This window comes from Ischnura elegans, chromosome 9 (assembly GCF_921293095.1).
Source record: "Ischnura elegans chromosome 9, ioIscEleg1.1, whole genome shotgun sequence".
NCBI lineage: Eukaryota > Metazoa > Arthropoda > Insecta > Odonata > Coenagrionidae > Ischnura > Ischnura elegans.
Genome location: NC_060254.1, coordinates 39,040,428 through 39,110,982, shown reverse-complemented (window position 1 = coordinate 39,110,982; position 70,555 = coordinate 39,040,428). Strand labels below are relative to the sequence as shown.

Below are 70,555 nucleotides of genomic sequence, written 5' to 3'. Positions count from 1 at the left end.
CCTTAAAGATGATAGTAAGTAAGATGATATTTAGAAAGATAGAAAGTATTAATATTAGATCGGAATAAATTTTATAATCATGGAAAATTATTGTTTGTTACAATGTTACCTAGTGCTCCAACAAGCCTTCGATTTTCAGCCGCATCTTCAATATCTTAAAGGAGATTCGTGAATAGTCAAGATATTTCATAGCTTTATCCTTGAACAAATTACTACACCATATTGATTTCTGCTGACAGGGGAATGTGTCGGCATACATCAAGATCTTCAACTTATCACAGGAACTTTGCTATTGATGCGAACCACGCGAAAAATGTCCTCCTTGCAGACAGTTATTTTTAACAATAATAATAATAAAATTCGTCTTTTAAGGGCGAGATTGAGACTGTAAGGTCCCATCTTACACCCAATCCCTCGTCATACATAAAATATTTGCAGAGGAATACATCGTCAAGTTATTCTTGAAATTTAATGCAGTCAAATTACGGCAAAAAAGACATAGAATTGTGCTTTTAGCCTTTCTTCAGGCGCAATATTGGAATTGTTGAGTTCAGGCACAATGCGCCTAACAGGCACAGATGTAAAAAAATAACATACTTAACACTTAACATACAGACCCCTTAACACCGTCATCCTGACCCGGACCGGTCCAGCAAGGTACGATTGAACGTGCTCTTTAGGATATTAGGTATTATTATATGCAATGCATTTTAGCATAAGACTTCTATATGATTAGTGTTTTTTCCATTTTATTTATCTAATAATACTTTTATTTCGCTATATTTTACAATTCTTTTGCTCGATTATGCTGAATAATCCGCCACTGATCCGTCGGCATAGTTGCGAAAATCAAAAGGCTGCCTAATGAATGCCAAAAAACAGCTACTATGAGTATAAAGGGTCTATTCCACCTTTTAACACAGAGAAATGAAAAAAAACAGTTGCGCTGAGCCTGTCAGATCCATTGCGCCCGACGGAGGGTTAAAAAAGGAAAGTGTACAACTTGGTGAATGTAACAAAAGTTTCATTCACCAAATGTAAAAATTTGCGAACTAACGTGGTAAATACCCAAGGATATTGACTTTCGCCCTTACTGGAAATTTCTGACCTTCAGAAAAATATATTATTTTAAATTCAAGAATAAACCGGTGCGGATGTATTTTCGTGACATTGTAAAAAAAAAACAAGAGCATGCGCGAGGCACACGACACGAGGCATAAGCTTGGGTTAATTTTATGCCAACGTTGCATTTACGGTCGTTAAATTTATCTCTCGAATATCCGCAGCGGCCTCACGCTATCTATTTCGGCTGCGAGATCGGGGATGTATTATTTTTTTTATATCGCTGCGAATAAATGACACGAGCGCTCCGTAGGGAAGTTTTTTTAAGGGCTCAACACACTCTTGCCACTACGTGTTAGTGAATTAAATAAATGCCCACGGACCCCCTCAACAGCGATAACGTACGCCATGGTAAATTAAATTTTGCTTCATTTTCACGCGACGACGAAGAGGAACATGATATACAAAAACTGTTGATAGAAAGGATACCCACCTTGGCCAGCCTTCTAACCCTATTAACTCAATGTATATAAGGTCAAACTCTCCCTGTAAAAAAAGATATTATAAATAAAGTCAACACTTTCCAGAGAATATGTGACACAATTAGAAGAACTCTAAAAAACAAAACAAGAAAAGAAACACAATAATAAAGTTTTACAAAGTGAAGGCAGTCCCTACTGTACTCTACGGATCAGAATGTTGGGTACCAAAAACGAATGAATTAAGGCTGATAGAATCATCGGAAATGAAATTTTTAAGATCAATAAAAGGCTACACAAGATTGGATAAAATAAGAAACACCCAAGTAAGAGATGAACTGGGTGTCCAAGCAGTCACTGACAAACTACAAGGCTACAAACATAGATGGAAAGAACATTTACTTCGAATTCCAAATAAAATTCCACCTTCTTCCTTTCCTGTGTCTCTCCGGTCCTAGAATACTGCAGCAAATTCTGGTCTACGGCCCCACCTTCTTCATTAAAGCTCCTGGAACGCCCATTGAATTTTTTCCTTTCTGTTGTCCGCTACCGCCACTTGCCTTTTCGTAACTTCTCCCTCAATAAGATTAGATCCTCTCTTGGCATTGCTACTTTAGCTGATCGCCGTATCCTCAATGACCGGAGACTCTTCTTAAATATCATTAATGGCAAATACAGATCCACTGACCTTCTTTCTTTTTTTCCGCTTCGTGTTCCTTCGCGCACGACGAGGTCGAGTGATCTATTTCATTGTTTCGCCCCCCGCCTTTCTGTTTCTAAACGTTCTTTTCTATTCAGACTTCCTTCTTCCATTAACTCCTATGCCAATTGTGTTCCAAATTTTGATCCTTTTTTTCATCCCTCACCCAACTTGCACCCTCACTAACGTAATTTCCCCCCTATTCCTCGCACCGCTCGATGACTATTCTTTGTTATTTATTTGTAAATACTGTTGAATATTTATTTTATTGTTCGTTACGTTGATTAATATTATGAAATTGTTTCTCCAGTCCTCTGTAATTGGCCTCGTGCTGTTATTGGATTAACTAAATAAATAAAATAAATAAAAGAATTCCAAAACAAGCAATGGAATATCAACCATTTGGCAAGAGAAGTATAGGAAGACCAAGTAAAAGATGGTAATGTGGAGCCGGAACAGGCTTAGTAGCCTAATCCTGGAAGGAAGAAGACTCTCCCTGTATCCTGTATTCGAACCTGACGATGTCGCATTGCGACGAAACTGAATTCGCCCTGAAGACGATGGCAGAGAAGGCCATCGAAACGTTGGCAGCAATGACCATCATTACCCGGCTGACTTCCCGTGAATATTTCATCAACTAGTTATTTCTAAAATCATAAATGAAATTTACAATTTTTTATTTAACATGAAGCAATTTCACCAAGTGACGTCTCAAACAATCAATTTTACAGAAATTTTTTACGCCAACTGTTTTTCATGGGTAACTTTTTTAAACAAATTACTTGTCCTCAAAGTTGAACAAATTTCGCAAAAATTCCAGCATTGAATGTTTTTCGAAATTCAGCATGTTGAAACTAATTCCAAACCTTCTGTAACAAGAAAAATGTACAATACTACTAAACGGTTTATAATTATTAATTATTGTCAAATTTCACGACTCATTTGTAGTATTAGCGTCCGATACGATACAAAATGGCGGACCCTGTTTTTCGTCGAAATTTTGAGTTAATATAGAATTATAAAAAAGGATCACCGAGTTACCTCGAGATATTTACACCAACTATACAAAAAAGCCTATCAAGTGTGATACAAAAAGGAGAATTGCGACCGCCACCGACGCCGAAATTAAGATGTGTTTTTCGAACGCGCGGCACAGATCGGAGCTTGCGGCTGGCCACGGGGAATACCGTGCTCGATGGACGTCGGAAAGTGAATATTTTAGCTAGAGAATTGTATGAAAGATATAATGTATTATATCTCTGTGTCGCGTCGCAACACGCGGAAGTGTAGTTTTGGGCGACGGACGGAAGACGGGGAAGTCCACAAAAGAGAAGGAGAAAATAGAAGCATCGTGAAAACCTTAAGAATGAGACGGAACAACATAATCGGCAGTATCATGAGGCAGCAGTGATAACAATGGATTTGGGAAGAGATGGATATAACCACAAAAATGATCCTATTTTTTTACGAAAAAAAAGAAAATACACAGTTCTGACTTTCTGTCACAAATATTAAGCGTGAACTTTTTTCCATTTCATTCCCATTAAAAATCAAAATTGCGCGTATTAATACCTGGTGTGGTGTGCCATTCAATCTGATCCCCCTCCCCTAATAGTCAAGACCTAGTTCCGCCACTGCCTTGATGAATGATGACCGAATGAAGAACAGTCGTCGGGGAACAATTGCATGGCAAGAATGGATTTTTTTTAAATAAACCTTTGATAACCATTCATTGAGATTTAAATAAAAACTGCTTTAAAATGAGTTGAAATGACCGATTAACTGTCCACTACTCAGAGCATCCCTAGCTTCAATGATACTTAAATGTCATAAAAAGAGGAATGATGAAAAATAGGACTTTTAAACCCACACTAATAGTCTATTACAGTGAATTTGGAACTAAAACCATCCATTACGGCACAATAAACGATTTATTTCGCAGTAATTTGTAGACCAAACAGTCCAGTGGCGTAGCGAGGGGGGGATTTTGGAGGATAAACCCCCCCAGAACTTGGAGAAATTATAAAATTTAATCCATTTTACTTAATTGGATTACTATTATTTATAGAATAGTGTAAGAATTAATAAATATCCCTATGAAAGCCGTAAAACTCACAATTTTGAACCATTTATCTTAAAAGGTTTGCAGGGAAGGGCACCCGTAACTCCCATATTCCATACTCCCAGGATTAGTTGCTCCTAAAACCCCCCCTAGCCTTAATTCTTATCAGCACGCCTGAAACAGTCATTCCACAAAACAACATCACATATTAACGGCGGAAATTACTTCGTACCTATCAAGTTAGTTATCAATTCTTCCATTATAGAGCTCTATTGTTTGCGGCAACTACAGGGATTTAATAGTTCCCTTTAACTACCGCTATGTTAACCGAGAATACGAAATGAGAAATAGATTCACGAGAAATGATTTTAATTTGTACAAACAGAAAATCCGCTTTCCGCCAAAGGCATTTCATGGAGCTTTACATCCATTCTAGAATAATATTTCGCTCCAGTAAACATCTCTTTCGCGGTGGATAAATTCGGTTGATTACAAAGCTAAAGCAGAACGAGCTTTTCGTGACACAGGGTGGCTAATTGGCTTCTGCACATTCGCTGCAGCTAGGCCAAAAGCATTTCCGCTTCGACGACAACGAGCGGTCTTATATCCCTGGGCTGAATAGGTACTGAAAAGCCGAGAGACATGTTCGCCGTGATTTTAGCATTTATATTCCTCTACGCTCAATAAATGAACACACCAATTTGGTGCCATACTGGCTCACTTTTAAGGATAACAATTAAACTCACCATTGTATGATTGGGTGGCTGGTTAATTGACTTTAAATATTCAGAGCAGCTATTTCATTCACTGAACGGCTTCCTAGCAGTAAAAAACTTTAATTTTTACGTGAATATTTTCTAAACTGAAAAAAACGGCACAATGCCGCCACCAAAGTGAATATCGTCTCTGTATTCAACATAAATATTGACTGTAACCAATACAGAACTTATGGTGTTGGGGCTTTGTTATGAAATAGTATTCTCGCTGATATCGAGAACTCGACTTCACCGGGTAATAATCCGATTACGTACAAAATCGAAAACAAGACAAAGAGACAATTGGTATAACTGTACCTACTATTCCATTTACAGAACTCATTTGTCAACAATGCTCACTTAATATACAGGGCGTTTCAGGAGGAATCAGCAATATTTCAGGAGGCGATAAGGGAGACAATGAAAGGCATTTTCTGTCCTATAAACATGTGATCGCAACTCCATAGTTACCGAGCTATGGCAACGCAAACATTTTCTTGGATGCAATTTGCGGTTACCATGACAACAGTATATCTTAGGTATCCAGCCTTTTCCAGTTATAGTAAGATCAAACCTCTTAAAGTGCGTGGGATCAACGCTAAGCTTTAACACGAAATCAATTTCAGTGTCCTTCAGGATGTAGGAGCGGCAGGACGTCAATTATTGTAAACCTCTGCGCGCCGATCGTGTCACGAAAAAATGGAATCGACAGTCGAGCAAAGTTTAAGTTTTGTGTCAAACTGAAAAATTCTCATGAGGAGACAAACAAAATGATACGTGGGGCTTCAGGGACTCTGCTATGTCCTACTCACAAGTTTTGAGGAAGGTAAATGCCTTTAATAAGGGCCTGGAAGGGGTAAATACCGATTATGGTAAGAATGAGCAAATCAAAATTGAAATCAGCGCTCATTGCCTTTTCACACATCAAAGGGTGTGGTGGTTGGTGGTCTATATGGAATTTCTTCCTCAAGAACACACACAGGTTAATGATGCTTATTACATGTACGTAATGAAAATACTCCGAAAAAGGTTCATCAAGATGAGAAAAGACATACCCGCTACCAGGCAAATCCATCTCGACAACGCGCAACGAGTCCGCGAGTTCCTGGCAAAGCACAAGGTTCAAACCCTGGCCCAACCCCCTATAGCCCTGGAGTCGCTCGAGCAGACTTCTTTCTGTTACCTCATATTAAGGCAGCCCTAAAATGAACCGACGTTTCGGCCATAGAAGTGAGACAAGATGAGGACCTTCCGAGAGGTCACTGAAGAAGCCAAGCCTTCCCGGGCGCGTACCGGTCCTAGCATAGTCGCTGGAACGAAATATGTACGAGTCCAAGGGTAGTACTTTGAACAATTCCATGTGTTTGGGCAAACGTGTTCAATAAATTTGTTTTTTTTTATAATTGCATTACCACAGAATAGTGATCTACGGAAGTAGCTGTGCAACCGATTTTCCATCTCCTTGAGGAACAAAACATCTTCGAAATTGTTGCGAAAATTTCTACAATTTTGCATAAATATGAGGCAGATTGCTTTTACGTCTTTCCTCCTAGATCTAACGACCCACTTCCTTACCCTAATAGAATGAATTCAGTGTCAAAAGCACTTTTATTTTGAGGATAACATGACCGTAATTATAATAAGCTATTATCTCCTAGTCTCCTCCCTCGGAAAACGAAAGAAAATGAATCCCTCAGTTTTCTTAGAGGGCACAGTTCATAGCGGAGCACCAATTCCCTGCGCCTTTGAACATATAAAACTCACTGCTTTAACAGATGTGTTCGTCACAGAATATTATATGTTAAATTGAAATATCAAAGAACTCTTCATCAATTCCCATCGCCAGCGTAGAGAAATAAATTAACGGAAAAACAACGTCAAAAAAATCGAGTTGCATGCACTCTTCCACCACAGGCATTATTACATTCCAACAACAAGGCGGTCTTGACGCGTACGCAGGGAAAAAATACCACACGAAATCGGCGAAGTGACCATTCTGATTCCGTAAGTTCCTATTCTCTGGCATTACTTTCGCAACGCACCCTCTACATATCTTTTTTGTGGCTTAAGAGCCATGGACAATAGGGTAGTTTCCTTCATCAAAGAAAACGAAAGGCATTGATTGCGATTCGTTGCCCACCATTAGTGTACTCATAATATACAAATTATTTGGTTTTACAAATCCCGGTTTACGCAAATATTAATGGCCAATTTTAACCTCATTTGAAAAAGGCCAGATTGGCGCCCATGAGATGCCACTCCATGTGACGTCACAGGGACCTAGATTCTATACGAGTAGATAGGATTTTTACATCGTCTGAGAATACCAATGCATGCATGAGGCACAGAGTTCAGGGAAACATCTCTTAATAATCGCCTATTGAAATTTCCCAAGGTTGGAAAGTTTCCTTCGTTTGATAGAGTATTAATAATCCTTAATTATGCCAAGCGCTACCTGCTAGCAGGGTACTCTGCTACCTGCTAGCAGCCTTCATAGTAGCGGCGCACATAGCCTCGCACCCAGGTGGCCTCACACAGCAGCAGCCAGACGTCACACGGCTTTTCCCAGCATTCATACTTACCCGTCGCGTTTTCGCGCGCTTGAAAATTTTCACTTTTCATTTAATCGCAAAAATATACATCGTCATTTAAAAATCAAAAAGCGTGAAATATGTACTCCAGGAGTAATAATCACTCGACGTAGGCGATAAAAAAATAATAGGAAACCACCCTATTTGGCAGTTTCCTCGAATTGAGTCGACTCCGCGTTTACTAAAACGCACATCGTGAACGCGTCCCCGCCTGCCCTTTTGCGAAACGAAGATCAATGTCCACAGCATGCTCCTCCTTCCTTCTTATCCTTCTTTCCTTCTCTACAATTCGGGAAAGAGAATGAAACCGAAAAAAAATCCCGGCAGTCGAGCTGGAAAGGCTTTTCATATTCTCTCCGCTGAACGTCAAACTGTCGGCAGCAGGAGTGACTGACGCAAAACCCGTGCGACTGTGCGCTTATGTGTGAAATTAATCAACATCCTCTCTCTACCTCATCTTCCTTCTTTTCAGCATTATTATTTCGTCGTCGAATCGTCGTCATATGCCTCGTTCTTTTTTTCTTTTTAATCCTCTCCCTTTTTGTTTTTTTATTCATGTTATTTTTTTGTTCTTTTTGGTGGGATGTGCGGATAATGCGATTTCCTGGAATGGTTGAGGTGCGAAATTTCATTATGTACCGAAACGTTTCAAACGTGCGTCGTCTGTCTCTGCTACTTACGCGTTAATATTGTTCCCATCCATTCGGCGTTGTAGGGACCTCATTTCTACCATTTGCATACGTATGTATTATACCCTGCGAGCCACCTCTAGGGTATATGGTAGGGGGTGATCGAACTCACGCAGCATAATCCCAAAATGCTCACTGCTCGGTCATAAAAACACAATCATAAGAACAAAAGAAACACGAGCTCATTCATGCAAGTGGTGTGAGCTCCCACCAAGCGTATATCGCTCCATGCCGCCCGAGACTACAACGGATTTACTCACATAGAAACCAAAACTTGCTAACAATTAAAAATTAATATAGTTTACTCATGCAATGTTAGAGCAACGCGAAGTAATCATTGCGAAGGAACGCCGCGCCGGTCAAACAATGCTCAAAATTATTATATGAAGGGAAAGAAACAAATAAAATGTAGTAAGCACTAAATAAATCAATGAAAAAAATACATTAGTCATCCTATTGACGTCAAAAATTTTATTAGTCAAGACACCGTTGCTATCTCCGATTGTAAGTGGCAAGAATACTATTGAAAATATCTTTTTTTTGCAGTATATTTCCTTCATCTTCTCCTAGAATGCATTCTATCGCACACAAATGTTTTATATCTATTTTCGATCCCCTTGTTGGTATCGATGCTGAAATATGTGCGGTCGCTCGATGATTCCTTTAGTTAATTAATAGCAGTGAGGTTTACATAGTTTAAGAACTTGTAGCCAGTTATTTTAGGCAGGTAAGTTTTTGTATCTGGAGAAGGCGACCATCAGCTAAGGCCCATTGCGCAATAGGGTAGGATTGGGGAGGATAACATAGGAAGGGTGGAGAGATACCCGGTTTCCGTTTCCATCTCCTATACAAACCAGAAAAGTATTACGTATTTTATATTTTACTGATGACTTCAGGCTTGATCATTTAAAACCACGGAAAATACAAAGTATGACACAGCTGTCACACGAATTAGTCAGGGAGCCGCAAGAGACTCAGAGGCTACGCGCTAGGCTTACAAGGGGAGTGTCAAAAACTGGGTCTCAAACTTCAAACTTTGTTGTGTTGCTTCGTTGTCTTCGAATCACCCCCACATGGGGTTATATGTATAACCAATACTTTAAACAGAAAACGCAGTTAAACATTTACAGGTCCATTTTATTCCCCTGGAAATTAATTTTAATCAACTAGGAGCGATAGGCCGGTGGTTACGTCATTACGTTTCGTATTTTTTACGAAAATGTTTCTATGAAAATAACGTAAATGACACTAGGTTTCCGTGTGAAAAAAGGCAAATCATCTGACGCTGCCGCATTGCAGAAAAATATTTCCACACAGAATAATAAAATTTTCATTGAAAATCTTGGTAATCATTTCATCAAAATCATTTCTAAGGGAATATCATAGACTTATAAATGTTTAACTTCGTTTTTTGTTTGAACTATTAGTTATATAACCACATATGAAGGGTTATTCGTGGTCAGCTCCCGATGGACTAAAACACTACAAAGTTTAATTGAAATCCGAGACCCAGTTTTGGGACACTTACCTTGTAAGATATCTAGGCGGATATTAACCTTTATCCGCCCAGAAAAATGCCTTCTTGCGATATTGAAGATATTTGATAGTTTCGTTCCTACACTAGATTTAAGATATTCTTTGACAGTATTTTAGTGCTGCATTCATCAAAAAGTTCCCTCATAATACCACAAGACTACGCTAGGCGTTATCGCGTCAAACTCTTATGAGATCCATATTCTAATAGCATAAAAAAGAATAAAATCTTCAGAGAAGGCATACTTAGTTTTGTATTGAGGATATTTGAAGTTTCACTGTTCCTCTACTTTTACTTCTATTATACTTTGGAACTTATTTACAGACGGTTGGCGTCCAAAATGAAATGCCGATTTGAACTCATTTCTTTCAGCTAGAGGGGTTATTTATACCAGCTTCAAGTGCAAACTAACAGACGAATTATATTAGAAAAGCATTAATAAGCATATTTTAGCAATTTAAAAACAAAATATAGTTGATGCGCAGTTTGTCATCAAGAGCCTTGTTTTCGCAGAACGGCAGGGTGTAGCCATATGGCCACGGTTGGCGGAAATGGGTTAGATATATTTCAAGATGACACGAAGAACACCATCTTGGAACCTCGCTGTTTCGAGGTGCAACAGAAATGAATAGGATAGTTTCAATCATCAAAGAAAACGAAAGGCATTGATTGAGATTCGTTACCCACCATTGGTGTATTCAGAATATACAAATTATTTGGTTTTAGAAACTTGGAACCCAGTTCCCAGTTTAGACGAATGTTAATGGCCACTTTTAACCTCATTTGAAAAAGGCCAGATTGGCGCCCACGCGATGCCACTCCACGTGACAACACAGGGACCTAGATACTATACGAGTAGATAGAAGTTTTACATCGTCTAAGATTACCAATGCATGCATGTAGCGCAGAGCTCAGGGAAACATTCCTTAATAATCACCAATTAAAATTGCCTATGATCGGAAAGTTTCCTTCGTTTGATAGGGTATTAATAATCCTTATTTAAGCTAAGCGCTACCTGCTATCAGCATGCATCGTATCGGCGCTCATAGCCTCGCACCAAGGTGGCCTCACACGGTGGCAGCCGGAACCAGAATGACGTCACACGGGCTTTTCCCAGAATTCTTACTTAGCGGTCGCGTTTTCGCGCGCTTAACAATTTTATCTTTTCATTTAATTGCGAAAAATAGATATCGTCATCTCAAAATCTAAAAGCGTGAAAAAGGTTCACCAAAAGTGATAACCTTTCGATTTAGGCAATAAAAAAATAATTGGTAACCACCCCTTTGCTTTTTCCCTATCGATTGCTGAATCCATAGGGATGCCAATTCATTTTTCCTCAAATCAATAAATTACTCTAACTAAATATAGGTGGAACTAAGTTGACAAACATCTCGAACTGTAATTTTTGGAGTTACAACCTTCAATTGTATTTTTATTCACTGTTGGTTACCAAAGATCCCTTCCACTCGCCTATTGTGGCGGTTAGCTGGGTATTATGCAAATGTAAATGAAATAAAAGAATTACACTTCGCATGGACATTACATTGGAATTACACTGGCGACGTTTAATATGAAAATCCGTGTTTCGTGAATCACATGATAATTTTTTTCATCCCTTCCGAGGGGAAGCTCCAGCGATCCATACAATGACGGCGGATGAAATGACCGTCTCAAGGGATCATTTTCCGCGATGCTTTGAGGTATGGAAATCCCATCCCTTTTTTCCATCACTCGGCACATCCCTTTTTCCATAGCTGAAAACATCGCTGAATCCGTCATGTCATTTAAATGATCAATTGAGAAAAGGAATTGTAATCAAATATTACATTAACAATACGATGGGCAACTTAGAGCATCTCACGCATCATTTCCTTCCCTTGTTCCGAGAAATCTGAGACGTCAAAAAAAACAGCATACCAATCCACTTTCATTGGGTGCAAATTGGTGCAACCCGAAATCTCTCCGATACGAGAGAATAGAATTTTTTCGTACTCGAGATGGCATTCAAAAGGGATCCGAAAGTGAATCGTCTTTTTTTTCACCGCAGAAGACAGCATCCACGACTCGCTTCATTGCTAACGGATAAAAAGGGAGATGGCACCTAGAGGCGTTATTGTTCCTCGCCGATGAAATCGAAAGGTTGGAGAGCAGGGTCCAAATGATATAAGAAGAGGCGAAGCTTTCCCTTCTCCCTTCCGGAGCTTAGACAGTATAAATACTTATTCTGTATCGTGGAGTCCCATACTTTAGTCGACATCTCACCACCAGCTCCACTGCTCTCTATAGGGTAGGCGTCTACCGGAATAAAGCGAACTGTATTGAGGTGTTTCCTCAGGGAACTAATCGACGTGAAATAAGTTTACTTTGTATATTTCAAAAAATTCTATCATACACAAGCCCGCGTCTCAACAACCCCCAGTGCATGACCTTGAAAATGCCCACATATTCGTCGCAGCCCGCATATCACCGGTGGATTATATTGTTTGTGTGCCATGCAAAGTAAATTTACTTCTCGTCGATCGTGATATAGAAAAAAGATCAAAAAGGAATCACACGCAGCGTAGTTATTAAATGTTTGTACAGTATTCGGAATGATGCATTAATGGCAAATATTTTTTTTAAACTTATTATAGATGAAGACGTTCCCTGGGCTGATTCTGCTGGCTACATCAACATTTTTGGCGGCAGAAGCAGTGACAGTACACGGTAAGTTGACAAAAATACAATAACAGTAATGACGAATTGCTTAATTTTTTGTACGATTTGAGTGACAACTTAAATACCCCAGTTTGGGTCATTCGTTTTAATATATTGGTATTGGAAAATCTCTACAACTGGCTTACTAATTAGTATTATTCCTAAAACGGTTATTCATTGGCGGTTATACTACATTTTCATAAAGAGGGTTATACTTTTGACATCGTATTCCTTCTGTTTTCGTGCAATCAAATTTATATGCGCTGAGAGATATTAAAATGAGGTCTCTTTATTATCACCGGAAGGATTTGGCGTAAAAGTGATGACGGTGATACATAATTGATATCTTTTGTGTCTAAAAATCACGCATCATATGAGACACGACGCGGCAAAGGTATGGATTATTTTTTTAAATTTAAAATACATGAAAATTGTTTAAACAGAATAAATTATTACCAGGATGGAAGGATGAATCGCACTATCGCCGGGACGCAGAAGATGGCCCACCGACCAGCGCCCAGCATCCTGCACAGAGCGTGGACGAGCAGTTTCCCTACGTAAAAGAGGAGACAGTGGCACGTGACCGCGTGGCATCGGAGACGTCGCACAACTGCGGAGGATGGGGTCCGCTGGGATCTGGAGAACATCACGGAGGCAAGAGACAGATCGGGGGCGAAGAGTACTACAGGGGCGATGATCATCAGGGTGGCGGAAACCATCACGGGGACCGCGGACTAATTACGAGTGCTGCTCACCAACAGGCCAGTGGACAAGTCACTGTCGGAGCGCACTATGAGGTAGAAGAGGACGATGGGGGAGGGATTCACCGCGGGGCCAGGTGGCAAAACGGTGAAGAAGTGCATCACGGGGGAGGAAAACAGAGCTCAGGAAGTGGGCAGAACTGGGGTGGAGGACACCACGGGGTCAGCAGACAGATAGAGGGTGCTGTGCACCACGTGGGCAAGGCAGAGACTGGGGGCAGGATTCACCACGGGGCCAGTTGGCAAAACGGTGAAAAGGTTCACCACGGGGGAGGAATACAAAACTCAGGAAGTGGGCAGAACTGGGGCGGTGGACACCACGGGGATAGTAGACAAATCGGGGGTCCCACGCACCACGTGACCAAGCCACTGAGTGGGGGAGCAGGGGACCACGGGGATGGAGTGATCTACGGTACCAGAGTACCGGACGGAAGCCGAGGACCGACTGCGAGCGAAGGACGCTACGGAATCGAGAAACACCAAGGAAATGGAAAGCCACACGGGGGAATCAGGAATATCGGGAGTGATGTTTATCAAGGGGATAGATCACCTACTGGTAGCGCAGCGGACCACGAAGGTGAAGTGTACTATGGGACCAGAGAACGAGACGGGGGACTGACTGCGAATGTGGGGCAGCACAGAGGTGAGGGTGGAAAGCACCACATAGGAGGAAGTGGTCATATTGGGATGGGAGTACAGAATGGGGGAAAGTCGGAGACTGGAGGCAGAGAGGGGTACCACGGGGATGGGGTTAATTACAGATCCCGTGGACGTGAAGGAGGAGTATTAGCAGTGAGCGAAGGGAACAAAGTGGTTGGAAAGCAGCATGAGGGTAGCGCATTCATCAGAGGCGGAGTATACCACGGAGACAGTGTCCAACACGAGCCTAGCGGACAGCACGGGTTCGTGGGAAACCACGGAGGCGGAAAACACCAAGAAATCGGAGGAGGGAACAGAGATGACAGAGGGTACCAGCGGGGTGGAGGAAACCATGGATACCACGGCGCTGGAAAGCACCACGGGGGCAGTGGACGGACCGGAGGCGAAGTGCATCACAGCAGCGTAGGACACTACGGTGGATCAGGTCAGCAGGGGGGAAAGGGAGACACGAGAGCATACCATAAGAACGGAGGACAGTACGGAGGTGCGAAGTACCACGTTGGTGGGAAGCACCCCGGAGGAAGTGGACCGGTCTTCGAGAACCATGAGAGCAGAGTTCACCACGGAGGAGATGTTCGCCACGGTGGAGGAAAGCACCTCGGTGACAGAGGGCACCAAGACAGCAGAGGGAACCACGGGGGTAAGTCGCAAACAGGGACTGGAGTGCCCTATGGGGGCAGTGGACAGAACGGGAGAGGAAGGCATCATGGAGATAGAGGATTGATTTTGAGCGGAGGGCACAGTGCAGACGTAAAGCACCACGGCCACGGCGCGCACCACAGTCACGGCGCGCACCACGGGAGCGGAGTGCACCACCGTGCCATTGGACAGAATGGAGCTGGCGAGCATCATGTATCCCACGGATCAAGAGGAGGCGGACACCACCACGACACCAGAGGATACCACGGAGGCAAAGTACAAGACGGTGCTACAGTGAAACAAGTGGGCGGAGTGTACCAAGGGGAAAAAGGCTATAAACCCCTCGGCGCGCACCAGGAGAATGGAGGACGTTACGTAAAGCCCCAAGAGAGCGGAGCTCCGTACGTGGGCAAAGGACAGAACGGACCAGGCAAACACCAAGTGAGCGCCAAGCACCATGAGATTGGAGGGCAATACGGGATCAGGGGGGTGAAGGAGGGTGGGGGTCCCGATAGGCACCATGAAGGGAGAGGGCACCAAGGTGATGGAGTGCACTATGGGACCAGAGGACCCGATGGGGAGTTTAGACAGATTGTCAGCGAAGCCCACCACGATCTTCGAGCATTTTTGGGGGACGGTGAACTACACAAGGGTACAAGACACCACCACGGCAAAAGAGTTATCGGGAATGGAAACCACCAAGGATACCACGGAGGCCGGGGACAAAACGTGTTGAGAGGAGAACATGGTAAAAGAGGACATGAGAAGAGTGGAGTTAGTACCGGGACCAGGGGATACAACAAGGGTGCAGGGTACCATTTGGACAATGCATATCGCGGAGCCAGAGAAGGGTATGCCGGTAAACATGAAGGTTTGGAGGGTGCGTCATCCCTGCAGTTAGGACACCGTGGTGATGGCGCAGGGCATTTGGATAGGGGGCGTGGCCCATATGGAGGGGGCGGGGCTACAGTGGGTGTCGGTGGAAGTGATGGCGTGCGCAAGTGGGGCCAGGGAAAATTATCAGCATACAAAATTAACCTCACTTACGGCTATCCACCACCCAGCGAAAACAATTCGCACCTGAGTTAAAGGTATGTTATTTTAAATCCAGGCGGGTTAATATGTATTTACGAATTGTGGCACATATTCGGTCAAAGTCAAAGATTTAGCGAAAAACGTGCATTGTTTGTTAGTTCAATAAGTGACCGCCTCAAGCGTGCAAGTAACGTTTCACTCAAGGCCTCGGATATTTAATTACTATGGCCTTGAACAAAAAAGCCTTATCTATAATATCCTTATCTTTGGTAAGATAAGTAAGTTTCTATGGCATTGGGATCACTTCCCCTGGAAGTCTTACATAGTTGTTGTCGAGGGAAATGAATAAGTTGTTGAATGGTTAATATGAAAATCCCAAATTTCACCGAATGTGGTCGTTTTCATTCGGAAATATGGAATTACCCCCCCACGGCGAGGGACTACGTTAGCATTCATCATGATATTGCTACAAAGGGCAGCTGGTAACGCAAGTCATCGTCACGTCATGCGGTCCACCTAAGACGTAGAGCAGAGAGTAATAAAATTCCAACCGCTTGGTATTGCGGTATCTTTCTAAGTCGTTGGATAATAAAATATTAGGTGATATTCGATTTTTTTAAATAATTTTAATTCGACCGATAATTTTGATGTGTCACTAACAAGAGAAGCAGGATTTAGGCCAAAGGATACCAAGGATTTAAGCAAAAGGTTGAGGTGATATTGTGACATGCAATAAGGAAATCATTATAGGTATTTCGAATGCAACTCTACTATTCTCACAAGTTAACTAAGAGGAAGAATTCGTGAAACCATCTTTCTGGGACACAAGAGACACATAGCTTCTAAAGTAGTATCAAGGTATTCATAACGGTGACGCTTATATATCAATTAATTTACGCTTTAGAAGCGGTGCTAAATTGCTTTTATCGATTGAATCCCAGGAATTAGGAATCAATAATGATACACTTCTTGCAACGACGCGCAATTTACACCTCGGTCCTGTGATAGTCGTCAGTGATGAGTCGGGATCTTTTTTTCAACCAGATTTTTTTCACTCAAAGTAATCCCATGATTTTGAACTATTAATTGGATATTACCTCCATTAACCTGAGAAATTGAGTTCATCTGAATGCCAAGCATCCGTCAAAAAATCCATGCATAGTATACCCTGATGTAGTTATGTGTAATGCATGTTTATATATGATAGATGTAAGATCCCGATGCATTTTCTTACTCTATTATTTGCTTGCATCAGTCGCAAATTCGTTCCATCGCAAGTATTTTGCGTCAGAAAAACGGCGTAATGAGGATAAATTACCAAATTAAGTTTCAATACGCCTATTTGATTAAATCCGTTCCATACTCTTACCACTATTGACGCATATCCCTCACAAAATGCCGTGCTTCCATACGAAAATGCAAAAAATGTACTATATGGAGAGTAATAAATTCGCTGCTAACTAAACCCTACCATAGGATTATAAGAATCGAAATAAATAGCTGTCAAAAAAGTGAGATAAATACCGGGTATTTCTAAATGAATATCGGGGCTTTAGCGTTTTTTAACATGTATTACACTTGACTTGCAGCTATAAATCATACACCAAATGAAAGAGCTACTCAAACAGTTTTCTATGATGTTTACATGTTTCACATGTTTAATGTGTGCTATATTCGTCACGTGGCACACATCAAGACGAAATGCGAGTTCCTCCTTAACGTCTCTGGAGTAATTGTTGCAACAGCTGCTCCAATCATGCCGCATTAATTCGAAATGGTCAGCTTGCAGTGGAGGCACGGATTTTATTATCATCTGGAGAATCACAGCCGAGCTTAGTATGGAACGCACATTATCCAAAGACTACAGATTCCATCTTTGCATACTATAAAACACAAAAACCTTTCTGTTCATTAGTTGCCATCTTCGCTTCTAGCGCTTTCTAACAGATGGCGGCAGAAAAAGTGAGTGCACATGCACATTGTTGCCAACAAACAAAACTGTTTGAGTTGCTCTTTTATTTGATGTTTCATTAATAGCTTTAAATTTGGTATAATAAATATTATAAGCGTGGAAACTCCGATATTCGTTTAGAAACACCCGGTATTAGGGGTTTATGGAGGTGATTTCCACATGCCAAGTAAACACGACTCTCACAAGTTTCGATCAAGCGTGAACGAGATTTCTTTTATATCGGCTAATAATAATAAAAACAATCAAACTTAAAAACGCCCACAGGAAATTCATGGTTTTCCCAGTTAAAAGAAATATTTTGAAAGGCCACTTTCAAAAAGAATTACATTAATATAGATATGAAGTCAAAATGTATTATGCATTTATCCTAGAATTGCAAAGGTATGATAAACGAGAGCCTTAACACCTGAAGTAGGGTAATAGATGAAGGTTTTAGGGCGACATTGTTCCAACGAAAAATGCTCAATGATAGTTATAACTCATAAAATCTCTGCAGTTCCAGGAGCAAATAAATATTGAAAGAGAATTTTTTCAAGTAATAAAAGAAAGTTATATTGCATGCCCATTGAATTTTGTATAATTTAAGGTGTGTTCATATTGTACATAATTCGAATTGTAAATAAAATAATTTTTTGTTAACATAGTGTTTCTTCCTTCATGGGCATATATGTTTACTTTTTAATGTGAAAGGTGCAGTTTCTCGTACATTGCACATGGCAATTAATTACATTTGGAACTTCTAACCAGCAAGTTAAAGGTAGTATAAAGGTAAATGGTATCCATTCACCAGTGAAATAAGCATAATATTTTCGAAAGAGCATGGGGACTAATTCTGTAAAGGCTAGGTAAAAAATTGACGTTTTTGAGGTATTTTTTGTCAAATTATTAGTCCCCATGGGATATGTCCATTACTATGTCTTAGAGGAAAACTGCGATAACTTAGGTAAACATTTTTAGCTCAGGAGCCAGGTAATGTGAAATACAATTAAGAAGTTCTCGAGGAACAGCATTCACTAAATCAGATACCCAAGGCCGGTGGCTCTGAAGTAAGAAAAAATGGAGAAGAAGAAGGTCACGGATTTTTATCAAGTTTTGAAATAACACATCGAGGAAATGCCAATTTTCATAGACGACAGAAAAATTTACCGCCACTTACGAATGCGAAAAATTCTCTTCCTTCTATATGATACAATGTGGCTCTGGTTTGTATTTCATGAAAATCGAAGTTGTATGAGGCGACGACGCTTATATTAGAAGCATAATTGGCTTCACAATGTTATCTTGACAATTTACGGAAAGCTAAATGTCTATTTCCACTTCCTTGACACCCCTATAGACAGATAACGAAAGTTAAAAAGGGATTCTATGAAAATATTTATAACGTACCTCTTCAACCACTTCAAAACTTCAAATAGTAACTGTATTCACACCTTGGGTATATCGCGGGTTGCAGTACAGAAACACCCTAATCCTGGAAGAGAAAAAGGGACTATTAAGGGTTGCGTCAAAAAATTCACCCTCGCTTGGATATAAAACTCTTGGACACATAAAGGGAATCAAATGTGATCATCATATTTCATTTTTAAATTTTCGGAATTAGCAGCCAAGTCGTAACGCAAGACCTGGGGCTCTCAAAAAACTAATAAAAAAGCTGATGATGAAATGAAATGATAATGAAATATATTCACAGGAGTCAACAAACAAACAAGCATAAAGAGAGGTAGAACATCATTTTACGCAATTGCTACAAATTATTCCAGCGGAACAATATTTACCTAGCTATACGAATCATTAAAAGTCGTGCACTGAAATATAAACATTGGATTAAATTCAATTATTGTCAATGTTCATAGCGCATACAGCCAACACATATTTATTCATGCTATCAGGATCAAATTTCATGCCAAAAACTTAAACACGTTCATGGACATTTTATCCCACTAATTTTCTGGGAGACAGGCCAGCTGTTCCAACTCGACGCTCTGCATGTACAAATTAAAAAAAAATATTCCCCATTTAATCATCGACTCTCCGCATCAAAAATGAAGAACTGTGTGCTCTATATGGCGCTTTTATACGCTGTCGATAAAACATTCATTCAAAGCCATTTTGAATACGTTATTGAAGCGCAAATGGTACCTCAAAATACCGTTAGCATGCAACTCCCAAAACTAGAATTGTAACATAGGCTTGTCGCAGTTCGTGGATTAACCATCTGATGATTTAAAACCACACGGACGCAAGGAACCGTTCGTTTTTGCTAGAGGTGGGTTAATCTGTTCATATTAATGAACCATTCACTTTGAACCTGTTCAGAATAAAGAACTGTTCAAAGTATCTGTTCATGGCGAACATTCGCGGTCATTCAGGTAGAAAATACTGTTTATCGGACGTTTAGAGTGAATGAAAGCTTACAGTGGTATCATATGGTTTGTGCAGCTTGTCATAGTAATTTCAAGCAAATTCTGTCCCGGGCCTTTACTTGGTTATCCGTGAGGAGGACAATATCTTCTGTCAATTGCAGAATAAGCCATAATTAATATTTATCATATTATATAAACAGTTTTATGACGACCCCCTCTAAAATTGTCTGAAACCAAAGGAAATGTTGTGAAAGCACTAAATTTCTCATAATTAACCTGTCTATTCATCTAAAATTGAGTTTAGGGATTAGTTAAAAAAATGGCCACCAAAATCCAACGGTGGCGCGGCTATCATTGTTAAGGAAGATACAAGCAAATGATCATAGCAACATATTAGTTTATGTAAACAAAAGGAGCAAAATTGGTAAATAAGGTGATGGAATTAAAGGGAAAAGACGATAAAGATAAGGAAGGCATTTTACAATGTAATTTTTGAAAAGTCAATTACTTAATCTTTCCGTATAAACAAAAATTTGTTTACATCAAGGCGCATTCAAAGGAAAAGAGGAGATATATATGGTTGGAAATTATTCATTATTTATGAACGAGCCCACTCCCATTTTTTGCTTTGAAAACACAGTAAGGGGAAGCTCAATACAAGTGCATATGCACTTTAAAATGTATGTTCCGCAAACGAATCCCTAACCGCACGGTTTTTGTCCTTGCCATCCGATATTGCACAAGGCAGGCGCTAGAGAGGAATGGTTCCGCAAAACAAGAGGTCTGCTTTCAAGAACATTCCGAAAATATAGTCTTCCCGTGGGTCAATCCATCCTTCAAGAGGTCTTGAATGGCCTTGGCATACCGGCTCCGGCTGCTCCCCACGTTGGCGCTGGTCGCAATTTGCGATTTTATGCGAGAGCGGCGGAATGATTTTAGAAGTGCCAGTATTCAACCGTTTTCAAGGAGAAGAGAGGGCGAGCCAAAAATACTATATTAATTCCGGGGTCTACGTTGTCAATGCTGCCTTATCATTAGCGTAACTATGGGAGGGATGAGGGGATGTATCCCCCCCTCCCCCAAAGACTCAGAGAAATCAAAAAAAATATTGAAATATCTTGTCTGGATTTGATATATAATAACTGCATCTGCTTAAAGTTGAATTTTGCGTCCCAAAAATATGTAGAATGCATTTTCAGGCTTGTTATTGTTCAAAAATTTTCTGAATTCGCCGTTTCCTGGGGGGATTGCCCCCACTAACCCTCCTCTTCCCCCCAAAGTCCCCACATCCCCCCCAAAGTCACCTAACCCCCCTCCCCCCCCAAAGCCTATTCCTAGTTGCGCCACAGCTGCTTTTTACGCTAGAAGATTTAGTTTTATGACGACCCCCTCTAAAATTGTCTGAAACCCTAAGAAATGTCGTGAAAACACTAAACTTCCCAATATTTATCTGTCTAATCATTTAAAATATAGTATGGGGATTAGTTCGAAAAATGGCCACCAAAATCCAATGGCGGCGCGGCACCGATTTTCTTTCGTTTTTTATTATGATTAGGAATGAAAAATACAGGGGTCCGTATTTTTTCCATTTTTCGCTGATAAGCCGATGCACGAATATTACAAAAAGGATCCAAAACACGGCCTCTAAATGCGCTGTCATCCACCGCGCATTTATATGTGTTTACATAAGTCACCACTCGCGTCCCTGATGGAAAATGTGATCCGAGTTTCACGCGGAAATAAGTTATAATTAGGGGTTTTAACCGAATTTTTTTCACATGATGATTTGAACCAACAAAGTCAATACTTTTCATCACTCTTCCTCGCAATTACAAACATGATACTGCAAAATATTGGAAAAAGTGGATCGCGTTGCAGTCATCACCGCGCCGCAGACCCTTCCGAAAACCGATCAAAATGCAACCGAAGTGGCAACAGAAATCAGCCTTCTATGGGGTGGAATTGGGCCTCCTCTATACAGCCCCATTAAGCCGATGACTTCACTATGAACTCATATTCCTTGAGAGTCACCGGGTATCTGCTACTCATCTTTCTTGTGCATGAGCTGCGAATGGTTCCTTGTTACTTAAACTATTTAGAGCTATCCCTTCCCTCGAGGAAAAGTTTACCCTGAACAGGCAAATTAAACAGACTTCTTTTAAGGTCACCAACCTGTTGAAAAGTGGGCGGCCATTTTCGCGTTTTATTTTTACCCCATACTGATGAGAGCAGGACTAGACTAAGATTATTTTATCGGCTAGGCAGAAATTAATTCATAAAACCTTTTTTTCTTTGTGTCAGAAAAGTTTCTTTTATGTGTGTTTGTTAATATCTTCAATTATTCTCAATTTAGTTGGTACTTAGTTTATATTCGATGACTGTATTTTGGTGAAAATCATCATTAAAAGCTTTTTTCAGCTTAAGATAACATGAAATATTGATAGAGAAATCCACCAATGATAAAGACCTGTATGGCGGTAGGAATGCGTCATCTAGATGCTCACTAGGCGTCTGACCCGCATTGCAATTGGAATTTTTTTCCCGATAATGACAACGGGATAGTCGCTGCTTCCTCAAGGACACCCGCGCCTGTCGTCTGGTCACAGCAGGAAGCAGAACATCCCAGCCCTTATTACAGTGAGTGCCACGCCCTCTTCTGCAACGGATGACAGGGATGATAGCAACTACTCCGCCGCCATTCATCCTCGATGATACGGGAAACAAGAGGCGGGTGTCCAGTAGCGGATACAGAAAACCCTCAAGTGGGGCGCATAAGATATTTCGAGCTATCTATACTTTTATCGAAATGAAAATATTAAGAAAGTTTTATTTACACTGATTATACGCATATACAAGAAAATGCCATCTCATGGCATTAAAAAGTTACAATTGTGGTTATGCAATGTTCGACAATGAATGCGGCCCCGCAAGGGGGGGCGCGCGTCCCCTGCGCCCCCATACGAATCCGCCACTGCGGGTAACAAGTACCGTCTGACAGACCCCGCACTCTTCGTATTGAGAAGATAGTTTGGGGACTGCGGGATGGAAACAGCATTTTATTGCAACGATTAGAGCAGTAATTATTTGAAGAACTTAGTCCTTCGGACTCTAGGATAAACATCATGAGTTACAGTCGGTGGCGTAACTTGGAATATGCTATGGGGGTTATCGAGGGGCCATCGGGGAGCGACCCCCTCTCCCCGAGCGATGGAAGGTGCGGGAAAATTTTTGAATAAAATGACATCTACATAATACCCTGCGAGCCACCTCTGGGGTGTTTGGCAGGGGGTTGTTAATAACCAATACGCAGCAAGCAATTGGACTCCCACATGCACACCACACAGTCAAAAAAACGTCACGTATACTAACAAATTATACTACCGTATGCTGTTAGAAATTATAATAAAAATTAAGAAACATGCATTAAGTTATACATAAGTTAGTAGGCCATACTACAAGCTATCTAATCTATTTGTGAGCTCTAACGCTGCCATTATAATCTCTTATTGATAGTAGAAAAAAGACATTCTGAATACGTTCGTTCTACAGTCTATCTCTCTTATTTTATTTATATTATCTGATCTTCCGTAGTATGTATGTTGGCGTCCGTAAGATATGGTTAACTTCGCTAGAAAAGACACTGCTCTTGAATTTATCTAAAAGGTTTAGTCTATTTTTCAATCTACGGTCCGACAGAGATTCCCATCCGAGTTTTTCTAAGAGATCAGTCACACTAAAAAAAACTATCGTAACACCTTTCCACGTACCTGGCAGCTCTTCTTTGCACGCCATCAAACACTGTTACAAAACCTTTTTCATGAGAGTTCCAAACACTGGCAACGTATTCCAAATGTGGTCTAACGAGGGAAAAGTAGCTAATTTCTCTTACTTTGTCGTCGCACTTTCCTAATATTCTTTTAACAAAACCCATTTTACGATTAGCTTGACCTATTATTTCCCGAATATGTTTATTCCACGATAAAATGCGTGGAATTACATTTAGCATCATTTTGGCACCTAAAATTTGGGTTTCACTCGTAATTCCGGGGGAAATCATCACCACACGGAAAACGTATACAATTGTTTTAAATATTTTTTAATCTCTGAGGCTTTGGGGGAGATCTATCCCTCTCACCCCCCCCTCCCCACCCATAGTTACGCCACTGGTAACAGTTATGAATATATCGATGGCTAAGTTCTAGCAACAAGTATCTCAAAAATAGCAGATTTTCATGGGAGGAAAAAAACTATTAATATTTATTGCTTGCATACCGAAATTAAAGACCAAAAGTTCATTAAAAATGAAAAAGAAGCATTCATTTGCAAACAAAGAGTTGTTTTTTGCTTGTATTTTATTTTTTTAACGTTATTACGCTTTTTTTAAGATACCTGTCTCAAACCGTCCGAATTTGCGATACGTGTTGTTAGAACTTAACCATCGATATGCACTCCCCCAGTTAAAATTAATACACAGTTACATTACCAAACAGAAAAAAAAGATCATAGCAGAAATAAAGAATGACACATATGAGATAATGAGTGAATGGCTGGCCGGAGTACCATAAAAAAAAAACAATCCTCGTTACCAACCTCCATCGCGCAGACCTGCAAACTAATAAGTAGGGATGAGCGAGTAGTACTTTTTGATCTCGAGTCGAGTATCGAGTCAGTTGAAAACTACTCGCGAGTTTCGAGCTGAGTCGTTTCGAGTATGGTAATTTCAGGCAACACAACAATGGGCCAGGACCAACATATGGACCAGGCAATACAACAATGCATACTCTAACATATTCTCATTTTTTCAATCCCCATGTGGATTTTTTTCCGAATGATTAACTTGATGTAGAAAGGGAAATATAATGAGAAACATTGATCGTAATTATCACAAAATTGGGAGAGGAATGACAATTAATTCCTCTTAAGTAAATATATTAGCACTATTGAAATAAATTCAAGCAATTTGTTGAGTGTTTCTTTAATGTATGTATGGATTAACCGAGGGTAGAAATGATTGTGTTATAAAGATAATGAAGGCTGGGGATATCTTCATCTTAGTTTTATTATATTTAAGACCAGAGAACAAATCACAGCTGGCCCATTAGCTCAGTTGGTTAGAGCGTCGTGCTAATAACGCGAAGGTCGTGGGTTCGATCCCCCCATGGGCCATTTATTTTTTCCGTGTCTAGCCTACCGTGCGGGGAGTGCCTTTATCGTTCATATAGATTTTATGTTCAGGGAAGGGCCGATGATTTTTGTAATCTTGTAATAATTTTGCAATGATGTAAAAGGAAATCAAATTTCCTTTATCTTTCTTTGGCTCGAACAAATCTTTCTCCCACTGCGGTCATATGAGCTGCCTAAAGGTCGGGACACACATAACCGCAACGAGCACGCGCCGACACACGGCCGCGGCACGGACGACTGTTGGTGACGGTGGTAGGAGAACACACTGGCCCGTCACTGCTCCCAGCGACGGTCGTCAGAATTGTCTCATTTCTGTTCCTAGCGTGGTGTGTTTTTCTGATCTCGATCATGTTTTCAAACTTTCGGAACAGTGATCAAGCGGTGATTGCCTTGGCTCTAGATGAAGAGGAAAAAGAGGAAACTTTGAGGAGGCGAAGAAAGAGAACTTGGGTGGACAGTGCATGGAAATCAAGACCCATTGAGGGAGAATTTAATACCCTGTTTCATCGTCTCATGGACGATGAAATCAAGTTCTACGGATATTTTCGAATGACACAAAATACCTTCCATCTTCTCCTCTACCAGCTCCAAGAACACCTGAAGAAGAACGATACTTTTTGGAGGAGATGTATTCCACCAAGAGAACGTCTGGCTGTGTGCTTAAGGTATGTGCCCATATTTGTGCGTTTTTAGGAGGTGTACATATATGTGTGTGTGTGTGTGTATATATATATATAACACACACACATGACCAAATATTCTTCTTTTCTAATTTCTGTTTTTTTTTTGCATAATTGTATAAGAGAGTCACCAGTGGTAATAGAAACACAATATCAAAAAATCAATACTTTAATTGCCAAATTTTTAATAGTAAACATGTTAACATTATTATTTTTACAATTTAAAAAATGAGGCGTGGTTCATCGTATGCACGCAAAGTGGATTTGTTTTTTGTTGGTTGCTTTCGTTAGGTGATTCATTGGTGAATGATGAACGTGTGGAGGAATCATTGCTGCATGCGACGCTAGTAAATGAGGCGTGGTTCACCATGTTCAAAATAAGCTGTTTGTTAATTGTTGGTGGCTTTCGTTTTTTGATATCTGCTTCAACTCAAAGTCTTGCACAATGGTGAAAATTGCAGTTTTTGCCTGGTTTAACAGTACGGGGTCCAAAGATTTTAGAACTGGAGCCAAGCCAGCAAGAAAAATATCAACAGGGTGCTGTTCAGGATTGGTTGTATTAACTCTGTTTTTTTCTGTCAATTTTTCGGCTAATATGTACGCCATAAGTTGGCTCGAAGGAGACTCTTGCGCCGGTTTTTCATTATTTGATCCTCTTCGTTTAGCATTCAATGGCCTAATAAAGTGGTTTATTTTCCCATAAATGGCTTGCGTGGACTCAGTTAGAGGAACTGGAGAGGTAGGCTGAACTGTAGTCTGCGAACTTGTACCAGGATATTGAAAAACATCGTTTTGGCTTTCAAGCTCACTTTCGAGATAATGTTCAGGCTCTTCCACTCTTGGGTCAAATTCGGAATCATCCCTTTGGTATTCTATTGATGGCACATTTGAGAGGGTTTCTCTTTCCACAATATGAGGGAGCAAAAATTCCAAAATGTCTTCGTACTTGTACTTTTGTTTTTTGGCTGCAGCTTGTCCTGATTTTGTCTTCCTCTTCTGTAGAGTTCGACGGAACTGATCTCGAAACGAAGCCCACCTTTTCCGGCACTCTTCCGGCCCTCCTAAAAACAAAAAATATTCTTTTAGGATACTAATTGTATGTTAAAAACTATCAAAATATCTTTTTATCAGGTTTCTTGCAACTGGGGATACTTTCAAGACAATTTCATTCAGCTATAGGCTGGGGAGATCGACCTTAGCTGCTATCATTCATAGTACATGTAAAGCAATTGTGGACTTTATTCAAAACGAGGTCATGCCTGTGCCAGATGAAGCAAAATGGAACACTGTGACATCTGAGTTTTGGGAAAAGTGGCAGTTCCCCAACTGCATTGGAGCCTTGGATGGGAAGCATGTTACAATTCAAGCTCCGAAGTTATCAGGCAGTTTGCACTGGAATTACAAACACTCATACTCCATTGTACTTCTAGCCTTAGTTGACCCATGCTACAACTTCATTGTAGTAGACGTCGGAGCTTACGGGAAAAACTCGGATGGAGGTATTTTTTTTTAACTCGAATTTTAGAAGAGCTCCGAAGCATGGCCAGCTCAATGTTTCCAGGGGTGGAGCACTACCTGGAACAAATTTCGAGCTGCCAATGGTCATTGTAGGTGATGAAGCCTTTCCCCTTAAAAGGTATATGATGAGACCTTATTCTGGAAAAGGTTTGACGGATGACAAAAGGATATTTAACTACCGTCTAAGCCGAGCTAGGAGGTTTTCTGAAAATGCGTTTGGAATTTTGGTACAGAAGTTTCGCATTTTCTCCCGACGGTTGCAAGGAAACCCTGAAAACATTACGACTTTAGTACTAGCTGCTTGCGTCCTCCACAATTTCATAAGACAAAATGAAGGAAGTAACACATGTCAGCATTAAATGAAAGCAAAGATGGGACTGAGAGCACCAGACTCCCTAGCAGGGCCTGCAATCTTCAAGACCTACCCCGTCTACGAGGAGGGTCAACAGGAGATGCGTTTGCTGTTCGAGAAAAACTCAAGGATTTCTTCAGCTCTCCAGTTGGAATTGTAGAGTGGCAAGCGAGGGTTGCACTGGGAATATAATACACCCAAGATTTAACGCCAACTAACATTGGACTTTTACGTACAAGTAGCGATAATATTTTGAACTTCAACTTTCAACTGTGGAAAATTCAACTGTGTTCGCGCGTTAATTATTATTATATTTTTTTTTCTTTCTTGACCTCTTCTTAAAGTTATATCTGTATGTTTTTTGTGAGTTCTTGGAGTTTAGGTCTAAATAAATAAAAACCAAATTTATCCAACGTTTCGATATAATTGTATATCTTCTAAAGGGCTTAGTTATGAAAATGAAAATGAGATAAACATATGGATGAATTAAATATGATATAATTAATCGTAGCGGGCGTAACTTAGTGGAAACCCATAATCGCAGGAATAGAAGGATTAACAACTTTGCTATTTCCACATTGTATTTTAATGGCACCGACCATGGTTTCGTTACAGAGTAACATTATCAAGACGGCCCACCTTGATAATATTACTCTGTAACGAAACCATCAATAAAATACGATGTGGAAATAGCAAAGTTGTTGATCCTTCTATTCCTGTAAATATGATATGATAGTACAATTCGGAAGCATAAATATATAAAGTTACAATACTGCCTTTAGTTTATAATAAAATAAAATAACAAATTCAGTATTAAATAATTGATAAAAGGGAAACACAGGAGTTCAACGTAACTTAATTTGTGGTGTTTGCTTGTTTATGGTACTTAACAAAGATTATTTTGAAGTCCATGGTTACATTCACAAAAAAAACAATTAAGTAAAAATAAATTATACTTAAATTATCAATATCCGATCTTTTATTACAAAATTTTTCATTTTTTTTAATCGTATATAATTTCTTTTATCAACCGTTTCGTTAAAATTGATTCATTTTCTAAAATTTTGGTATTAGTAAAGTCGAAATAATGGCTATTGAATAATTAAATATTGTATAAATAAAACAGTTATGTGCCCTTGCACAACACACCTATAGCACCAGATTAAAGAATATACAATTTATTGACATTTTAGACTGCCCTGACTCTTAGGATAATTATTAAAATTGTATATTCTTATATAATCTGTTGTTATAGCTGTGTTTTCAAGGGCACATATCTGTGTTTTATTTTTTATTGATGATTTGTGCTGTGAATTCCTATTCATTAAGTACTGAGATGTTTGACCAATGTAGAAACTGTTGCAATCTTGTACATGCACTATATACGGTAAATAAACACCCTGTATAACAAAATGAAAGAATATAAAAATGTGACATACCTGGTGCTTTCAGTTTCTCGGAAATCATTTTCCACACCCTTTCCTTGTACTCGGCATTCCGATATTTATCCTCAGTTTGGTCATACAGAACTGGGAATTTCCGCACTTCTTCAATAAGTTTCTCGCTCTCCATGTTGCACGAGCCCGCACCGTCACCGTCAAACTGTAAACTGAACTAGTCGGTGACGGTGCGGCCTCGGCGCGGTCTCCGAGCACGACGACGGTGCTGGCACGGTGCGGTGGAGTGTGTCCCTACGCGTTTGAATGCATTGATTTCCTTTATCGCCGTAGCACGTCCAACACTCGGCCGTGTGTCGGCGCGGGCTCGGTGCGGTTATGCGTGTCCCGACCTTTAGGCAGCTCATATGACCTCAGTGAGGGAAAGATTTGTTCGAGGCAAAGGAAGATAAAGGAAATTGGATTTCCAAATAGTACGATTAACAAAATCATCGCCCCTTTCCTGAACATTAAAACCTATATGAACGATAAGGGCACTCCCCGCACGGTAGGCTAGTCACGGAAAAAATAAATGGCCCATGGGGGGATCGAACCCACGACCTTCGCGTTATTAGCACGACGCTCTAACCAACTGAGCTAATGGGCCAGTTGTAATATTAATAATGGTCTAAGATATAATAAGAGTAAGATGAAGATAATCCCAACCCTCATGTTCTTCATCACACAATCATTTCCACCCACGGTCATCCATACTTAAATCCATACGTACATTAAAGAAACACTCGACAAATTGCTTGAGGACTGATGTCTCCATGTTTCTTGGTTTCACCGCGTGGATTTTTCTTTGTGACGACAGTTTCGCCGGTATTCCAACCGGCGTCTTCAGGTCGATGACGGGATTCAATTTTTGGTGAGTTATATAGTTCATTTTTGGCGCCAATTTTTCATGCTGGATGCTGATTGGTCCACCTTTTTTTCTCGTATGACCCTCTTCCACGAGCTGTGGAGAGGGTAGCCGTCTTCTCTATTCATGTTTTCCGGTGTCTTGAATATTTCGATAGCCTCCTTTATTAGCCTGGGATAATATCTATTTTCTTTTGCAACAATTGATGCTTCGTCAAACGGTATCTGGTGTCCGGGTTCGCTCCATGCATGCTCCGCAATGGCGGAGAGCTGAAATTGCTTATTTCTTGCGGCTCTTGTGTGTTCCTGGATGCGCACTTTCATTGATCTACACGTCTCTCCTATGTAGTCTTTGCCGCATGAACATGGCACCTTATAGACCCCTTCTTGAATGTCGTGCGGCAAAACGTCTTTTGGACCCGGTAGCACATCGCCAGGAGATGGCGGATTACAAAAAGAGGATTGAAATAAAATGAATAAGGAACAACTTTCACTTTTTTAATCCTTTTAAGTGGAAATCCTTAAGTTACTTTTATCGAAAAACTTGACCTCACTGATAACTCTCATATTACTGAGTTTCTTTATTTAAAATAACAATATGATTATTTAATTAACTTAAAATTAGTTTATTTCAACTTCAAAAGTATAATATGAATGATACCATGTGAAATTTCCAACAGCCGGAACAAAAAATCAATTTTTTTGTCAAAACGAAAGATATAGAGCAGTTTAAATCAACTTTTTTTGGCATGCTTTCATGAATATTTTTCGTGAAAAAGGCATATTTCCCAGTCCAACTGCCTTAGCAAGAAGTAATCTGGAGCTTATTTTATGGGACAAGTTATGTGTTATCTTGTCGCAAAACGACGGAATGAAATTTAGGGCGCTCTCCAATCACCTTGCACGGGATAGGTCACATCGCGACAGATTGAAACACAAAAGCGCACACTGAAACAGACGATTGGAACGCATCTACGCTGGTGTGTTTACAAATGGTGGACTGATCGGGGGCGAGAGTTAGATGTTCAAATGACCTGTCGCTTATGAACTGACTTTCGACACATGAATAATGAAGAAGGATGATAATTGTTCGTCTATTTCATTTTGTATTTAGAAAAAGCACAAGTGAGTAATAATAGAAAGAAAATAATGGAATTATCACTACTTATTAATTACCTCTCCCGTATCGCTACAGTGCTGGGGCAGGTAGACTTTATATCGCATTTCTGGATTGAGAAACATATACAACTTAAATTCATTTCACGCAGGTAAAGCCGTAAAAAAAAGTTAACACCGCATAACAAATCTGCCTATTCCATAGAAATTTTGCGGTAGTAAATCATAATTAATGGAATGCAATTGATACCACATGAACGTTAAATGAAGTTTTGTGCATACGCCCAGCTATCCATGTAAGCCAATGAAATAAATCTGCTTAGAATCTAAGCAATACAATATTTTAGTTTAGCTTACATATTCCATTCCTAATTTTTTTGATGAGGACAATTACTTGATAAAATCTAGTAGTATCCTCTTGCTATCGAACTTTGTTCATGTTATAGCAGTCATTATGTTTCACAAAGAAAATATTATATTTCCCAAATTACGAGGTTAATTAAACTTATCTAAAACATATAGACCAAATTATTGTTTATTATTCTCGAATGATCATCATATTTACTTTGAGATGGTGGAATTCATTTTCCATCAGCAATATATTTTCCCGCCAACACATGTTTTGCCTGCTAGCGCAGACGAACAACGGTGCAGGATGTTTTCCCATCTATTTAGCGCGGATGACGTCACAGCTGCGATTGGAACACGCTTTGAGCTAAACAGCTTAAAACATATCAGCGAAGGTACGCGATTGGAAATCAGTGCGAAAATATGGTCAATATAGTCGGCGATGGCATAACAGAGCATGCACTCATCCTAGTGACTACCTTTGACAACTTCAGACATGATTTACACGGTTTTGACTGAATAACATCTAGGTATATTTCGCGTCATTTATCGCATGCAAAGCGTGGAATGAGACTGTGTTGCGGGTTGCCCACCAACAAAAACTGCTTTCGGGGACACGATAAAAGGTCATTTTCTCGATATTTAAAAGGAATATAGCTGACGTATTTGGTCTAAAATATCAAGGAAATACCATTGTTACACACCATTGGAAAAAATGAGCGCTTGCTGAAACCGAATTTAAATTATTTAAATTTTTAACGTTTTTCGCTAAAAATTTCGAAATTTCGACAAAATGGCGAACAGAAGATATTAACCGATTTTGAAAAAAAAAATCATATCAGTAATACCCACCCGCGTACGCAACTTTAGCCAGGTATTACTATTCGCTCCTAAAAAAAGTGGCAAAACGAGGCACCCTAGAAAGCACCCATAATGCTTTAAAAAATTAATAGGAAATCGTATAACAACGCAGCCAAAAGACGCATCGATTTATTGACAGCGTCAGTGCTACGTCATGAGGAAAGCCGCGAACCGCGACTGAGCTAATTCGGCTTGAGCGACCGGTTTCAGAGCCAGCTAAGCGAAAAAAATTCTTTCTAAAGATCCTTACTTTCGCATGCTATCGCTATCTCCTTCGGTAGCTCAGTTGGTAGAGCGGTGGACTGTAGAAGGACACTGATTCAGATATCCATAGGTCGCTGGTTCAAATCCGTCCCGAAGGAAATTTTTTACATTCTTTTCCTACGCTGCGATCGTACCATGAAATATGTTATCGTCAAGTATAACTTTAACGTACTATTCTGCACTTTTCTTTCCTTATCTATTATCACCTATTTCTGTGCTAATGTCGATCGATCTCTGATCGTGAGCACTCGAGGCTGTATAAGCGAAAACAGGTGATTCTCGTTCTCCTTTCGCACGGGTCATCGCTTTGCCACGGCAACTCGAAGCGAAGCGAAAAATTTTCCGCTATTATTTTCGTTCTATTCGCGCCGCCTATCGCTTCAGTTCGGGTAACTTCGTTTTCTTGACGAAATACTGAGACGTAAGCAATGACGAATTGCCCAAAAGTCAAAGGGCAAAGATAATTTCAGCGATCAACACACTGCCTCCGCAGTCCGAAACAATTGAAGAGCGCGAAGCACGTTGGTAAGTTCAAATCATATCTCTAAAATATATTATGCCTTTTTTTTATTGCGTAAGACTTTCAAATTGCTACATTAAGTATTTCTGTACAAAATTGCTAATTCATTAGTCGTTTTCAGTAGTTGAACATATCTTTGTTTTTCATCTTTCTCGTAGATGTAAACGCTGAGTCCACAAGTCACTTCGGTGAAACTTATGGGTTAATATTAGAGATAGACGGATACAGGATTTTTTTCGGTTCCGGATTCCAATCGGATCCTTGATTTTCGGAGCCGGATCTTTCGGATCGTATATTTTCTGATGAAATGAACAGCAAAGTAACAGGACAAAAATGTTTTGATTTTTTGTGAAAGAAAGCGAAATTACCAATCAATGAAGGTGCATAACAGTATTTTTTTAAGTAGCTCCAGCATTTGCTAGTGCTTTGTCAAGGAGATCAAAAATGAGGCACTTTAACTATAAGGAATAATGTAACATGATCTCTGCCCTGTTGTTAAGAAGTTTTTTAACCAATCATTATGACGTTGAAACTCGGACCTTAAAAGTCTCAGTACTCACCTTTTATCCTATTAAAAAAAGACCCTTCAGTACGTTTAGGATGACAAGGAAAAATAAATGGCCCATGGGGGGATCGAACCCACGACCTTCGCGTTATTAGCACGACGCTCTAACCAACTGAGCTAATGGGCCGCTCTGTCTAAGGTAAGACAAGATTTTCTCATTTGTAGCAAATGATATTCCAATAAAAATTTTTCAATAAAACAGAGGAGTGACCAAGTTAACGGAGCAACTTAGCGTAGCGATTAATTCCCTATTAAAAGTAGGAATACAGATTATGGGAACACGGAGCCCAATGTTTATAGGCATTTGTTTAACTCCAAAAGATAATTGTGTAAAGATTTATATTAAACTTCTCTGGACATTAAGCGAAATGCAAATTTTTTTCTCCCCGGATCATATAAATATTTTACATTTGGACTAAAGATAACTAATACTTAATTTCGAACAAACATCGAATTTTATAAGATAAAATTTGTATCGTGCGATCAATTTCAAATCCTTCTTTTAATTTCTACTACATGAGAGTCAGTTGTTGGTACCTTACCTTTATACATCGAAACTGATTAGAGATTAATTCTCATCGGATTCGCCACCGGGTCAGATCTTATACTGCAGGCGTTTCAATGGCCAACTGTGTTTCCATTAGGATCAACCGAGACTCTTTCTTCTGATGAGCGTTCTATATTCAAGGAATAAATCATGGCGTTCCCGCTGGCTATCTTAGTTGGTCCGCTATTCTGATAGTTTTCTTTAAGTGTTTAGTCAAAATAACGCGATCAATTAGAGGGAGTCTTTAATTTTACTTCATTTAATTACAGCAACTGCAATTTAAATAAGAACATCCGAAAAATATTGATACTTAGGTCCACGTAGCTTAGTAAATTCGATAATTCGGCTAGAAGTATATGCAAATTTAAACATACAGCCCGCAGGACCGAAAAAGGCCAATGTCTTTAGCCTTACGGTATGGCCATAAGGAACATGATATAACAGGTCGAACAATATAAAGCAAAATGTCACCATATCATATACAATATCACTTAGGCTGGCATTGTTTGAAATTCTAATGGCACTGAGAATTCTCATGTGTATAATTGATGTACACCTATTCCATGTCGTACCACGTACAGAATGATTCGTTTGCCTATAGATCTGTGTGATTTTTTTACTACAAATGAAACTTTTAATAATATTTTTAATTTACTTCAGTGCGGAGAAATGAGCCATAATTTGTGAGTCATGTAGGATTTTGTTCTTTCTCGGCAAACTAATGATGTAATAATTTTTGGGATGATTACCAGTCGTCTCAGACATGGTAGCGGTGTTGTTACGCGCTATCTTTTCTTCCACGGGTCTGCCGATTCGTTCTGAATTATGGTTATTTGCTGAAATTGGTCCACATTCACCTATTATATCTCATCACTGGTATTCAGAAATAATGTAATCCATGGAACAAAACAAATCTCATGTTATCCATCTAATTACAACCATCATGCACTCTTTCGTCTAGCGCTGAGTCAATGAAATGCTGTAGGCTTATTTTTGTTAAGTAATTACTTGTAGTAGCTTTAGGTTTTGTTCATTGTTTTAGTGGTCTTGATGATTTTTTCAGTTGATTAGTATTGAAAAATAGCCTTATACGTTAGAAACAAAATAAATAAACGCCCTGAGAACGATGGCGGAGACAAGAACTGCTAAAAAAGACAGAATTTACTGATCAAGAGTTGGCACAGCGACTGCATAACACTATGCCATCGCTCACTAAGCACATCATGAAAACGCTTGTGGACCATAGGGGGATCGAAATTTTCCGACAATATTTTTAACAGCAGCAAGCACCGAAAATAAAATATCAGATTCTGTGACAAAAAAATAAGACTGAGATGGAAAATAACGATTTATGCAGCTCTATTGACCACAGTGGAGGAACAACTTGTTCAAAGCAACAGAACAGAGAGGATTTGCAAAAGAGTATGATTGGAAGAATCATCTAACCCATCAGGAGCATTAACACCTAAATGAACAATAAGGGCACTGCCACACAACAGGTCTGAAATGGAAAAAATAATTGGCCCATGGGGGGATCGAACCCACGACCTTCGCGTTATTAGCACGACGCTCTAACCAACTGAGCTAATGGGCCACTATTGATATATTTTATCTCTTCTACAATCTAATCGATAGAAGATGAAGGAGACTAGATTGCGAACTATGTCACCAAATGATACGAATTAATCCTTTCGGCAATATTATCAGTATCAAAAATTCACGCTGATACCGTTAAACGTCATAAATTTCTATATGGAAAGGAAATATCCTATATGTGACAGAGGAATGAGTATGAGGAAGAGGTGCAAACAATAATATCCACGGACTTTTCATTGCCATTAGAATTTCAAACAACCACTACGGTATTTTCCTCATAAGAATCTTGTACCGTGCACCTCTGCTTCTTTTGAAAATGGCAAAACATTATCGGGAGTCCTCTCATTAAGTCCATATTCATCGGCGTGATAAACTTTCGTATCTATTCTCCAAGTTATTAAAGGCCTGTTTACACGGAACATTAACACGCACGGGTTTATATGTAAGTCTATGAACGCGAGAATGAACGCCAAAATGCATCGTGTAACCACCCAACTTGTGCGAATGCATGCACAGAAAATAGAACCTGTTCTAATTTGGTTCATGCATTCGTACATGTTCCGTTCCGGTCCACAAAAATCATCCACGCAAACGTACATTAACTCGTACGTGTTAATGTATCGTGTAAACAGGCCTTAATTTCGTTCATGCATTCCTACATTTTCCGTTCCGGTCCATAAAAATCGTCCATGCAATTAGACATTAACTCGTACGTCTTAATTTATCGTGTAAACAGGCCTTTAAACACGACAGAGCTGTAATAAATGAACTTCGGATAATAATAATAATTTTTAGGATTAGAATATTATTAGAATAGGATTATTAGAATATTTTCTCCCGAGAAGTTAATACATCTTCTTGATTCGTGATAACGTTTTATTCGACATGCGAGTAATAGCCACATGATTCGTGTTAATAGGTTACGTGCAATTCTATATGTTATAACTTGATTCGGATGAAAAAAATACAATTTATAGTTGTTTAGTTTTTTATCGTAATATTTTACCCAACGTGAAAAATTTATCATCATTATATAAAGGAAAATCAGGTATTTATAATTTATTTGAAAGCACAGAGCCACCACGTAAGGTGGAAATGGTTTTTCACACGCAGATGCAGAGTTGAATCATTGCACTGCGAGTCAACACAAACAATAGCCACAGTGTAAGACGTAGCCAGCTTCGGAGTTCGAAATGGGACACATGAGCTACAATGAAATTTTTTATACTTGATGACTCGATTCGAATGAATAAACATTACACTTTATTGTAGTTTTTCTTTGTTATCACACAATTTTAACGCACGTGAAAGATTTATCATGATAATAAAAGAGAAAATTGGTCATAAAAAATTGTTTATTTAGAATCACAAAGCCACAACGCAACCTTTCGTAAGGTGGATAAAGTTATTCACAAACAGTAAAGGCCTGTTTACACAATACATTTACACGTACGAGTTAATGTGCGTTTGCGTGAATGATTTTTGTGGACCGGAACGGAACATGTACGAATGCATGAACCAAATTAGAACAGGTTCTATTTTCTGTGCATGCATTCGCACAAGTTGGGTGGTTACACGGTGCATTTTGGCGTTCATTCTCGCGTTCATACATTTAGACATTAACCCGTACGTGTTAATGTACCGTGTAAACAGGCCTTAAGAGATGAATCATATCATTGGGAGTCAACACATACAACAGCCACAGCGTAAGACGGAGCCAGCTTCGGAGTTCCAAAAAGAGAGACTTGCGCTATAATGCCAGTCGGGAAACTAGCTTTTTCGATTCATCAAAGGGGGAAGCCTAGGAATTTCTGGGGCACTGCCAAGAACTCGAGCGGAAAAATAGTGGGTGACATTTCGGGAACGCCATCGTGCGAGTTCCCAAAGCGAGCAGGAAAAACATGTATGATAACCTTTAGAGGAATCCACCGCTCCGTGTTGGAGGAATGAACCAAAAGAAAGTATATTCAAGATATCCCTAAGAGAAAAAATCCAATTCAATTCTATGGATATTCAATAAAAATACACCTCCATAATTACTTCATCGATTCAAGATTTTATAAAAGGCTTCATACGACATGAAATGTGAGTATCGCATTTTAAAATGACAATTACTACATACTCAAACGAAAAAGCTTGCGTGGGCAAAGGAGAAAGTATCATTTCCAGGTTATTAATTGACTATGGGGAGATTAAATAGAAAGGAGACAGCGAGAATATAAGTGAATTTGATTCTGATGGGTATTTAATAAAAAATACTCCTCCATCGGTACTTCATAGATCCAAGATAATTTAAGAATACTTCATGCAAAATTTATAAAGAAAAACGCATTTTAAAATTACAATTACTAACTACTCGTGCGTAGACGTTGCGTGCGTTGGCAAAGGAATATCACTTCCAGACTTATTATGAATAGTCTACGGGGGGATTGAATATAAGGAAGGCTCCAGGAAGAACACAAGTAAATTCCATTTTCATGGATATTAGAAATGCTCTAATATGAATTTCATCAACTAAAAATTAAAAAATATTGAGTTGATGAAATATCTGGCGATATCACACTGAAGAAAGCTCTTTAGAATGACGTGTAAACTTTGATACCCGTTGAGTTAATAAATATGTGTGGGAAAAATTCTACACCTGTTTCTATCTTATTACGATGGATTTCCACGAAGTAAACCCGTCGACAATCGACTGACTCATAGCGCAGCAGCATTCTGATTGGCCGGCAGAAATATCGAAGGAGAGATATATTTCAAGATAGAATTCTCAAGGTTAATATTGTACACCAAATGATTTCCAACATAAACTAGGTAATGGAGCCCGATAGCCCACACCCTCACAACTTCTTATCTCAAAAGACTCCCGAACAATATTGCACTAAACCGTAATCTACACAAGGAAATGATCTGGATGTCAATATCGGACGAGTACCGTTACGACAACGAGGCCAAATATTCTGCGAGATTTTTTTTCTTCAGCAAATCAACCTTTAGAGTGAAGAGATACACTTATATCTCTGTTATATAATTTTTGGTTTTTTTCCCGGCGAACAATTGCAGTGAAGTTTTCTCGGGTTTCACACCGGGTTAGGTCCTCCATTTCTCCTTCCAACGTTTCGATGAACAACTCGCCCATCGTCTTCAGGGATTCCGGAATCCAACAATCCAAATACCTGAAGACGATGGGCGAGTTGTTCATCGAAACGTTGGAAGGAGAAATGGAGGACCTGACCCGGTGTGAAACCCGAGAAAACTTCACTGCTATATATCTCTGTTGTTTAAGAAAGAATAGCGGGGTTTTAACGCTTAATCATACCCAATACTAATCATACCCAATAAACTTAACTTACAGCTATAAATTATGCATCAAATGAAAGAGTAGGTACCTGAAACCGTTATGTTTATTGGCAACAATGCACATGTGCAACCAATGTTTCCGCCGCCATCCGTTAGAGGGCGCTAGTAGCGAAGATGGCGACTAGTGAACAGAAAGATTTATGTGTTTTGAAGTTTGCAAAGACGGAATCTGTAGTTACTGAGCAAGGTGCGTTCCGCATTAAGTTTGGTTGTGATCCTTCAGGTGATAATAACGCCCATGCCTCAAATAGCAGCTGACCATTCAGAATAAAAAGACAGGATTGAAGCAGCTGTTGCGACAGTTACTAGAAATATATTAATCAACGTTTGGGACGAACTCGCATATCGTCTTAGCGCGTGTGAAATGGTGCTAATATTGAACCCTATATTGATTTTGCCATTTGCTAATATTGATTTTGAAACTTCCCGTATAAACTCGAATAAAGTAGCAAATCGCAAAGCGGATGCATACCGATTCGAGGTGATAAGGTTTTCAGAGCTGACGGCAACATGTGCCGAGACTCGTACACGAGTTGAGCAGGAAGTCACGTGACAGAGCAATAAAGGAAAATGTTCATGGCATGACTTCTCCTCGACGCGACGGAGCGAATGATAGGCGAATCTTATCTACGTGGATTCCATGTTTTCAAATGATAATAAATTCCGAGCTCGACCCAAGAAATTTATCAGTCCATTCCCCAACGGATGTTGTGAAACTAGACCTTTATGGCATTCAACCTGACTTATTTTCGTGCATGGGATAGAAATTTCGTGTAAGGTACATAAATGAGCCTCCACTACAGAGATTGATCCGAGAAAAGAATTACGTATCATCTTCATTAAATGTTCAAAATATGTTCTTTTAACTGAAATTCTACGGACGGAAACATTAAATAGGATTTTCGTGAAAAATGAATAAAACACTTATGAAAATTACATTTGAAAATCTGAAATTAACACGTTTTTATGACGTCACTGCATTGTATGTTTGTTTGTTAGTCTGTAAGGGTTAAACCTTGCAACTCAAATTTAATCCAGTCCCAGATTAGCTATCGAACATGCATTTTCAGTGCAAATCAAAACCAAATGATAATGCAGGCTTAGGTCTTCAGGGGTAGTACGAGCAAGCAGTAGGAATCCTTAAAGAGCTTTCAGTGTGAATAAATTAGTTATGTTCAATAAATTCGCCAAAGATTCTCTTAGATTAGTTTAATTCAGGTTATATTGCTATTTTACAAATTGAAGCAATAATAAAAAGGAAGTTCTTGCTAAAATCGATGAGAGTTTACCAGGAGAATATACACATGTTAAAAAATTTTGCCTTTTTTTAAATATTTATGGATATAACGATTTCCACTCCTGTGTGAAATATAGTCATCTTGCACGTGCCGAATTATTCGCGAGAAAACTGGCCCACTGAATTCAAAATTCCATACGCTCTTAACCACCGAAAGCTGTTCCGCCAAAAGCATGACGTTCCTCCTGCTCGACGTAAGATCATTAAGTTTTTTTTTATTACGAATAACTGAGCATGTTTAAATTATAATGGGAAGGCACTAGCAGAAGCTGATGAACAATAAGGACACTCCTCCACGGTAAGTTTGGCATGGAAAAAATAAATGGCCCATGGGGGGATCGAACCCACGACCTTCGCGTTATTAGCACGACGCTCTAACCAACTGAGCTAATGGGCCGCTTGAAACTGAACGACGTACACATAGAACGAATTCTTAATCCGTCCCTCCTACTATAAGGAGACTCAGCGGCGTAACTATAAGGGGGGGAGGAATGAGGAGGATAGGTCCCCCTCCCCAAAGCCTCAGAGAATTAAAAATAATATTGAAAACTGTTATCTAGTTTTGACTTATAGTAAATATTAACGTAACCTTTTAATGAAACCCAAATTTTTAGTGCTAAAATTATATAAAATGTATTTGCAGGCATGTCATTTTTCCAAGATTTGCCTAGAAGGGTAGGTGGGTGGGTGGGAGGTCACCCTTCCCCTTCCACTCTCATTCCCCTCCCCTAAAGAATATTCCCAGCCACGCCACTGACGAGAATGGAAAGAGCATGAATTAAATAAGATTGTACAATATGTCCGCAAAGTATACGATTTAATTTTTAATGTAACCAACTGAGCTAATGGATATCTTGATCTAACATCTAATATGACGCATAATGCATAGGCGGACCCAGGGGGGGGCACGGGGGCACGTGCCCCCCCAAACCCTTAAAAATATGCTAGATTTTTGATACGGTCCCATTCTCATTTCGTTCGTTTTGTATAACGAGGTATCCTTGTGCCCCCCCCTTGAACAAAATCCTGGATACGGCCGTGCTTGTGCCCCTCCCAGAAAGAAATCCTGGATCCGCCCATGGTATAATGCATAGATAAAATTAATAATCCGTCTCTCTTACCGCTATAAAGAGACTGGAGAAAGCATGAATTAGATAAGATTGTACAATGTGTCAGCAATTATACGATTGATTTTTAATGTAATATTGTACAAATTTTCGGAGATAATTAGCATGGTATTAGCTTTATAAATAATACATGCATAAACAATAAAATGAGCCCTACAAACCAATTCGTCAAATATTCCTTTATTATAATCTGGAAACGGCAATTATGATATCAATCACATGATAATTATCGCACACTGTTGTAAAGAAATGATAAACGAGATTAGAAACGGGACGCAATCAATTCCAAATATCTACCGCCAGGACCTACAGGGTCAGGTATTTCGTTACGTGAGAATGAAATCTAGGAAAATGTTTAACGGGTGTCCTTTGAGAGCACAATTTCATAGCCATCCGGAAATTTAACACAAATAGGACAATCTACTAGTGTTACTCACAAGACAAGAGCAGATGACCACTACATTCACATTCATAGTCATAATACAAGAAGCCAAAATGAAATCCATGTAAGTCAGCACCGAGTAAATAAAACAATTAAAGGCATAGACCATCAGGGAATACTTGTGTATAATAAATTGCCAAGCTATGTAAAAAATATCAAAAGTTCCTTTAAATTTAAGTGTGCCGTGAAAAAACTACTTTTAAGGAAATTATTCTATAGTGTGGGTGACTTTTTAATGTAAAAAAAATTTAATTGTGTAATTGAAATGTGTTCACAAAAAAAAATTTGTAAACTGTATGTATTTATATTTTTTTATATTGTTTTGTTATTTGAGCATTGTTTTTCCATTCATATTGTGTAATACATGTAACATCCTTGACAAAGCTATGCATAATGCAAATGCTTACGGTGACTTAATAAATCAATCAATCAATCACAGCATCATCTTGGATGTTACAATGTAACATAGCAGAGAGCAAATTGGATTTCCATTAAAAATTTCAAATCATTACATGAGATATAAGGCCTCACGCAAGTTTTCCTATTCCATAATCACTATGACCGAAGTGAAGGAAAACATAGGCAAAATTGAATCTAAACAGGAGGCATCGCTCTTCGACAGTAAAAAGGAAATAACTCCAAATAAAGAAAGGAAAAGATAAGAATTCAGTTAACAAAAAATATCAAAATATAATCCTGACTTACTTCCATTGCCTAGAATGCCTTTCAGCGTCAAATGATTCGTTTTCAATGACGATAGATTGCGTTGTGGAAGGCGGAACTTTGTGAAAATTTATTTCACATAGATGAGGAAAAAATTCACTTAGTAATTCCCACACTGTAAAACGATTTGTGGAGGCTTCGATTTCCCGGCAATCATTATCAATATAGTTACCCTTAGCATTTTTGAGATTCTATGAATGTGCAAAGGAAATGGGAATAAGGTAAGATTACGTTGCGGTGGCAATTTCACCTGAATGACGAGAACCATGTTCAGGTTTGGTCAAGACAGGCAGTGACCAAAAATGCATAGTCACCGAAATATCTACGGGACGTCCTAGTTTCGGATATTCACACTGTGATTTCCTGGCATGTGACTTACTCTGGTTTTTCCACCGGGCCACGATGTGCATATTTGCCAACACAAAAAAGGGGGCTGGAAAATGGAAAACAGGTGAACTAAAGGATGCCATGACGTTTTTCGAGACAAAGCTTGAAACTTAACAAAAAAAATACACAAAATGGTAGGCAATCACTGAATCTTAGGAAAATTTCCATGCGCACTCGTTGTTGTTTACAAACAGGCATCTAAACATGACGAAAAATTCTCAGAGGGAACAGCGTTTTTAAGTTCGCCATGAAACCTGATGCGACAACTCAACCCTCTACGGGAAATCATTCCTCAAAAATTCAACCCGCCAAGCCATGGAAAGGGGGCTCCTCTTTATTGTGCCCTTGACATTGGTAATCACCATTTTTACCGCCTATTACATTTTATTTACTTTGACAAACATTCATCAAAAAAAGATGATTAATATAATAGAAAAATGGCAGGATTTGTCCCTAAGCCTATGACGAGATTAGGGCATTATTAATTTTCAAAATAGTAACATTATAAGTAAAACATATAGTTAGAAACGATCAAAGTAACAAGAGCCAAGATACGTTAAGAGCATAACCATCGTAAAGAAACTATCTGGCGTTCAAAAGCTGTTTTCAGCTTGCCATCTATATATTACGTTTCGACGTATGTATACGAGTGTTATTTAGGCATAAATAACGCTCTAGTGAAGATCCAGGTGCAATGAAACGTAATGCTTCGTCAATATGTACATAGCTTTGCGCCATCCAAACTCGGTTTAAAATCTCAGATTAAGTTAAAAATTCAGTCCACAAATTACAGCCGGTAAGTTAATACCACTGGCTAAAATCCCACGGAATAGTGCTCAAACGTCAGTCAGGGGAAAAAATTTGGCAGCGGTGGGATTCGAACCCACGCCTCCGAAGAGACTGGTGCCTTAAACCAGCGCCTTAGACCGCTCGGCCACGCTACCACATACTTCCCCTTTCTGCCTCGCTGTTGAGTAGTCTGTCCTTGCGATGGGTGATAACGGTAGACACGCATTCGTCAGGCCCATCTACCAATATCTACCGCCCACAGCCTTGTACCGCACCAAAGGTCTGTTATCTCATATTCATCATCCATGTTCCGTGCACCTATATGGGGCATACACTACATAATGTGGGGCTCCGCATTTTTACTGTCAATCACTGAAAAATATAGATCACAAACATTTTTAACTACATGATTTCAGCTATTTACATGTCTTTTGTGCGCGACTTACGTTAATCTGGTCAAACTGGTATGGATTAAATAGCTTCTTACATAATGGATTGTCAAAATCTCAATGTAAATAGAATTTGTACAACAATATACCGCTGACTGATTAGAACTTACGTAGTCACCCGAAAGTAGAAGTAAGTTCGTAAAACCCACGGAGATTAATCACTTGCTTTGACCGAAAAGCGATTCCCGATCTCCCGAACGAAAACAAAATTACAAAAATTCATATTTTGGAATGCTTAGGAAGTAAACCCTTCGTAAGAGAAGAATTTAGAACTAACTACAGTGTAAAGAGCCCATTACATAATGTCAACTTAAATTTGTACGGACAGCGAAAACCAGAATATATGCTGAGTTCACGTAGTCTTCCATTCGAGGCCATTAATATAGACAAGCGTGATTCTGTACCACTTTGCTTCATTTCAACATAAATATTATCTAATTAAAGTTACGCTCATTTCATGTTCCCGTTAACACTAACTAGAACATCATTTATGAATTAAGAATAACTTTTAATTATACTTTCGGTCGTAAATGGAAGACAGAGTTAACTCTGGTTCCTAAGCTCCTTTCATTTTTTTAAATGGATAGTAAAATTATAAATATTACGGTAATTAATGTCAATTATTGACTTTCAATTGACTTTACTCGCCCAGAAAAGTCAGAGTCCCAAAATGCATTAAAAAGGGTAGACTATTTCATGGAGGTGGTAACTTATTATCGGTTTTTGGAGATCAATGATTATCGTTTCAACCAAACTTAATGAAGACACAACTTGCAGGTTATGGTGCCTACAGTTCCTTCCAACCCTTAAATCTGAATCTGCTTAACCCATTATAACCCAATGTTGATTTTGTGGAACATCGAATATGTAAATATTTTCAGCTATACTTCAGGAAAGATTTAAACTGCGTGCTCTTTTGTGATGTAAAATTTGATGGCGAAATATGTAGCTGCCACTATAAAATGTGCTTCAGCAGAAAATTTTCGCTTATTTAAAATGAGAAGCCTTGTAATTGAATTTCTCCCAGAAGCAGCTCTGGGTTAGAAAGGGTTTACCCTGAGGCGATCCCCGGTCCCAGGTCATAGGTCCCGCACCCCCGATCGAAATTAGGAAAAAAATTCGCATTTAAGGTGTCTGTAGCACTACGGAATAGTACTAAAAGATAGTTCCCTTCCATCTATGTGTATAACCGTACTTAATTCACATTTAACATTGTATTTACTTTATACGTAATATTACATGGGATGTCCTAATTCAAAATGACTTAATCAAACCTCACATTGTTGAATTAAAACTTTTGGGCTATGTCGCCGCGTCAGATTTTGGGTGGCCCCAACGTTTCCCGACCGATGCTGGTCGCTTTCTCAAGGGAATCTGAAAAATTTGCCCTGAATCTGAAAAGATTCCCTTGAGAAAGCGACCAGCATCGGTCGGGAAACGTTGGGGCCACCCAAAATCTGACGCGGCGACATAGCCCAAAAGTTTTAATTCAACATGACGAGCACCCGCGAAAGTTTTAACGAAAAAAACCTCACATTGTTCCAACCCCCTCCTCAACCAGTTTCAATGTTTACACCACATCACCAAAGGACAGCTCTCTAACATTGAAACTGTCTGAGCAAATTAAAAAGTGTGGAAAACTGCTGCAGATGTTTGCATCATTACTATCGAGGAATTTCCACAAAAATAAAATTCGTCAACAATCAATCTGGTTCCTCCTCCTCCCCCGTCCATTCTCTATTTTCCTTGCCCAAAGCTTGTATACGTGCACTGCAAACACTAATTCGCAAAGCGCATCGTAGGAAGTTCCTCGGCCGAGGAAGTGAAAGACCGGTGGTGCTATTTCTTACTCGCTAGGCCACACCTCGATGAATACGCGAATAGTATACCCTATCCGGCGAAAGACTAGTAATACGCAAACTGGATAATTACAAAGGAAAACGGAAAGATTCGATTTTTTTTTTCATTATGGGCGAGTAGACCGCCACACAGTTTCTACATGAGTCATGTAAAGATCCGCAAGAGACAGGGGAACTACTTGCTAGGCTTAGATCGATCGATTAATGTAGAACATATACCTTTAGGAGAGGCATTGAGAAGATCGTTTTCTACCTCATGTAATGGTCGGAGAGAACCTGTATTATAAAATAAATATTTTGATTTACGGATGAGTAGGTATAAGAGTTTCCCCCACTCGCCGCAAAGAAATCTGCATCTACACCTACGAGGTACCATCAGGGTGTGTGGCACGGGGCAGATTCCACACAAGGCATACAACACTCATCCTAGCCTTAATCGGAAACGAAATCGCACGCACGTCAAAATATTACACTGCAAAACATCCACAGAGGTGTCTGCCAGGGGGTGAACCATCACCAGCATAGATGGTAATGCATGGAAAACCATACGTTAAGGAAGATGTGAGAAATAGGAATATCCACACAATCGCAAATCTACGATTGAAATCACACTAAATATGTACACTGTACAACCGTAAAACCCAATCTTATGAATATCATCGACTGCCATCAAGTGACGTCACGTTTCATTTATTTCGTTACGGATTGTCCTCAGATGATGATTAAACCGGTAAATTTACCGGAAATTTCTTGTTGAATTCTTCTCAGGTTTTCTACCGGGTGAGTTGCTTATAGTCCACCGTTTCGTTGGCTGCCTCTGACATCGACCTCAGGGCATGAGGATTATGCAGAAGCAGCCATCGAAACGTCTACCTACAAGCAATTCACCCGGTGGAAAACCCGAGGAAAATTCACCAGTACCATACGCCGGGAAAGAAAGAAATCTGATATTTCACGTCTCTTACCGTCATGGCGTAAATTATTTGACGGAACGTGGCTCGTAATCAAATGTTACACATCCGCAAGCTTTTCAGCCCATACCAGGCGTGCTAAAAATTTTGAAATTGCCGCGTTTTATTTTGGCGGAAAAAAGTAAAAACTGGCGGTGAGCGATTGGATATACGTTAACATATTTATTTGTTATAACTGTTACTAGGCCACATTACTTTAAAATGAGCTTGTTAGAATGTTAATTTGTTGTAATGTACACGAGTGTCGTGAATGTTGAAAAGCTGTAGTTGGTTGTCACAATGCAGTTGAATGCGAGTATCGCGTGGTCGCTCGCGTGCAACCACTTTCAGCATACTTACCTGGCGTAGAGGTTAACAGTGATCCCTAAGGCTGTTCCTCCGGGACGAGGCTCGCCCATTGCACTCCGGGCGTGCTGACTCCTGCGATTGCCCCAAATGTGGGTAGCTCGGACGTGTAATTTTTGGTAGTAGGGACTGCGTTCGCGCCGTCCCTCCATAACTGGTATCCAATTATATCATCTCGATAGAGAATGAGCACCCGGGAGGAAAATGTTTTAAATGCAGTTAATTCGATCAAGTGTATCGTAAATACCATTACTCTCGATTAGCAGCATTAATTGTAGCTTAGTTTGCGTAATATTTTATATGCATTGTATTCGCAACGATATTGAGCAGACGAAAACGCTCATCTATTGGCTCCTCGGTATGTGACGTCATTCCCCAGACGTCACAGGAATTTTTCGTATTTGAATGCGAGGGTGGACCATCAAGATACAAAAATCATGCTTAGGAAGTTACTAAAAAGGTTTTGTTTCTTTATTTCCTTTAATATCGAAAAAAGATGTAAGAGGACTGGCAAATTCATATGCATCGATAAAATTGTATTTCATCGATAAAACTGTATTCGGTCTGGGACTATTTTCTTTCGCGGGTGGTGCCATCGTGCCATATCCTAGAAAGAAGGCCTGCACAAGCCTTTGGAGATCGCGTTGTTTACGTTACGTCTCACCACATTTCAGGGGTTTTTGTGGTTAAGTTGGTGAAAAATAGTGTCTGGTAATGGTGAAGTTTCCCTTATTCTTTAATTTCATTCACTGGGCTTCAGAAACGTGTTTGTGAGGCATTTTTATATAAAATGATGTTTCCTGGAGTTTAGGTCAATAAATTAAAAGTTAGCAGCCAACGTTTCGTTTTATTTTAAAAACATCTTCAGGGCTATGTTAGAAAAAAAAATGTGAAACAACATAAAATGCAGAGAATTAGGCAATATACAATATATATACATATAAAAGGAGCAATCGGTTTTTTTTATAAACAATATAATTTATAGAAATATATATATAAACATATATGTATGAACAGAATGGATTATACAAAAAATTTTGACATACCTCTAAACTTTCAAGTAGACTGGTGGAAGAAACCACACAAATCGGACAGATTTCTAAATTTCCAATCACATCACCCTCTTAAACATAAAGTAAATGTAGCGCTTGCACTAAAATTTAGAGCTCTGAATTTGAGCGATAATATATTTCACGAAAAAAACATTAAAATAATTGAGGATATTCTAAAGAAAAACCATTTTCCAAAAAAACTTGTTCATTCTATACTTCAAAAAAACAGCACTAGATTTTCACGTACTCAAAATTCACTAAACAAAAATGATTCAGCAAATACAACATCCCCATACCGTGGAATCATCTATATTGGTAAATTATCTGAACAAATTACGAACGTATTCAAAAAAATAAATTATAAAATTGCACACAAGAATCATAACACTCTAAACAAGCTCCTATACACAAAAATAAAATGTGAAACCCCTAAAAATCTAAACAGTAATATAATATATAAAATTTCTTGCCTCGATTGTGACACTTGTTATATAGGACAAACATCGCAATATTTAAAAAATAGAATTTCACAACACAAATCAACAATAAAAGGTGGTATAACTCTATGTGCTCTTGCTAGCCATAGCATAAACGATGGCCATATTTTTGATTTTGAGAACGCCGAAATTTTGGATCATGAAATTATATTGAAAAAAGGACTTTTTAAGGAAATGGTTTATATTTCAAAAACAAAAAATTGTTGTAATAAAAAAACAGGCATCGATAACCTCAGCAAAATTTATTTTTATTTAATACATCAAAATTAATGGCAACCTAGGTTGTGGCAATACCGTAGAAACCAAATATCAATAAATGCATTCAAAGTTTAGAGGTATGTCAAAATTTTTTGTATAATCCATTCTGTTCATACATATATGTTTATATATATATATTTCTATAAATTATATTGTTTATAAAAAAAACCGATTGCTCCTTTTATATGTATATATATTGTATATTGCCTAATTCTCTGCATTTTATGTTGTTTCACATTTTTTTTTCTAACATAGCCCTGAAGATGTTTTTAAAATAAAACGAAACGTTGGCTGCTAACTTTTAATTTATTGACCTAAACTCCAGGAAACATCATTTTATATAAAAATGCCTCACAAACACGTTTCTGAAGCCCAGTGAATGAAATTAAAGAATAAGGGAAACTTCACCATTACCAGACACTATTTTTCACCAACTTAACCACAAAAACCCCTGAAATGTGGTGAGACGTAACGTAAACAACGCGATCTCCAAAGGCTTGTGCAGGCCTTCTTTCTAGGATATGGCACGATGGCACCACCCGCGAAAGAAAATAGTCCCAGACCGAATACAGTTTTATCGATGAAATACAATTTTATCGATGCATATGAATTTGCCAGTCCTCTTACATCTTTTTTCGATATTAAAGGAAATAAAGAAACAAAACCTTTTTAGTAACTTCCTAAGCATGATTTTTGTATCTTGATGGTCCACCCTCGCATTCAAATACGAAAAATTCCTGTGACGTCTGGGGAATGACGTCACATACCGAGGAGCCAATAGATGAGCGTTTTCGTCTGCTCAATATCGTTGCGAATACAATGCATATAAAATATTACGCAAACTAAGCTACAATTAATGCTGCTAATCGAGAGTAATGGTATTTACGATACACTTGATCGAATTAACTGCATTTAAAACATTTTCCTCCCGGGTGCTCATTCTCTATCGAGATGATATAATTGGATACCAGTTATGGAGGGACGGCGCGAACGCAGTCCCTACTACCAAAAATTACACGTCCGAGCTACCCACATTTGGGGCAATCGCAGGAGTCAGCACGCCCGGAGTGCAATGGGCGAGCCTCGTCCCGGAGGAACAGCCTTAGGGATCACTGTTAACCTCTACGCCAGGTAAGTATGCTGAAAGTGGTTGCACGCGAGCGACCACGCGATACTCGCATTCAACTGCATTGTGACAACCAACTACAGCTTTTCAACATTCACGACACTCGTGTACATTACAACAAATTAACATTCTAACAAGCTCATTTTAAAGTAATGTGGCCTAGTAACAGTTATAACAAATAAATATGTTAACGTATATCCAATCGCTCACCGCCAGTTTTTACTTTTTTCCGCCAAAATAAAACGCGGCAATTTCAAAATTTTTAGCACGCCTGGTATGGGCTGAAAAGCTTGCGGATGTGTAACATTTGATTACGAGCCACGTTCCGTCAAATAATTTACGCCATGACGGTAAGAGACGTGAAATATCAGATTTCTTTCTTTCCCGGCGTATGGTACTGGTGAATTTTCCTCGGGTTTTCCACCGGGTGAATTGCTTGTAGGTAGACGTTTCGATGGCTGCTTCTGCATAATCCTCATGCCCTGAGGTCGATGTCAGAGGCAGCCAACGAAACGGCGGACTATAAGCAACTCACCCGGTAGAAAACCTGAGAAGAATTCAACAAGATATTTCCTGTAAATTTACCGGCGTTTTCTAATTCGACTTTGTTTTAAATAAAATATGTACACTCTATGTATCCATGAAATTTTCTATGATGAAATAAATAATCACCCGTGTCAACAGCGCATGCTCCATAAGCCAAACTATGTATAGGATGTAATATTCCGACACCTCTTTTACTTTGTAACCTCTTACATCATAAAGCGCACTCTAGGGATTCTTCGGTATCAATAGTATTAGTGAGATCTCGCATTGGAGCTGCTATTATAGCAGTCTACTGCGGCGTGTGAATTGCATGTCACTGTTATCGATCTTTATCGTTAAAGTGATACAGAAAGATACGGATCAATTGTATGTCTAATCCCTGGATGATTCAGAAATTGACCATTTTTCAAGCTGTAAAAATAGCATTCTACATGTTGGTGTACATATAGTCATCCCCTGAAAAATACCGTCGCGGTGGCTTGCAGTGTATTATTTAGATGTAGATCACTGGAAATCACGCCAACATCCTTGATATGTCGGCATACGTACGTTCTGTACCTTGGTTGATTTTTCCCCCGTGGAATTTTCTCATCATGTGCAAACGTGGATGACTCCGTTTGGGAATCTCTGGCAGGTCCGCGGTTATTTCCTCACGCACTGGCTTCAGAAATTTCGATTCCGGCCGCCAAAAATCACCATCTCACATCCTTACTCAGAACTTTAGGGTGGGCCTAAAAATGACTTTTTTCGGTACCAAATTTTCTCCGTGTTGGAAAATTGTCTATTTACACCAGGGTCTCAGATCCGGAATTTATTTCATAATTCTATAGTAGTAACCACTGCTGCCCGAGCCCAAAAGTTTAAAATTTTACGAATATTCTGGCAGATTTCGGAGACGAAAACCTGTGGAGAAGAAATTACGGCAACTATGTCCATTTTGGAAACAATTAATGATGACAATAACTTTCACATTCATATATTTACGGAGTGCATAAACGGTTTATCTAAGGAATTCAATGGTTTTGCGATGAGTAAGAATGGTCAACTTATTTCTTGTGTAGGCAACCAGTATACCAGCCAAATTGTCTGGCTGCGTGTGGCATCGCATCACATTTTGCCTTTTGGAATCCGATTATGCGGTATATTTAACACTTTATCCAACAAGAGAGCATCCATTAATTACGTGAGGCGTTCAGGGGGGAAGGTAGTCTAGGCAATTCTCACCTAAATTCACGTAGGGAAGATACTGCGGGCCCTGGCAAGTATAACGTATTTTTTCCGAAAGAAAAAGAGTAAAATGTGATTCTAGACTTGGATATAAGTAATATTAAATATTAATCTTAAATAAAAATAACTTAACAATTAAAAAACATGAATCCAATGCAATACAGCATAGATTTAAGTATTTATATACACTGAAAATACGCATTTTTAACAATCTCTCGTGAGATTAGAGGGAGAAGGGTCGAGCCAAATCTCACGATATCTGAGTACAAAAATCGCCAAAATCACCTCTTGTAATTAATTGATGCCTCTCAATATACCTTTTAAAAGGCTCACTGATCCTAGAGAGGGAAAAAATTCAGCTTGCGTCAGCATCCATGACTCAGTGAGCATTTACCGAGTGTCCGTGCCAGGATTAGGACCACTTCATGTCCTCCCTTAGCAGACGCGCGACAACACGTTGAAGATAGATTTTTTTGTCCGCTTATATTTCGTCCGAGATAAAAAAAAGTCCCTCGTAAACGTGTGAATCTGCTATTCTTGGATGTTTCGTCACATCGAAGCGCGTGGGTTGGCTTCATTTCAGGGTCAACCTAAAGAGTTCACCACGGGAGGGAGACCTTCGAGCATTGGGAGGGATCTAAGCCTAGTTTATATATTGTAGCAGACCTATTGAAAATGAATTGCCAGGGTTTAGAAATAGTTTAGAAAAAGAAAAATATAAAATTATTAAAAGAACCTAGGTTTCAACGTAGCACGTCATCGTTAGTGGTGCATTCTCAATGGTACACCCTACAGTTTCATACACGTCTAAATTTTTCACTGCAAGCCGCTTACAGAGGTGTTTGGCACGGGACGAATCATTAACGACGTGCACCAGAGGATTAACATTTACCTCCACTAACATACACTACGCTACATATGACAATCTACTATATTCTGTCGATGTAAGTAACCTGCTTTTAACATGCTGTTAGAAACACTAGGAAAATTATTATAGCCCTACTGAATATAAATTCACCTACCTACGAAAAAATCCACAGCGCACGTCGATAAATCGATAACCATGGACACATACTGACGTCAAATTGGCTTTAACTCTAATAAAAATGTGTTATGAAGTACGAGGAACGGTTTTATTCAACTTCCGATAGGTCAGCAAAAACACCATGCGGGTACTGCGCGGATAGGAAAACTGCTCGTCCTCCGCACCCGACGCTGAAGTCATTTCTGATCGTAAGTTGTCAGTTTAAGGTTAGCAGCGATCTCATTAACTGCACTGCCTCAATTAATTCTCCCGCCAAGTGTGCACTGCTGAGCGACAGCCAGAAAACTCGTCGAATGGCTTCAGCATTGACATGTATTGACCTTTATGCCGATAAAAGAGAAGTTTTTTAATGCACTGTGGCTAGAGTGTGGAACATTACGTCCATTTCCATTCAAAACAAAAGAAGAGACACGATGACTTCTGGAAGTGCTCTGACCCATGACAAGGACCGTCACGTCAGTGTTGATGCAGCACAGCTGCTCCTTGAGCGATTTCAATGGGACATTTTCGATCACCCACCGTGTAATGCCGACCTTGTGCCGTGTGACCTCCGTCTTTACGCTGAAATGAAGATGTGGCTCGGAGGGAAGCGCATTCAAACGGGCGATGAGCTTCAGGAAAAAGGAAAAAATCATTGGAAATCATTGGCGGCAACATCCTATGAAGGAGTTATAGTAAAGATTGTCCACAGGCACGACCGAATCCTCGATCGCCGATGCGATAATGTCGAAAGGACACCACAAGTGTGCTCAATATTTACCAATGAAATAATTTTTAATCTATAATTTCGTCTTCTGTTCATGGCCCATCGGAGCTTGAAAAAAACGGCCCTCGTAAATAGCTCAAAATATGAAAAAGGATGCAGACATTTCAAAATTTAACTAAGATTTTTGTCCAGTTAAAGCCAAACTATTAATTTACCTAGTGATCCGCCACACATTAATCATACATAATCAGGGCAATAAGTATACAAGATTGATATTACATAGTGAGTTTGCAGGAATTCGGGTTGTTACTTCAATCCATAAAAGTATAAATTCCCCAGCTTACAGAAAAAAATCCTCACTGTATATCAATTTATCGACGAAGAAGCGATCAATGAATCCTATTTAATCCTTCTGGGTCGCCTGAAACACTAAACGTTGCAAATATTTAATGTGTCCACTAAAATCTCGATTAGTAAATAATGAACTAAAAGAACAAGAGTAAAAATTACTTCTTATCATAAAAAATAAACAGGAGTAAAAATTACTTCTTATCACAAAAAACGTCCAAAAATTACCAAAAGAAGTCGAAATCGGTAGATTCGGCTTTCACTAGGCAAAAATTCATGCCGAATGAAAATAAACAACCTTTTTGAATTTTCACAGAATTTTGTAAATTGGTACCGCAGTACCAATAAAAATTCTGTTTCAATAGTACTAATAAAAGATTCTGTGAAAACTTACAAAGGTTGTTTACCTTCATCCAATGGCGGATCTATGGGGAGTCAAAGGAGGTTATCCCCCCCTTGGGTACCCAATTTACACTAGATAGTTAATGGCAATTTCTTCCAACCCCTACTATTGCTAGCATTTTAACCCCCCACTTGCCCCTATACTGGATCCGCCACTGCCTTCATCCACGAAAAAAGTTGACCACATTTAAGTTAATGAAATAAAAATACTCTATTCCACGAGTAAGTGGAAGTATAAGACTTAAATTCTTACCCGTTCCCTTGTCGGATCAAGGAGTTGGGACATAACATAGACCAATGTCATGATAATCGCAGTTGAATTCTGAGATTTCGCCGGGCGTTGTTTCACAAACCTCGCGGAAAACCCGACAGTGAAATTTGCTACCGTGACTCGGTCGAGAGAAATGACACAGAATTTTTCCCTGCATCACGCAACCTTAGGGACGCTTTGATATTGCCCTTGACTTAATCAAATCCCCATTAACCTCCCAAACGCCATTCTTTTATTCTTCCTTTGGATATCCAAGCGCTACCCGCTATCCTGGCTGAGGCTTTTTCAATTGCGACGAGCGGAGGGGTATCGAGGACAGGGTCACCGGATACCAGCCGTTTTACCGCGCCCTTGCATCCTGACCATTGTTATCCGCCATTTTACCTCATTGTTGGGACGATAACATCTCACCTTTAAGGTTTTTCATTTAAAAAGAGAAGAGGAATTTCCGCAGGATTATTTTATATTCTTTATTTTTTCTCACTATCCCTAGTAGCATCTAAAAGGATTATATCCGTACATATTTAAGATCTCGAAATACATCGGTATACAGATTTGCAAATCTGTATACTACACATATTGTATACATGTCTGATGATCCATGGTCCTTGAGGTATACCAGAATCTTTAATATATGCAAATAATATCCTTGCGGCGTAACCAGGGATCATCATACAAGTGTAAGATATGTATAATATGCAGACTTACGACGAGTTATACGTATTTAATCTATATAAAATCCATATAATGGCAGCAGATATAAAACGTATAATATCCTGATATTATCTGCGTGGTAGAGGACATTTGCATGTATTTTATACAGATATAATATGTACGCAGTGTATACTATGATACGTATTAAATCTATACATAATCCTTTTGGTGCTACTAGGGATCCTCTTAGGGAAATTCATGATCGATAGCGTTATCCACAGCAAAATTCCAGCCGCAACGGGATTCCCACGATGTTACCTCTGAATATCAAATAGTCAACATCGTCTCCCGGGTTTATTTTTTTTAAGATTCGTAGTATAAGATGATATTTGGAGGGGGCGACCGACAGATCAGGTCATTTGGGCCATTAGGGAAGGATATTGAAGGAAGGGTGGAGAGAAACCCGGCTTCGGCATTAGCCTGCTCTTAACGAAAGGCGCCAAGGGGACCACTGCTTAACGTCCCATCGGTCGGACGGAGTACTGTACTTATGAAATGAACATACTGTACTAAAAATATGAAAGTTTTCCGAAAAAAAGGCCTGATTTGTGTCATTCAATATATACAATCTATTAATAAGTAACATTCAGGAGGGTTATCACAAAGGAATGGTGCGATTAAGAACATGGTTTGAATTAAAACAGGATTACCTACTGTTTATTATTTTCGAATTTGTAATCGCAAACTGTTTTTTTATTTAATTAATAAATTTCAATAAACGCGCCCTTGGACGTCCGACAATAGAAAAACGCGACGTTGTCGGCATTAGTCTACTCCAAACGAAAGGCGCCTAGGAGACCACGGCTTGACATCCCATCCAACGGACGGAATGCTGCACTTGGAAGTGCCCTCCACAAGGAGGGGCAGCATCTGAAAAATCCTGTCAGCGCTGGGATTTGAAACCGGTTCAACTGGGTGGGAAGTCAAAACCCTTGGTCACCACAACAATCTGATTCCTCACTAATATTTGGGAAATAACACTTCATGAAATGGATGCATAAAGTACATGGGTTTATAGTTTATTTCACGATTGCATTTGATTTTCCGCTCTATGTCAACGCAGAACAGAGACTCAATCGTATCCCTTGGCAACCAAGTGTTTGTATATTTATTTTAACAATTTCTGTACCTAACTCAGTTTAGAAAGAAAATCACTTGCGCCTCTTAGCTTCCAATCTCCTCAATTATAACTAGAACTTTATACACCATTCATGCGCATTATGCGCAATGGATTCAAAAAAGGAAAGCAAAAAAATTGCTCCAAGCCGATTTCCTGTTGAGCATGAGCTACAATATGTGACATATTACACAGAAATGCACAGTTTAAATCATAAGGTGTAATTGAAGAAAATTAATAGTCACTCGTTTAATTTGGCCACGACTCAAGCACGTTTATTGTAGTTTTACACTCGTTTTACGTATCGTCATCGTGGCCTACTTCCCTGCTGCAAACTCAATAATTCTCCCCTAGAATAGACAATTTCCTCATTCACTACAGTACCCATTCCAGGATTTGCGGCTTGACCTAATTTGGTCTTTGAGCATACACGGGTCGGAACGTTGGATTGCCATGCTCTTTTGCATTACACTTGGATAGCTCCGTTCTACATGAGTTCCCAGAAGCATCTACCAGAAATTCAAATAAAAACTAATCCAATCCAGCGGAAATTCGCGTGCATAAAGTGCGTACATAATTTCTACATCGGTGCAAACTTTATAAAACCGCAACCGAATGAAATCAAGTCCTCATCAATTTCAGATCAGTCTGGAATTACAGAGACCTAGGTTCGACACCAGCTCAACCAAAATCATTTTTTATACGAAATTTCATCATTATATAATTAATAAATGTTCGCTTGACTTAGCATTTCATTGCTTTTCCAATAATATTCAACTCCACACTTAGGGCGAGAATAATATCAATCGCCGAATAGTACTGACCTACTGCTAACCACACTCACGTTTTTATGGAATAATTTCAAGCCAAAAAAATATATCTGGTCGGAAGAAGAGAAAAATTACCTAACATTGAAAGGTATAATCGCTAAAATATATAATTAAAACATTTCACATAATAGCATTCCAATTACCTTAAAATCCGATTAAACATCAAAAGAAAACGTGATAATTTGCAGCACATGAAGAGGTTGAAATTGAGTCACGTGGAGGCATCGCCTTTGACACAGGCGATGCATCATTGCTAGCATCACTAATCGTGGAGGCATAACACGATATAAAAACCCAAGAAGAATTCATCAGGTAAATGACGAACTTTTTTAAAAAGGGTAAGACAACCTAAGTATAATAAAATGATGAAAACATATGCTTATAACTTCACCTTGTTGCTTACCCTGAAGATGCGCGATCACTTCAAATGTTAATTGTCAAAAAATTTGGCTAATACTACCTAGGAATAGCGTAAGAATTTTTTGTCATTTGGTTTTGTTCAGTATTGAAAATTTCAAGTCGATCCGACAATGGTAAGTGGGTTAAAAATCGATTTTATGATTCCATCAATGAAACAGAAAAATAAAGTTAAGAACAAGCTCATAAACGGCGTAAATATATATTTTATTGATTGGGGAAATATATATCAATAACTGCGTTCGCATCGTAGGTATCGAAAACAATCACTGGCTTAATGTTCGAAATCAATTTAGACGAAGGTTGATTTCCTGTACACAAGGTTTTGAGGAAAAAAAAATGTAAAATTAGAAAAAGCTTGTTAAAAGAGGCAGCGAGGTATATACATATAATATAGGTGAATGAGCCCCTTATTGTCTTATGACATTGATTCCCTTTTATCCCAGCGGTATTAGATGTAGAAGACGTGAAATGGCTGAGAAAATCCTCGTAGAGGAGCATAAATTTCAAATTGCAGCGCCTTCCTAGCAACCTGTTTTTGCGACGAATCGATACGTACGAGGGTCTGACCTGAATTCCTCAAGAATGAAATAGGTCATCCGAACCGACACAGGTGCGTCCTGGTGACCTATATAAGCCTTCCCCGGGATTACGGAGCTAGGCAACACACAAAACAAAAGAAAAAAAGAAAACCTAGCGCGAATCTCGTACTCCGCCTCCGGCTAATGCAACACATTTACCTACCTCCTGCTCTTTTTGGTGTTCCACGGGGAGTTTGTATTCATCCGGGATCGTATATAGGTCGCAGAGGCGCTCACCAGCACAGATGTGCACCCTTAATCTGGGCGGATTCCTTTTTTTCGAGGGAATATCCAGACTAAGCCCATGGGGAATGATGCCAGTTTCAAACGAGGCTCGTAACGGTATCAATTTCAAGCACGCTGCTCTAGTTCCAAGGCAATTTCAAAACATCAAATGGTTTCGCAAAGATCGAGGAACGCTTCTAAATAGCAAGAAGTCTAAAGCACATATCCGCCACGTTTTAAAAGTGTAAAAAAAGGTAGCCAAGCATTTAGAATTCCAACAACAATTTGGATTTTAAAAACAAAAAGAGGGTAATATACGATAACATAATTTATAAATTAGAGAGAAAAATTAAAGCAAGTATCTGCGATTAGACTCTTAAAAGCTGGTGAATCGTCTTCAGCGAATCCTATAATATAAGTAAAAGATGAAAATTTATGAAAATAAATAACCATGGAATCGTATATAAATATATAATAAAATCTAATCGTAAATATATCATACATAATATATTCGTAAATTATAATAAATACATACTAATATCATTTACAAGATTCAATCGATGAAACAGACCAAAAGAAGAATCTAGTTAAGAAAAAGCATGTGAAATGAGGTAAACAGCGAGATATATAACGATGTTTATAGAAATAATATAGATGAGTGAGGCCCTTGCAGACGTACTCAGACCTAGTAATTCAACTCGAAGGTGTGCGGGTAGAGCTCACCCTAGGCTTACAAAGTAGTAGCCACAGACGTGTGTTACCATTCATTCAGGTTGGCGGGCTAGTTTCATAACCCCAGGCTTCGAGGAATCACGTTTATTATTACAGTACGTTTTTTATCTGATATTTCGAAAAATCTCCGTTATTACTGCACCTACAGTGATAAATGAGGTATCATTTTAAATGTTGACTCACCGTCTTCTGACGAAAAATACAATCTCAATCTCAAATTCCACTATTTCCGAGGAAAAAATGATTTGCGATTTTACATTGTCGAGCGAGTAGAATTTTCCATTTCGGATTTCGGACTTGAGACTTCGACATTTGCATATCTGGAATCTCCATGGTAAACCTTATTTTCCACGTAACCCACTTGATTTATTCATAATTTAATTCCGAAAAATATCCTGCACGAAGAAATTCATTGTCGCCATTTTTGTGTGGAGCATACGATTTGCATTTTCTGGGTCGATTACACGCTCGACGAATATCGACTCCACACATTATTTTTAAATTGAGTTCGCACTTTCCGTGATATTTATGCTTGTGTTCCAGAGACTCATAACGAAAAAGTTAAGACGACAACATTGTTACAGTAGATTCCGTTTAATGGGTCCACCGATTACTTGGGGCAACCGCTTAATTGGGGCAGATATTGAAGAACAGAACCCAATAGAGGAATTATTATTATTATAGTATTCTACCGATTAAGGAATATCCCAGAAAATTCTCCGCTTATTTGGGACAGCATGCCGCTTTATTGGGCCATGAGTCGGCGACATAGACTCTATACTCGCGACTAAATTAAAAATTTTTGTTTTCAGAATACTATTTTTTTATTTTCCTCCTTTTAAATATTTTTAACTAAATTGTTATAAATCTTAAAAATGATAATAAATTAACTAAACTCGCTGATTTATTAATCAAATTAATAGTTTAATAAACTCATATTGGATCATAAATATTTTTTAGTCTTCTTTCTATCATTTCAACGTTTGTTTATGCTCATATACAGGATAGCTCGCCTAATTGGGGCAGCTGCTTAGTTGGGGTAAAGTGCACAAGTCCCGATATGTCCCAATTAACAGGAATCTACTGTATTTCTAATATTATTTCGATGCCTCCACTGCAAAAACGCTTAACAATCGCCCATCGAAACAAATCCGCTCAAACAGTACTACTATGGCTTCTAGATGAGCGGATTAGATTCGGTGGGTGATTATTGAGCGTTTGTGCAGTGGGGATATCGATTTATGTGCAGCATACGATTTGCATATTTATATATATTCAATTATGGGCACGACCCGGGTTTCGTTACTTGGTTACATCGTCAGGTTACGAATATCCAAGGGTTACAGGTTACATCCAAGTTACGAAACCCGGGTCGTGCCCATAGTTAAATAACAGTGAACCTTACAAAGTTTTTATTTCTTTATTTCCAATATGGTGAGGTTTCACAAAGTAAAGCCTGAAGTTATCAGCCTTATTATACATTACTATGCTAAAGCAACGGTTATGGTACGGTGAACTCTGATAAAAAGTAAACAAATTGTGAATTTTAAAATAAAATTTATGCACTTGAATTTTGAGAGGGAACAAGTCGAGGTCGGCCACGCCACTGAGTAAACATGAACACGTATAGCGCATGTTCACATTAAAAATACATAGGTGACCTATTTTCTCAGAATACTCCGCTGTAGGCACGATATACAGACACACATACCGCTCCCTTATTAATTCTACCTCGTGCACCTCCATGTCACTAACCAAGCCGAAGCACTCACCGTCGTCAATGGGAACCAGCGAAAAGAGGTGAAGATGCATTTAAAAAAGACAAGAAAAAAATAAAGTTAAAAAAACGGAACGAAAGAATCCAAGCTCGCTCTCTGCAGGAGAGGTTCACTTCGTTTTTTTAAATTCATTTTTATTTTTATTTTCGCCCTTCAGTCTCGTATCTTTTTTCTACCTCTCATTTTTTTCATCTCTACACCCTTGGCTCTCGAGAGAAGTGAAAGAATGAATAAAATATAATAACTTCGCACCTTTGGGGACTTCGTGCCTCGTGCACTCGTTAAAAAAAAACGCCATAACCCCCTACTTACTCTTCCCGCATGTTATATACCATGACCCCACTCCATTATATACAACGTTTCCTTCCCCACCTTGTACCCACGGCTTTGAAGGCCTTCCTCCTGAATAGGGTTTCATGCCGTGCGATTCTGAAAAGCTGCACGTTCCTCTTCTTACATTTTAGTTGTGATCACTTATTTTTTTCGACATCCGCGACGGTGCATATGAATTTTTCTTTCCTACCCTTACCCTTATGCACTATGGGTCTAAAAAATGTTCCTAACAAACAGAGTGGCTCAGTTTATGCTCCCAGACGAATTTTGCTATTCTCTATTGTTGCATTTTATTGAAAATCCACGAATAAAAAATAAATTACAATGCATATCCTGCAGGACCTTTTAGCTTTATAAAAGTTATTTTCCCTAGAATTTAGGAAAAGCGATCAAGTTTCCATGGACGTTATTTCTGATACAAGGCGATCAAGCATGGCCAACGAAATGACGTCTTGTGCATATTCTCTGAATTAGTAAGCAAGAATAAGTATACAAGTGCATTTTTTGATGATCTATGGATATTTTCAAAGTTAACGATTCAACGACAAAGACACGGTTTATTCGTTCCTGTACGGAAGAAGATGGGACCACCCAAAATTTATTGTGATTCTAATCAAAGAAAATATAAAACGTGCCCGGCATTTTATAATGGTAAGTAATCTGACCAGTTTCTCCAACGAGCTCTATCCAGGGAGAGAATACAGAAACGTTTCATGTAATTTTTGGAAACAGATTCCAGTGATGATACCTACATTTTTGAGATTACATGACAAAATATAACAAAGTCACTTCATTGTTAGCTCTAGTATTCTTTTTAAATAGGTGCTCCATCAGTGGCGTAACTAAGAATACGCTTCGGAGGGGGTGAGATGGCCTGAGGTGGGGCCCACCTCCCTCCCAAGCAATGGGGGGACCGGAAAAACGTTTGAAAAATGACATACCCGAAATACATTTTACATCATTTTGTCACTTAAAATTTCACTTAAAGTAGATGCAGTTATTATCAGTCAAAACTATACAATATCTTTAAATATTATTTTGTTTCTCTGAGGCTTCAGGGAGGGGATCTATCCCCCTTATCCCCCCATAGTTACGCCACTGCGCTCCATAATTATATCGATAAAATTCATATCTCGTGCTCAAAAGCTGTAATTCAAAAAACAAATCTCCCATATATTTACTGCCCTAAAATCAATCAAAACAATTTTACACCGGCCTAATCGTATTCAAAATAACATGATCTCATGCATTACCGGATTGCCTGAAATCGAAAACTCATCATTCAATCATGAAAAATATATAATCTTGGTTAAATTATTACGAAGGCTTCCGCGGTTAGTTATTTGGTGATGGTTTTCCGGGTTTACACCGCGTTGATACGCGGTGTAAACCCGGAAAACCATCACCATATAATCTTGGTTGTTTACCAGACACCCTATAGAGGATGATGATGTAATTTGATGTAGTACCATGTAATATATTTATGCACTGTAAATTCAAATGCTGTGTGCGCAAAAATGGTTCTGTGTGCGCCTGACCTTTTTGTATGATGATGATACTGTCAGTAGCCAATAAATTGGACAGATCTTAAGTTCTAACATGAATAAAAATCCTGTAGAAAATATCCGCGAACTGCAAATGTTAACCAAATCTTCGAAGAGCCCTTGCACTTTGAAAATATGGAGTTTTTCACCCACCATTCTTAACGATTTATTTTTATTTTTCTGTTGCCCCAAGTTATGCATACATCCCTCTCACTTGAAGCACCTTTATTTTCTAATATCTGAACCTTGTTAAAATTAAAATACCCTAACTTGGGACATTAAAGAAGGTACGGTATGGTATTTGAAGGAGGCAACCGACAGCTGAGGCCATTTGCGCCATCAGGGAAGGATAGGTAAGGAAGGGTGGAGAGAAACCCGGCGTCAGCATCAGCCTGCTGTAAATGAAAGGCAACAAGGGGACCACGGCTTAACGTCCCATCCGACGGACAGTGTTTGTGCTTGAAATTTCCTCCTCACAACATTCAAGCAGGGATCGGGCAGTCTCTGATTATTCTCTGCCACCGCCGGGATTTGAAGTCTGAACCCGAGACCACGGCGTGGGAAGCTTACACTCTAGCCACCACACCAACCCTGAAGAATTTTTATCTATTTTTAACAGTAACGATTCAGGGGAAATCAAAATTTGACTAGGAAAAATTATTTTTAGTTTTTTATTATTTGTGTATTTATTTCACATGTAAACTATTGAACTAAAAATAAGAAATGTTGTTTTCATCAGGGTAGCCAACCTGAAAAAGCAAAAAGTCCCTTTTTGTCCCGAGCAAGGTCCCTGTCCCAAAAATAGGCTACTGACTGTAGTCACAAAACAGGTTCTCTTTGATGACTACCTTAAGTTTATTTAGTATGCATGTATTCAAGTTCCTATATTCTACCTTTTTGTTATTTTGGAAGTAACGAAACAAATTATTCATTGTTATTTTTACCATGATATCTCCCTCTGTCGATAGCTTTCAAATGAAACCTATAGATTCGGCTTCAACTTTGTGAAAATTCACTTTGAAAGAATATAAACACGCTATGTAAATTTTCACTGAATTTATTTGCTGGGACGACGCGTGTCGACCACCTAACCAGCCTCTCGAGAATGACGCCTTAGCGTCGAAACTCTTCGCACCAGCAAATAAATTCAGTGAAAATTTACCAAGTGCGTTTATATTCATTCAGCTTTCAAATGATTTCAATTAGATTCTTCCTGAATCGGAGATGCTATACTCGTGGTTTATATTGAACGTTTGAGTGCATATTTGGCTGAGTGTACAGCTCTATTTCTTGAATTTCCATTTTCGTGAATACTTCGAGGCAGATGTCGAAGAATACCTGGATCAGATCCAGGGGGCTGGGAGAATGGCGAAAGGGCTCGCATTGTTCAGAAGCGATTTCTTGAAAGAGATACATTCTTTCATTAATATGAAAACATCCCCGCTCCTACCCGAGTTCCAGTTTTTTTCTATACAGAAGAGTGGAGGCAAGGTATTTGAAAAAAAGTAAAACATGAATATCGACGACTCGGTAGCGTCATATATTTCTTTTGAAGTTCCAAGATATATTCCAAGGATCGTACCATTCTTTCATTGAGATTAATTAAAGGTAAGCTACAGTAAGATCAAAAGGGTTGTCATACCTCGAAAGCATTCTTGGTTCTTAATGTTGTCTCTTAAAAAGATAGGTTCTTCCACGTACTTTTATTCAAAATATTTCATCGCAGTAGCTACCTTTAATATTTCGATCAAGTCATTCGTCGACCAGCTCAACGTTTAATAGTATCCCCCAGAATTTTGTGCAAAAGCCTCGCCTTAACCCAAAAGGCTGTCATGTAGTTGTAACGTCGTGTCCATGATGCTTGGCGTAATTAATTATGCACTGATGTTAAAATTGTTTTTTTGTTATTTGTATGCACATTTGTATTTATTTCGGTGTTTTGGAGTTGAGGGCGCTATGGTGATGAGGAGTAAACAGGGATTGTTAGAGAGAGAGACATTTTGGACAGAGGGGATGAAATAAAGCACTTAAGAGTATAAGTGATTATTATTGTCTGAGAAGAAAAAAGGTTGCGACATCACAGTAGTATAAACGAATCCTTTTAATTCCAATAAGTACATAACAAAAATACTCGTGAAACCTTTTCAATCCATTAGAGAATTCATACCGTTGAAAATAGCACTCTCTTGCTGGAGCCTAGAAACTTATGAGGGAGTGTACGAAAAGTTTTATATGCATTACAGGTTGTATCGATAACATACAAATACTCAGAGTACTTGTAACATGCATCTTGTACTAGCAATGAAAAACGGGATCTTTCGGATGTTCAAATCGTCCGTCAAAATTTGATGCATGGTGAAAGTGTTTTTTAACCGTTCACTCATCGTTCTTAATGTTAAACGACGGTCTGAGCTCACAAGAGCCCTCACACTTCCAACGTTTTCGTTTGTTTTTTAAATTGAAGGTCTTCCTAAGCGAGTTTCATCTTCAACGTGTTGTCGGCCTTCTAAAAATGATTTGTGCCAGTGGAAAACTTGTGCTCTTGACAAGCTATGTTACCAATTGGCCAGTTTCAACTTTTCAAAAGTCGCACTCCTGGATTCATCAACTTTAATAAAATACTTCATCGCGCAGCGTAGCTCTAAATTCTGATGCTACATTGTTGTAACACACAACAAAACACAGCTTCACTGATGGCGCTGTCAAAAATAATTTGTTAGCTGTAAGGAGTTGAAACTCGCACTGAGGAAGTGGAAGACATTACACCAATCCGTGTCGTATACTAATACAGGATATTTCACGCGAAATCTGAAATACCTCAGGAGGTTATAGAGGAGATAATTTTAAGCATTTTTTGTCCATAAACATGGGGTCACTACTCCTTAGTTACTGAGCTATGGCAACGCAAACTTATTTTAGGATACACTTAGCTGTTACCATGAAAACTGATTTTCTCGGGTATCCAGCCTTTTCTACAATAGGGTGGTTTCCTATTATTTTTTTATTGCCTAAATCGAAAGATTATTACTCCTGGAGTACGTATTTCACGCTTTTAGATTTTTAAATGACGATATCTATTTTTCGCGATTAAATGAAAAGTGAAAATTTTCAAGCGCGCGAAAACGCGACGCGTTAGCATGAATGCCGGGAAATCTCTCCGTGTGACGTATTTCTGGTTCCCGCCCTGTGAGGTGACCTTGAGGCGAGTTTAGCGCTAATACGACGCAGGCTGCTAGCGGCTAGCCTAGTACCCTGCTGGCTGGTAGTGCATGGCTTAAATAAGGATTATTAATAACTTATCAAACGAGGAAAACTTTCCGACCTTAGCCAGTTTTAATAAGTGATTGTTAAGACATGTTTCCCTGAGCTTTGCGCCTCATGCATGCAATGGTAACCTCAGACGACGTATAACTCCTATCTTCTCGTATAGAAACTAGGTCCCTGTGACGTCACGTGGAGTGGCATCGCATGGGCGCCAATCTGGCCCTTTTCAAATGAGGATAAAAATGGACCATTGCCATTCGTCTAACCCGGTATTTCTAAAACCAAATAATTTGTATATTATGAATACACTAATGGTGGGTAACGAATCGCAATCAATGCCTTTCGTTTTCTTTGATGAAGGAAACCACCCTATTCATTCAATACTCTGGATTTTTAAGGGCATAAAATAATTAAGGTTGGACGAAAAAGGGCGATTACAATGGTCTGAAACTATTAATTATTATTAATCTCTCATTAATCTCAAAATGGGTGAGATTGCGCAAACGTATAGTTGGCACCCGCTCAAAGCTATCGTTTTATTAAGCTAACATATAAATTGTTTCAGACAAATAAAATAGCTCATTTTCGTCCACTTCGAAGTAAGCCGGACTCCTCCTTAAATTCACGACATGGTAACGGTATCACGGTCGAGTTTGGATGACCGTGGGTGGAAATGATTGTGTAATAAAGAACATGAAGGCTGGGATTATCTTCATCTTAGTCTTTTTATATCTTAAACCTCTACACAATTGGCCCATTAGCTCAGTTGGTTAGAGCGTCGTGCTAATAACGCGAAGGTCGTGGGTTCGATCCCCCCATGGGCCAATTATTTTTCCATCTTCGCAGAACGTACTAGACAACCCTTTTTCAAGAAAAAGATAAGGAAGCATTCTAAGACATTTTAGTTTAAGAGTTGGAAGTCCATAACGATAGCTTCAAAACTTCTTTCCAACAGGCCAGAGGTATGTTGCATTGCTCTATGTAGTGCAGTGACCCATTTTTTTACCTTCCTACATCGTATATTAGCAAATGCTGAGTCTATGTTTAAAAAAATACTGTTATAGTCGTTTATTTATTGAAAAAATAGCTTTTTTCACAAGTTTGCCGTTCTTTAACTTTGCTGTTAATTCAATTAATACATTTTACGATGCTTAACACCTTGTGTAAAGGTCACTAAATATACTAAATCTGAGAGAAATCAGTAATGTTGGGTTTAGTGTTGTGCTTAACTCACATGGGATAATCCTATGGCCTGAGGGTGCTTGAAATTCTGATTAAATCGAATAGTTTCCCACTTTGATAGCGTTTCCTTGGTGATAATTATTTTTTCTATGGCAAACTCAAGCGCTAGAGAACTTTTATAGAAGATGAGGTGATTTCCGTCTTAAGGAACTGAGTGTTATCATCGTCGGTATAGTTATTATTATCTCCTAATAGTACACTATGGCTACTCACGGTCTCAATTAGAACGTTATTTCCCAGAATAGTCCGTAAGTACACTTACAAAGAAGAGATGAACGGGGAGATACTAAAATCTAGTAAATCCGTAATGTAATACTCAATAATTGTCAGCGCTGCTACACAATGATATTATCTGCTGCAAAATTCCATTCCCCGAGTTTGAGGACAAATATCTCAGAGACAACTTTCGATTTTAAAACGAAAAAAAAACGAATTAAAGCCCTTTATATCATGCATTGACTGATTGAATATATAATTTCCTTATGCAATTAATAATTTCAGTGAGTGCTCATAAACGGATTTTCAGTTCATTTTTCTTGTCGCCGCACCGATACATTGAATTTACGGCTTAGTAGCAACTAAATGAATAGCGAAATAAAACGCCTCCTGTGAGCATGAATTTTGACGCTGTTACGATCATTTTTATTTTATTTACATGAACAAATACGAAAACGGGTTATATTCCAATTGGCGCACCCGACGAAATTCTTCTTCTATTTAAAACGAGCATGGAAATGATTGCGTGACACAAAAAAATGATGGCTGGGCTAGGATGTTTTTGATACTTTTATAATTCCAAATTATCACATCAGGCCCATTAGCTCAGTTGGTTAGAGCGTCGTGCTAATAACGCGAAGGTCGTGGGTTCGATCCCCCCATGGGCCAGTTATTTTTTCATTTCATCATTAACCGCTGGAAAACCTTTTTTCAAGACGAGATGATTTCCGACTCATGGGAACGAGTGACTGTCATTACTATTATTTCTATTTAAGTATTCTGCCAATTAAGTAGGTTTCCATGGAGTGCTTGAGAAGAATTCTGGGAGCCTCCTTTCCTTCAAGCATACTCCCTTTCCTAAAATCCTATTATTTTCCTTCCCCTCCCTCGTTTGTCTAGCATTCTACCCTCACACACTGTTTTCGTCATCCCCTCCCAGCTCATTAATCACTCTAATCAAACCTTTTGTTTCCTCCGTATATCATCTAAAAGCTGCCTCACCTCATCCACCATGTCCGGCTTCGTCGTTCACCATGGTTACAAATATCGCCCGGAACTTGACAGACAGTAAAATTTGAACGCAAACTTAATGAAAGGGAAAAACCAAATACAAGGAGATAATTGAGACTGCTTGGTAATGCCAAGGGTCATTACAGAGGGAAATACAATCTCTGTAACCAGTATTACGATTTACTTCGCAGCCACCTACAGGATGAGAACTAGGCGTTCTCCCATGGCTGTGCTTAAACTGACTTTTTTCGTAGAAAACACTTATCTCCTTCCCGCAGAAGACATTGATATAGCCGGTGAAAAAGTCTTTTCCATGCGTGAGGGAAGTTAAGGCCGTTTTACACGGTACATGGAATTGCGCAATCTGACGTACGTGCGAAGGCGCAATCAAAATTGCGTCGTGTAAAGCGGTGAATTGCTAGAACACGTGCGAGAATGCGTGGATGCGAGACGTCAAAATAGCGCCCTGTTCTAATTTCGTTCATGCATTCGCGCAATTCCGCGCCATCTTAGAAATTAATGCAGCTCTAACCTGCGCAATTCCGTGCCCCGTGTAAAACGGCCTTTATAGCTGTCCTCTCGATTGAAGTTTCTAGGCAAGTTCAGTTTGGTAGATTGGTTACCTGGTGGTTTCTATAGCTTCTCGGATATACAATTCCAACCTAAATATGATGGGGAAGCTGTCGTCATCAGCCATCAAACAACGTGGTGAAAGCCTGGAAAACATTATGGCGTAATTCGGTACCACTCTGGATTTCCTATATTTACATAGTGACCCTTCAAACCACCTACAGAAGCGTTTGGCAGGGGGTGTACCTAAACCAACATGCAACCATCGCCAACATTCATCATGCACAACATCTATGTGAATTAAAAATTACTTCCACGAGCATGCAAGACGCAAAAATTTACGCTACGATTGCGTCGCAACATGTACGCTGCGTATGTCGCATCCAACCAGCAGAATACGCCATTATTTGACGGATCCTCGGTTTCCCATGGTCGTTAGTTTAAATTTATTTCAGAAATGACCAGTGGTGTCATGGTGTCGCAACGGTCCGGAACTCCGTTACGGCACTGATTAGGAAAATAAATAGTAGTCAAAGAAAACTTTCATCAATTTTGGTACCTCAAAATTTCTAAGATATACATTCGTAACTAAACAAAATTTAAATATTGATTAAACAAAGGCATATACATTTTAAAACAAGCAGACGTAACTAATAAAAAAACAGATGCATATTTCTCTTGTAAAAAAGTTACAGAAAGTGTGTTCCGGCACTGCTAATTTTGCCATGACACCACTGGAAAAAAACCTTAAGTTTACTCCATTATTGACCACTCTGGAATCTTTATTAATAAGTTTTTTTAAATTACTTTCTCTCCGCAAATAATGAATTGCTGACTTCCCTTTGTTATTACTCCCTATCGCCCTCAAACAATAAGTCCCCAAAACCACCCTTGACCGTTACCA

General features: G+C 39.1%; 3 protein-coding genes and 11 non-coding genes across 14 annotated transcripts; 7 read left to right on the top strand and 7 right to left on the bottom strand.

The window, feature by feature from the left end:
• Window positions 1-12,505: 12,505 nt before the first annotated feature.
• Window positions 12,506-13,977, top strand: LOC124164922 (cold and drought-regulated protein CORA-like). Its single transcript, XM_046542153.1, has 3 exons — window positions 12,506-12,578; window positions 13,029-13,907; window positions 13,967-13,977. The coding sequence occupies exons 1-3, from the start codon at window positions 12,506-12,508 to the stop codon at window positions 13,975-13,977; spliced, it is 963 nt and encodes a 320-aa protein (XP_046398109.1).
• Window positions 13,978-14,017: 40 nt separating this feature from the next.
• Window positions 14,018-15,718, top strand: LOC124164921 (glycine-rich cell wall structural protein 1.8-like). Its single transcript, XM_046542152.1, has one exon. The coding sequence runs from the start codon at window positions 14,018-14,020 to the stop codon at window positions 15,716-15,718; it is 1,701 nt and encodes a 566-aa protein (XP_046398108.1).
• A 9,373-nt stretch (window positions 15,719-25,091) lies between these two features.
• Trnai-aau lies at window positions 25,092-25,165 on the top strand. Its single transcript has one exon. It is a non-coding gene; the product is annotated as a tRNA-Ile (tRNA).
• Window positions 25,166-26,004: 839 nt separating this feature from the next.
• LOC124165753 (transcription factor Adf-1-like) lies at window positions 26,005-29,733 on the bottom strand. Its single transcript, XM_046543242.1, has 2 exons — window positions 29,173-29,733; window positions 26,005-26,924 (listed from the first exon to the last, which is right to left on the bottom strand). Exons 1-2 carry the CDS (start codon window positions 29,303-29,305, stop codon window positions 26,236-26,238), a joined length of 822 nt encoding a protein of 273 aa, XP_046399198.1. The 5' UTR covers window positions 29,306-29,733; the 3' UTR covers window positions 26,005-26,235.
• Trnai-aau lies at window positions 29,703-29,776 on the bottom strand. Its single transcript has one exon. It is a non-coding gene; the product is annotated as a tRNA-Ile (tRNA).
• A 2,853-nt stretch (window positions 29,777-32,629) lies between these two features.
• Window positions 32,630-32,720, top strand: Trnay-gua. The gene is given in 2 exon segments: window positions 32,630-32,666; window positions 32,685-32,720. It is a non-coding gene; the product is annotated as a tRNA-Tyr (tRNA).
• Window positions 32,721-33,760: 1,040 nt separating this feature from the next.
• Window positions 33,761-33,834, bottom strand: Trnai-aau. Its single transcript has one exon. It is a non-coding gene; the product is annotated as a tRNA-Ile (tRNA).
• Window positions 33,835-35,774: 1,940 nt separating this feature from the next.
• On the bottom strand, window positions 35,775-35,848 carry Trnai-aau. The gene has a single exon. It is a non-coding gene; the product is annotated as a tRNA-Ile (tRNA).
• A 4,982-nt stretch (window positions 35,849-40,830) lies between these two features.
• Trnai-aau lies at window positions 40,831-40,904 on the bottom strand. The gene has a single exon. It is a non-coding gene; the product is annotated as a tRNA-Ile (tRNA).
• A 3,144-nt stretch (window positions 40,905-44,048) lies between these two features.
• Window positions 44,049-44,130, bottom strand: Trnal-aag. Its single transcript has one exon. It is a non-coding gene; the product is annotated as a tRNA-Leu (tRNA).
• A 3,455-nt stretch (window positions 44,131-47,585) lies between these two features.
• Window positions 47,586-47,748, top strand: LOC124166139. The gene has a single exon (XR_006866411.1). It is a non-coding gene; the product is annotated as a U1 spliceosomal RNA (small nuclear RNA).
• Window positions 47,749-50,382: 2,634 nt separating this feature from the next.
• Window positions 50,383-50,545, bottom strand: LOC124166138. Its single transcript, XR_006866410.1, has one exon. It is a non-coding gene; the product is annotated as a U1 spliceosomal RNA (small nuclear RNA).
• A 16,818-nt stretch (window positions 50,546-67,363) lies between these two features.
• Trnai-aau lies at window positions 67,364-67,437 on the top strand. The gene has a single exon. It is a non-coding gene; the product is annotated as a tRNA-Ile (tRNA).
• Window positions 67,438-68,665: 1,228 nt separating this feature from the next.
• On the top strand, window positions 68,666-68,739 carry Trnai-aau. The gene has a single exon. It is a non-coding gene; the product is annotated as a tRNA-Ile (tRNA).
• The last annotated feature ends 1,816 nt before the right edge of the window (window positions 68,740-70,555 follow it).

Excerpts from the sequence above, each read along its gene's own strand:
- LOC124165753 (XM_046543242.1), bottom strand. The coding sequence starts at position 29,305 with ATGGAGAGCGAGAAACTTATTGAAGAAGTGCGGAAATTCCCAGTTCTG. Across the intron at positions 26,925-29,172 it reads CGAGAAACTGAAAGCACCAG|GAGGGCCGGAAGAGTGCCGG; the intron begins GTATGTCACATT and ends TTTTGTTTTTAG.
- LOC124164921 (XM_046542152.1), top strand. The coding sequence starts at position 14,018 with ATGGGAGTACAGAATGGGGGAAAGTCGGAGACTGGAGGCAGAGAGGGG.
- LOC124164922 (XM_046542153.1), top strand. The coding sequence starts at position 12,506 with ATGAAGACGTTCCCTGGGCTGATTCTGCTGGCTACATCAACATTTTTG. Across the intron at positions 12,579-13,028 it reads AGAAGCAGTGACAGTACACG|GATGGAAGGATGAATCGCAC; the intron begins GTAAGTTGACAA and ends AATTATTACCAG.